This window comes from Euphorbia lathyris, chromosome 2 (assembly GCF_963576675.1).
Source record: "Euphorbia lathyris chromosome 2, ddEupLath1.1, whole genome shotgun sequence".
Classification (NCBI taxonomy): Eukaryota; Viridiplantae; Streptophyta; class Magnoliopsida; order Malpighiales; family Euphorbiaceae; genus Euphorbia; species Euphorbia lathyris.
In genome coordinates, this window is record NC_088911.1 from 115,897,392 (window position 1) to 115,969,480 (window position 72,089).

Sequence of the window (72,089 nt, forward strand, 5' to 3'; positions counted from 1 at the left end):
GTTTTAACAGTAAGAGGTCTAGAAGTATATAAGTGTTTTTTTAAGTGCACAATGGCTTCTGATTATTGGAGGTTGTAGACAATACATATGTTTGGGAGAGAGTAGGAGAGAGATGTGAGAGAAAGAGGAGAGCTGGGGTGTCAGTTGGGTATTGGGTAAAGTTTAGGATTTTAAAAATATAATAATTTATAAAATATAAAATAAATGAAAGAACAAAAATACACCTCATAACCTTTGACTTCAACTGTCACTTCAGCAGTGTTAACACCGTTAGTCTTTTTCGACTCTGTTTGCTAACAGAATCAATCCCAAGTTAACAGTTTGCAAAATTTTAAACCACATAGTTTATATTTGAAAATGGCTCAATCCATAAGGTTTATTTTTGTACTTTTCCCATATTAATTTATACCTTCATTTGTTGTTAGGAAACTCGACATAGGACAATCAAAATCGACATCTATGTCATTGCAGTTAGCGGATCGCTCCATTACATACCCTAGGGAATTAGTGGAAGATGTGTTGGTAAAGATAAACAAATTTATCTTCCAATATAATTTTTGGTGTTGGGTATGGAAGAAGATGAAGAAGTACTGATAATCCTAGAAAGACTGCTCGTTAGAGTGAATGATACTTGAGATTTGAGAAACGGAGAATAAGGATTGCTAAGGAGATGGGGATAAAAACTATATTTTTTCTCCATTTTATAAAACGATATTCCTTATCTTAATAGAGATGGAAAGCAGTCCACATCCTCCTTGTTGGAGATAATTAACACATAATTATTTTTAGGATAATTATTGACTTTTCTGTTAGTTTTTTTTTCCGAGGTGGGGGGGGGGGGGGGGGGGGAGATAGGAAGGCATTTAGCCCAGCAGCACAAGGAAAAAAAAGTGAAAAAAACAACTAATTAATAGAAAGCATAATCATTCACTGTGAAGCGCGGCCATGCCGGTCTTCAAGGAGAACGTCCTAGAGGTCTAGAGGAGGCACACCAGACTCGTGATGACCCAAGGCAAAGGAGCCTGCGAAATTTGCCACCAGTCACCAGCTATATTTACTTCCCGATGTACATGTGTGAAACGGACCTCCCACCCCCTATCACGAAATTTTCTGCACTCTCAAATCAGCCAGCCCAGCGGATGAGTCGGACACAAACGACTTTCCATGAAGCTATGAGGCAAAACTAAATCAGTTTCGATGATTACCCTTTTATAACCTTTTTTCCAAGTCAAACAAAGTCTGAAATATACACCTCATAGCCCAGCTAATATCGCATTGCAGATGTCCAAATTTGCACCAAATCGAGTCCCCCCGCGGTTGCCATTCTCGAGTTTCCCTTACTTGCTCCATTAGTATTTACTTTCACCCAATCAGTATTTAGAGGTTCCCACTTGATCCAAACCTTTTGTTTCTGCTGTGAAGGTGACTTAGACTCCATTTTTGCATCTTCAACGCACTCGGAAGCTCGGAATAGCACAAAACTTGGTAAAAGATTCGCTGAGCCTCTTTCCTCAAATACCCCACCATTTTTAGTCTTCTATGTTGAAACACCTTTCCACATGATTTTGATTAAGACAATTAAATTTAAGTGCTTTGATTTAATTGTACTAATGTGGCTGTTCAATGTTGAGTATATTTATAAATGAGAACAGAAATAAAAAGTAAGACAGAATGAAGTCAGCATGAGCCACAGAAGCTGAGTAGAACACAACTCAGCACTATAGAAGAAAAGTCTTCTTCATAACAAACGCTTGAAGACGAAGCTGACTGAAGAAGCTGAGTGGAACGTAACTCAACCTCGTCAAAGATAAAGATCGAAGGCAACGTCAATTAAGTCAAGCTGAGTGTGTTGGTCCCGTGTAATTAGTTCCAAGGGGGGGGGGGGGGGGGTTAGGAACTAATGTATCTTTTTCGCTTAATTATGCTGACTTAATCTAATTATTTAAATAACCTTACTCAGTTTTGGTCAGCAAGGCTGAGCGAGATGTAAGACAGCTTGAGTCAGAGGCTGACTAGAACCGTTTTACTTGTGAGTTGGGAATTAACACTTAAGGTCAGCTTTGATAGGCTTAGCTTCGTCTAGCGTAGTGTTTTCTACGACAAAATGTATGTTACGATAAGTGCGCTACGACTATGGATGAGATCTTTCTAAATGCTCTATATTTACTAGACGTCGCTACTTAGGGGCAAGTGTACCCCGTCATATCAAGTAATAATCCGGTTAAGACCGGGTATCGAATCCGTGGGATTTATAACTGCAAGTATTAAACGACTCGGTTTTATACGTTATTTAAGCGGTGAATACTTTGAGGTTGATGTGGGAACCAACTACAAACTACTCCTAACTACGGGTGAGGAGAATTTATATAACAAAACTCTATGAAATGATGTGGGTACGATAAGTTATAAATATGACAAATAACGACTCCTAATGCATATACGGTTGATGTTTTGCTCTTGCAAAGACGACTACGTGTAGTGTAACCGACCCGTGAAGTACTTAGACTACGTGGTTCCTAGTCAAGGCGTGTCTAATGCTTGGCACCAGAAATTAGGGCCCGTAAGTTCCGTGGTTTGTCAATTCCTACGGTTTCCGGTTTGTCACTTCCGGTAAGGCAACACCTATATGAATCCCTAAAGATAGCCCGAATGGCGTCGGAAATCGCGTTCTCCTACACAATAATCAATTATGAATATCAAAACAAGTAGCAAACATCAACACATATATAGAAAAGAAGATTATGAATCATAAATTATAAATATGGAGGATGTAAATGGGAATTACAACCAAGCCTAGTACATAAGATGAGTACAAGCTAATTAGCAAGTGTAAAGGGAAGAATCCACCCTCGGAACTAGCTAACCGGACTCAAAGCCGTCTCTTAGGACTTGGAGGTGGAGCTTTCGAGCTTGGTGGACGGAGATGGAACGGAACTGTTGAGCGATTTCCGCAAGTGCACGGTATACGCTTGTAGTAATAAAAGATATCGAACCCACAGGGAACGCTTTTTAACTAAAAACTTATTTAATTCAGTTTTATTTACGTCTTCAGGTTTAACAAAAGAAAATCGTTTAATTGATTGAATTGGTTCGGATAAATTAGGATTAGATAAGAATATTATATTGAATTTAGAGAACAATTCCGTCTTGAGATTTTGATTACAAGACAGATACTTCCATAATTGGAATATATAGAAGGTATAAAACTTATTTTCATTAAGCGAAAATCAACTATAACTTTGGTAGGATTATGGACATGTAATAATATAGGAATTTATTCAATTAAATGGCTTTGAACCGTAGAAATCTCTCTGGATCAGAGTAGATTTCTACCTTAATCAAGTTAGTATTTTATATCCGATAAGCCGCGCTAGCGATCATATCATCCGTAAAAACTAATTCTTTCAAGTGTTCAACAAAGTTTCTATATGAATAAGATAGTATAAAACGTTTTAATAAAAACACCAATTTATCACTTTGAAAATCATTTTGTCAGAATAATATCAAAATAACAACAGGAAGAATGTATTGAATAAAATAAATATATCATTAATGAAATGTGAATCTTCACAAGTTAACAGAGAAGTAGAAACATGGATAGCATTGTGATGAAAACTTTGAGATCCGGGTTGTCAATCTTTCCCTCAAACTCCGTAGGCTTGTCAGACCTCTTTGCGCTTCAGCCGTTAGTTCTTCTCGCTGAATCTTCGGAATAGAGACTGATCAGTCCACTACCAGAATGAAAACTTGTCTCTGATCTACCTTTGAAACTAAACTAATATTACTGTGTTTATAACTAATCTAATAACAACTTGTGTACAACAAGTTTGTTTACACAGAAATGAAATCTAACTTTCTGACTCTTTTCTGAATCAGAAATTCAACATAATAACTCTCTGATTTCTCTAACTTTTCTAACTTAACCAACAACATTGATTTCTGAAATGGATCACTTATTTATAGTTGTTGAAGGGTTGTAAATGAAGGGTTATGTCCACTGTTGAAGGGTCGCTTTTATCCAAGCGAACAGACGCGTTTCTCGGATTAAAACATGTGAAAACTGTGCAGAATTCTTTGCTGTCTCATATGAGATTCTGAAAATCTCAGTCGCGACAGGGGGTGCATGGGCGAGTTGAAGACTTCGTTTTTTTTTTCGGAGTTCGGCTTTCGTATGTCGCGACTGAGATTTTGAAAATCTCAGTCGCGACAAGGACTTTTCTCCCCGTCTCTCGACTGCTTCTTCTCCTCCTTGAGCGTTCTTCTGACTGATACGTATTCTTGGTACGTTTTTTAGGTTTTTCCTCCATTTTAGCTCCGTTTTAGCTCCGTTTTAGCTCCTATTTGGATTTAACCAAATAATTAAGTACCTTACATCAAAGAAGTAAATAAAGACGTAAAAGTATTCCAAATGAATATAATTAGCACGATTTCAATGTAAATTTAACGTATTTATATATGATATTTTAGGTATATTTTGGGCTTAACAAACTCCCACACTTAAGCTTTTGCTAGTCCCGAGCAAAATTTCATTGAATTTATTCTTTAATCAATCTCTTTATAAATAGAACATATATCCATATATTCCTCTTTAAATTAGTTAAACCGAAAGATAAACTTTTCATGGTAAATTTATACGCAAAGTATCAAACTAGCTAGTGTAAAAGAGATATATCATTCGTCTTGTATCTCAATTTTTATATTGAAGTATTCGGGACGGTGTAAGCACACATGTTTTCGAATCTTTCGTCTCAAGGCATTTCTAAGCACAAAATTTCCTTTCCCAAACCTAAACTATTACAAATATATATTTATTAAGGACTTAGGTTTAATATATTTGCTTAGTCACGCCCGTGATAAGGGTGGTCTCGTCCGTGACTTTATATAAATTAATTTGCTTTTGTGTTCGTTTAAGAGGTACCGACCATGCCATGGGTGGACGCAATCGTTACTTAAAACTTTAAACACGTTTAATTTTGCTTTAATTTTGAACGTTCCTTTCATACCTCGACCGTGATAAGGGTGGTCGCAATCGTGGCTAAAAGTAAACGGTACTTAATGTTCTTCCCTTTCATACCTCGATTGTGATAAGGTTGGTCTCAATCGTGGCCAAAAGTTAAGAATACGACTACTTGATTTAATTAACACGTAAAAAATAAAATTGGGAAAGAAAAATAGCACATTCATCCTATATTGACTTGAAATTCAACATGTATTATGGCTAAAGTTTCCTTAAAAACTTCAATTGGTTTTTAATGTAAGACGAAAAATCATATCGAGCTAAAAAGCTAAAGTTGTTAGTTTGATTTATGCCTATAAACCTAATTGAAAATTGAAAATAAGATTTATATTTATCATGAATTCATGATATAAGGTTGAGATTTGAAACTAAAGAAATTTTACTTATATACATTTACTCGAGACGTTTTTGATAAAATCGATTCGGAGGTTTGTAAAAATATTTGCAAAAATATTGCCCGTATAGAAATATTATTTCTACCAATAAAGATAACCTTTAAAATATGCTTAACATTATTTTGAAAGTTAAAGTATTTCATATGAAATATATAGTTATCAAAAATTTTACGTTTATGAAAAATTGCTATTATGTTTGAAAAATGTTGCACTTTATGTAAAAATGTTGCAATTGGTTTTTTTTTTTTTGAAAACTGTTGCATTATATAGTTTACTTAAAATTTGAATAACAACATGCATTTATACTTAAATAAATAGCATTCATTCTCATTCGTTGCATTCATTCGTACTTAAAATTAAAACGAATATGAAATATCTCTTCCCACACTTAATTTGGACCATGTCCTCATTGGTGCAAAAAGCGATAAAACACGAAAAATAGTACGAAATAAATCATACGAATTAGAATTGAAAAATATAGTACGATAACAGTCAAACAGAATAGTAAAAAGAATGGTACCAAACATAAATAAAAATATTGTACCAAACCGAATAAAACATAATAACGAAAATGAGGTAAAAGATAGAAAGGATAAAACCTATCAAGGTGAACTCGGTGGAGAAGGCGTAGTCTCAACTCCTTGGCGTCGGAAGAAAGATAGCAACCGGCGACGAGTAGATCTGTGATCACGTCTCAAAGTAGTGATATTGGCATCCACCGTGTTTATCCTCGAACTCATTTCGGTATTGTTGGCAACGACTTCATCTAACCGCAAATTCATTTGACGGTTATGCTCGTTCATTTGTTGCAAAACACGTTGCCATCCAACTTGTCCTTCAACATTCGGTTCTACATTTGCTTGCTCGTTGGCATTAACATCAACATGTGCCTCCTCCTCTTCCTCTTCATCAAATTCCTCGTCATCTTCCTCATCATCATCTTGGGCACCCAAACCATGAGAACTCGAAGCTTCACTACCCAAGGTAGCAAAAACACGTCTTGTGCGATCTTCATAAGAGATAAAGGCGGGCGGTCCCATTTTCTTCAACAAATTGGCTCTTTGAAGTGCCGTGAGATCCAATGAAGGTAAACCAACATGAGGCATATTTTGATAATCCGCTAATTCACCTCGAGCACCCAAAACAATGTCGGTAATTAAATTACCCATTGGCACTTGCTTATTGCGGGACTTGGAAGCTCGAACTAAATTAGTAAATATCATCTCAATACTATCAATGGTCAAACCCTTAAAAATAATATCCAATACAAACAAATCACGGACTTGCACCTTTGAACTTTCAACCCGACCAAATAAGGAAAACGATAAAAACTTGTGAAAGAAAAAGATACAATCGTCCTTAAGTAGCTTACTAGAAGTGTTCTTTGGATTAAAAACATCTAGGCCGGTTAAAGATTTCCAAACCGTGTGTGCATTAAAAGTCTTTGGTTTGGAATAAAAATTTCGAGTAGGAAAACCAAACCATCGGTTCATAGCCGTATACCCAACTTCAAAACGAACTCCACTATTACGAAAAGAGATAATGCCTTTCTTCTTATCATAGGTTAGAGTAACCAAAAATTCAATAATATGTGATTTAATACTAGGAAAACGCATACTAGAAAATTTTTTCCAACTAAGAACGGATAGATATTCATCAATACGTTCGGTAAAAGAAAATATGTTTACCGTGTCGGTGTCAAGGAAAAGCATGTCGACGAACTCAACTTGGCTATTAGAAAAACGGCGAAATTTGCGTCCTTCGGCTTCCGCAGCAATATCAAACGGTGCTCCATATTGAACCCGTAATCTATTGACTTCAGTGGCTTTAGTTTTGTTAGCAACGGTCTTTTGTCTAGGCATTTTTTTTGTGTGAAATTTGGTGAAAGAGATGAAGAAAATATGAAAGAATGAAAGGAAGAGTAAAAGATAATGGTGATGAATTAGGGAAGAAGAAGATGAATAGGGTAAAGATTTATGGGGGAGGTGAGTGAATCTTTTTGTTGGGAAGAGAAAAGATGATTGATTGGTGTAAATAGAGGTGATTTAAATAGGTGTAAGTAATAGGTATTGATTAGGATAGATGAATAGGTAAGTAATTAGAGTAGGAATAGGAAAAGATGCAAAATTCGCCCCATATCCCGTCCCTGGAAGTCGCGTGTCGCGACTGAGATTTTCAAAATCTCAGTCGCGACAGCAAGTATGCTAGGGTGCGGATTTTCGCTGAAAAATTTACAGTTGCTGTCTCAACTGAGATTTCAGAATCTCAACTGAGATTCTGGAATTTCTGGGTAAAAATGGGTCTGTTTTTGACAATTTTAACATGACTAAACCAATTCCTCTCATAATTAAGTGACATTAATGTGAATATTAATCCCTAAAACTGAGATACACAAAACTGAAACATTAAATTGAAGGAAAACCAAAGGTTGTTCCTTAAATAAAAGAAATAAAATAAAAAAATTAATGTACTTTCATTTATCATAATTAAAAGAAAAACAATACCTTTATTCATATTTACATAAAAACATCTTATTCATAAAAACTCAAATTATAAACAAACACTCATATATACAATAAAACAACAGAAACACAAATTATATCCCTAGGAATTGGAAAAACGACGCGCATTGGCCCTGTTAATCTTCGTTTGAATGAAGACTTGCCTCTCTGGTGCAGAAAGGAATGTTGGACCAGAACGAAAAACTCGTTTGACAAGCCCCCCGTTTTCCAAGAACTCATAATCAAGAATAGGGAATGGTTCCGTATCAGTCCAAGGGACAGAAATGGTTCCCTTGGCTGTTAAAATGATTCCACAAATGATATTGGCGAACCCAATCTTCCGGTTCTTCGAACGGGAAGCGGCAACTAACCCCTCCATTAGAATCTTCGAGGAGTTCACTGAGTTGCCTTGGAAAACGTCGCCTAACACATAAAGATCGGTATCTTTCACAATATTGCTACTGACTCGACCAAAAAGACTATGATAGAGGAATTTGTGTAGATACAGTATGGAGTTAGAATTGATGGATTTGTTGAAGGCAAGACGTGGATTGAATCGCCAAAATCCTGTTAACATCCTCCATATATCTGTAGAAGTCATATCCCGTCCAGGATGGTGTTGAGTTGTGTCTCGGGGTGGAAAACCAAACCAATCATTAAGTTCTGGATATCCAAAAGTGAATACATTCCCCTCACAACGAAAACTGAGACGAACACGTCTCTTATTGACGAACCGAACGGTAGATAAAAACTCTAGAACCCAATTCCCAATGATAGGAAATTTCATAGAAGCAAATTTGGTCCATCCCAAATTAGTCAGATAGCGATTTATGTCATCGCTTATCCCGAGTTCCTCGTTCAGAAACTCATCCAGATACATCATGCCAAAGAATTGAGCATATCTAAACTGCAGAAAGCGTTTCCCTTCGTCATGATTATAGATTGGAAACCATGCGCCATAACGATCAGAGATATCAATTTTCCCGCTTTGAGCAGAAGTGTGTTTTCGAACATTTTTCAAAGACTTAGTCATGTTTGTGAGAGAGAAGAAAATGATATATGTAGGATTGAGAATTTGAGAAAGAAATTCAGAAAGATGAAATGAAAATGGAATAGGTCTGATCCTACAGGAATATATAAGACATATAAGTGAAAGGTTGTGTCTGTTAAAAAGAAAAGATGCAAAAGTGATACCTCTTCGACCCAACTAACAGAATTTTTGAAATTAGATGGCTGTAATCCCTTACAGTTATTTCAAATTGTAAAAGACAGAAAATCTCAACTGAGATTTTCAGAATCTCAACTGAGATTTTCAAATCCTGAAACATGGAAAATCTCAACTGAGATTTCTACATATTTAATTTCTCAATAATACTTAACACTTAATGAATCATTTTCAAAACATGACTAGATTAAAATTTTAATATTGACAAAACTTATTTGTACAAAAAATAAAATAAAAAAAATAAAAATAAAAATAAAAGGAAATAAAAATAAATAAATTAAAAAGAAAAATAAAAAATTATGAACATATAATAAGAAAAACTATAAATTAAAAATATGAAAACTAAATAAATTAATTTTCATAGAATTTGTCCACAGATTCAATTGCTTGAATTGGATCTCCTTCGAAATAAATCTTGCAATGATTATCATTAACCTTAAATCGATCGCCATTAGACTTTTCTAGCTCCAAAGTTCCATAATCAAATGTTTTAACAACCAAATATGGTCCAGTCCATCTAGATTTTAGCTTACCTGAAAATAACTTTAATCTAGAATTAAAAAGTAAGACTTTATTTTTAATTTTAATTCTGGCATCATGCCACTTTTTAACTTTTTCCTTATAAACTCTTGCATTTTCGTAGGACAAATAGCGTAATTCATCCAACTCGTTTAAGTCGAACAAACGCTTTTTTCCTGCGCTTTGCAAATCATAATTAAGGGTTTTTATAGCCCAATATGCTTTATGTTCTAACTCTACTGGCAAATGACAAGCTTTACCATAGACTAATCTATAAGGTGTCATTCCGATGGGTGTTTTAAACGCAGTACGGTATGCCCATAATGCATCGTTAAGTTTATGTGCCCAGTCTCTTCTAGAAGATGAAACTGTTTTCTCAAGTATCCATTTGAGCTCTCTATTTGATATTTCCGCTTGACCATTCGTTTGAGGATGGTACGGCGTAGATACACGGTGGTGTACTCCGTATTTTCTCATAAGTGACTCAAAGCTTCTATTTACGAAATGAGTACCTCATCGCTTACCATAACTCTAGGAACTCCAAATCGACAGAATATTGCATTTAAAAACTTAACAACTACCTTAGAATCATTTGTCGGGGTTGCAATTGCTTCAACCCACTTTGAAACATAATCTACGGCTACTAATATATATTTTTTGCCAAAAGAAATAGGAAAAGGACCCATGAAATCGATTCCCCACACGTCGAAGATTTCAACTTCCAATATGTTCGTGAGAGGCATCTCATCTCTCCTTCCTAAATTCCCGGTTCTTTGACATTTATCACATCGGATAATAAATGAACGGGCGTCTTTAAACAAAGTAGGCCAAAAGAATCCGCATTCTAGTATTCTAGCTACTGTTTTGCTTACGCTGTTATGACCTCCGTAAGCACTAGCATGACATTCCAACATTATAGGGTCATGTTCAAACTCACTAACACATCTCCTAAGTATTCCATCGCCGCATGTTTTGAACAAAAATGGATCTTCCCAAAAATATTTCTTAACCTCCGAAAAGAATTTCTTCTTTTGCTGAGAATTCAATCCATCTGGCACAACATGTGCAGCTAAGTAATTGGCTATATCCGCATACCATGGAGCTATGACACTTTGTACTTGCATGAGATGTTCATCGGGGAAATCATCTCGAATACCTAATGTTTCACCGATGGGACCGTTTTCATCTTCAAGTCTTGATAAATGATCGGCGACAAGGTTTTCAACTCCCTTTTTATCTTTAATCTCTATATCAAATTCTTGCAATAATAAAACCCATCTAATAAGACGCGGTTTTGCATCTTTCTTAGCAAATAAATATCGTAAAGCTACATGATCTGTATAAATGATGACTTTAGATCCTAACAAGTAAGATCGAAACTTATCACATGCAAAAACTACTGCCAACATTTCTTTTTCAGTTGTGGTGTAATTTAACTGTGCACCGGACAATGTGTGACTCGCATAATATATAACATGAAGTTTCTTATCCTTCCTTTGACCTAATACACATCCTATAGTTAAGTCATTCGCATCACACATAATTTCGAAAGGTAGATTCCAATCGTGTTTCGATATTATAGGTGTACTGACTAAAGCCGTTTTCAAGGTATTGAAAGCTTGTAAACAATCCTCATTAAAATCAAAAGTTGAATCTTTCATAAGCAAATTAGTAAGTGGTTTAGAGATTACAGAAAAGTTCTTTATAAACCTTCTGTAAAAACCTGCATGACCTAAAAACGATCTTACTCCCTTAACAGTGGTTGGTGGGGGTAATTTTTCTATAACTGAAGTCTTTGCTCTGTCCACTTCTAGACCTTTTTCAGATATCTTATGACCTAAAACAATTCATTCGTCTACCATGAAATGACATTTTTCCCAATTTAATACTAAATTCGTTTCCTCACATCTAGACAATACTTTATCTAAGTTCTGTAAACATGCATCGAAAGAATCTCCATAAACTGAAAAATCATCCATGAAAACTTCAATTATATCTTCAATGAAGTCATTAAATATTGCTGTCATACATCGTTGAAATGTTGTTGGTGCATTACATAGACCAAAAGGCATTCTCCTATATGCAAATGTTCCGTAAGGACACGTGAAGGTTGTTTTGTCTTGGTCATCCGGGTAAATGTAAATTTGAAAGAATCCGGAATAACCGTCTAGGAAACAATAAAATGCATGACCTGCTATCCTTTCGATCATTTGATCAATGAAAGGTAGAGGAAAATGATCTTTCCTAGTTGCTTTGTTTAGGTTCCTATAGTTTATACAAACCCTCCAACCGGTGGTGGTTCGCGTAGGTATTAATTCACCTTCGTCATTCCTTACAACAGTTATGCCTCCCTTTTTAGGTACACAATGGATCGGACTAACCCATTCACTATCCGAAATCGGATAAATGATTCCATTGTCGAGAAGTTTAGTAATCTTATTTTTTACTACTTCTTTCATGTTCGGATTTAAGCGTCTTTGCCTATCCGCTTTAGGTGGCTTATCCTCTTCTAAGTGAATTCTATGCATTACGATACTAGGATTAATTCCTTTTAAGTCTGAAATTTGCCATCCCATACTTCCTATCCTATTTCTAACAATTTCTTTCAATTTTTCTTCTTGATCATTTGTTAATTTGTTAGAAATAATTATAGGTAGAGAATCGCCTTTGCCTAAGAAAACGTACCTCAAATGACTGGGTAACTCTTTAAGTTCTAATTTAGGGGGTATTACAATTGAAGGCGGAACTGGTCCATCTTCTCGAATCAAAGGCTCTGGGTCCTTATCTTCTAATTCTTCACCCATTATATGTTCTATTATTTCGTCATTTTGAATAACGTCTTTGACACATTCTTCAACTAAATCAAGTTTCATACAAGCGAATTCCTCCATAGGGTATTTCATCGCTTTGTTCATATTAAACTCGATCTTATCTTCTCCTATCCTTAAAACTACCTTCCCTTTCGATACATCTACTAGAGCACGTCCCGTGTTCATAAACGGTCTACCGAAAATTAAAGGGCAATTTACATCATATGCAAAGTCTAATATAACAAAATCGGTAGGAAAAATAAATTTATCGACTTTGACTAAAACATCTTCAATTATACCATATGGTCTTTTAGTGGTTTGATCCGCTAATTGCAAAACCATATTGGTACATTTGATATCTTCTTCTAAACCTAACTTGTTAAAAATAGACAACGGCATTAAGTTTATACTTGCTCCTAAATCACAAAGACAACTTGGGAATTCAATATCTCCCAATTTACACGGAATAGTAAAACATTCGGGATCTTTGAGTTTAGTGGGCAAATTACTTGACACGATTGAACTACAGTCTTCAGTTAACGAAATGGATGAAATTCCTTCCCAACTGATTTTCTTTGAAATTAAATCTTTTAAAAACTTACCATAGTTAGGAATTTGCGTGATTGCATCCATAAACGTTAAATTGATGTGCAAATTTTTAAGTTTATCCAAAAATGTTAGAAGTTGTTTGTCATAGTCCTTATTTCGGACTTTGTGCGGAAAAGGTGGTTTGGGTACAAAAGTTTTGGTACTTGAGTCAATTGGTGAACTTTTTGTGTTTAAGATGTCTTCTTTGGATTTTGATAAATCAGTTCCTGGTAATGTTGCATCTCTGGGCATTTCCGGCCCTTGATAATTTTTCCCTGAACGAAGAGTGATAGCCTTCACATGCTCTTTCGGATTTTCTTCCGTATGGCTGGGAAGACTTCCCTCTTTTCGGGATGGAATTGATTTAGCAAGTTAACCAATTTGAATCTCCAAATTATGGATGCTAGATGAGTGGGTTTTAATAAGCTGATCGAATTTATTTTCGATCCGTTTAAAACCATCGTCGTGATTACTTATTTTTCCACTGATAGCATCTATAAACTTGTCGATTTTAGAAGATAAAGTGCTAATCGTATCTCTTGCCTGATTTTGATAATTAGTGGTACGATTTTGATTAGCACTTGCATTATTGTTATTGTTATCTTTCCAGTTAAAGTTAGGATGATTCCTCCATCCAGAATTATAAGTATTAGAATAAGGATTGTTAGTTTGGTTTTGCCCTTGGACAAAATTTACCTGTTCGATCTCACTCATATTTTCATAATCCACATCTGTTTGGATTGGATTACCATTGGTATCGCGTGGTGCCATAAACTTATCAATTTTGTGCGATAAAGCAGAAAATTGGGCTTGTAACATTGCGACTGGATCAAGTTCCACTATACCTTTAACTGATGATGAGGCTGAGGATGATGGTTTCGCCACCGGTATATGTCCATGTTCCGCGGGCCACATACTGCTGTTGATTGCCATTTCCTCCAAAAGTTCTCTTGCTTGGGCTGATGTTTTCTTCATAAATAGCCCTCCCGACATAGCATCCAATGAACCTCTAGTTGTAGGATTTAGTCCATTGTAAAATGTTTGCATTAAAAGTTCAGCGGGTAATTGGTGGTGTGGACATAAACGTTGAAGTTCTTTAAAACGTTCCCAAGTCTCATAAAGAGTCTCATTATCATTTTGAGAAAAAGATGTTAACTCTTTTATGACTCTTGCGGTTTTTGCTAAAGGAAAATATTTTGATAAAAATGCTTGGGCTAATTGTTCCCAAGTGGCAAAAGTTGCGGCTGGCATAGAAGTTAACCATTCTTTGGCTCTATCCTTCAAAGTGAAAGGAAAAAGGCGAAGTTTGATTGCTTCTGCAGTCACATCTGTGATTTTAAAAGTGTCACAAATTTCAAGGAAATTTGTTAAATGGGTGTTAGGATTTTCGTTAGGTAACCCGTAAAATGTTACATTATTTTGTAACATATTAAGCAAAGCTGGCTTAATTTCAAATTGGTTTGCGGTGATTCTGGGTCTAACGATACTATTGGTTACACCGGCCACACCTGGCCTAGCGTAATCCATAAGTGTTGGTGGGTCTGCCATTTTACCAGACTCGGTATTTGTCTTTACTGGGGTTTTGTTTTTGTTTTTATTTTTCTTGTCTTTCATATTCTTCCTAATGGTTCTATCAATTTCTGGATCTAGTGGTTTTGGTGGTATGCCTGAACTTCGAGAACTGCGCATGAACTTGAAATCTTGCACGAACCGAAACTACCTTCAAAACAGAATTGGAAAAATAAATATATTAGTAATTGAAAATTATTAAATTACAAAAATTAAAATAAGTATGAATAAACCTAGATTCGAAATAAAACACGAAAAATCTAAAATTTTGTTAAAAATTTTGGCGTTTCCCCGGCAACGGCGCCAAAAACTTGTTGAGCGATTTCCGCAAGTGCACGGTATACGCTTGTAGTAATAAAAGATATCGAACCCACAGGGAACGCTTTTTAACTAAAAACTTATTTAATTCAGTTTTATTTACGTCTTCAGGTTTAACAAAAGAAAATCGTTTAATTGATTGAATTGGTTCGGATAAATTAGGATTAGATAAGAATATTATATTGAATTTAGAGAACAATTCCGTCTTGAGATTTTGATTACAAGATAGATACTTCCATAATTGGAATAAATAGAAGGTATAAAACTTATTTTCATTAAGCGAAAATCAACTATAACTTTGGTAGGATTATGGACATGTAATAATATAGGAATTTATTCAATTAAATGGCTTTGAACCGTAGAAATCTCTCTGGATCGGAGTAGATATCTACCTTAATCAAGTTAGTATTTTATATCCGATAAGCCGCGCTATCGATCATATCATCCGTAAAAACTAATTCTTTCAAGTGTTCAACAAAGTTTCTATATGAATAAGATAGTATAAAACGTTTTAATAAAAACACCAATTTATCACTTTGAAAATCATTTTGTCAGAACAATATCAAAATAACAACAGGAAGAATGTATTGAATAAAATAAATATATCATTAATGAAATGTGAATCTTCACAAGTTAACAGAGAAGTAGAAACATGGATAGCATTGTGATGAAAACTTTGAGATCCGGGTTGTCAATCTTTCCCTCAAACTCCGTAGGCTTGTCAGACCTCTTTGCGCTTCAGCCGTTAGTTCTTCTCGCTGAATCTTCGGAATAGAGACTGGTCAGTCCACTACCAGAATGAAAACTTGTCTCTGATCTACCTTTTAAACTAAACTAATATTACTGTGTTTATAACTAATCTAATAACAACTTGTGTACAACAAGTTTGTTTACATAGAAATGAAATCTAACTTTTTGACTCTTTTCTGAATCAGAAATTCAACATAATAACTCTATGATTTCTCTAACTTTTCTAACTTAACCAACAACATTGATTTTTGAAATGGATCACTTATTTATAGTTGTTGAAGGGTTGTAAATGAAGGGTTATGTCCACTGGTGAAGGGTCGCTTTTATCCAAACGAACAGACGCGTTTCTCGGATTAAAACATGTGAAAACTGTGCAGAATTCTTTGTTGTCTCATATGAGATTCTGAAAATCTCAGTCGCGACAGGGGGTGCAGGGGCGAGTTGAAGACTTCGTTTTTTTTTCGGAGTTCGGCTTTCATATGTCGCGACTGAGATTTTGAAAATCTCAGTCACGACAGGGACTTTTCTCCCCGTCTCTCGACTGCTTCTTGTCCTCCTTGAGCGTTCTTCTGACTGATACGTATTCTTGGTACGTTTTTTAGGTTTTTCCTCCATTTTAGCTCCGTTTTAGCTCCTATTTGGATTTAACCAAATAATTAAGTACCTTACATCAAAGAAGTAAATAAAGACGTAAAAGTATTCCAAATGAATATAATTAGCACGATTTCAATGTAAATTTAACGTATTTATATATGATATTTTAGGTATATTTTGGGCTTAACAGGAACTTTGATGGAATGCCGGGATCAACGAACAAGCTCTCAAGGTGGAAGAGAATTGCTATATAAAGCCTAAAAACAAAATCTAAAATTACAATAGCAAGAACTTAATCTATCTCAAGAGTTTCTTTCTATGCCAAAGAGAAGGTGTGAAATGAGTGCTAGTCACTCCTATTTATACACATCAAGCTAGGGTAGATTTGTAATTTCACAAAGTACAAGCATGGAGCAACATTATTTTGTGCAGAAATCCCATAATACGCCTCGCGTAGGGTGTGGAACGCCCCGCGTGTTTGCCCATTCCATCAGAAATCTCCTGCATGTGGACCAATTCCAGATCTTGTTGTCTCAAACACGCCCCGCGTAGTCTGGGATGCGCCTCGCGTGTTTGAGTTTCTGAGTTTTTATTGCTTGAATTGGATCTTATACGCCGTGCGTAGCTAAAACACGCCCCACGTATGGATAGTTGACTTAGGGAGACCGTGCAGTCTGACTTTTAGGATTAGGTTAATCATTTCTGATGCATGTTCCACGCCCCGCGTATGGTGGTACACGCCTCGCATGTTGATGACTAGATCCCACGTGGTGCCTGTGGATAAGTCAATTATTTCTGATCCAATGTTTCACGCCTTGCGTGAGGAGTGATGCGCCTCGCGTGTATGGGTGGATTTTCACTTCTTGCTCGTACCTGAAATACAATTCTCGGGAGCCGAGTTAGCTTGACATTTTATTTCCTAAATTAATCAAAAACAAGGAAAATTAACCGAAAGTGCGGAATTTATTTTTATTTCGTTATTTTATTAAAACACTCTATTTTTGCAATTAAACTTATTTATTTCTTCTAAAATTAACCCGTAAATCACGCTAAAAGATAGGGGTAAAATACCCCTATCAAACCTCCTCGGACTTTAAAGTTTTACTTGTCCTCAAGTAAAAGAAATCGAAAGACAAGGGATTGAGATTATTAAGAAACAAACCGTCGGTTGGTTTTACCAAGTGCGTGATTTCAAAGTTAAAGTTTTATGCAAAGTTTTCGGTAAACACCTACGCAAACAATCGAGTGACCAAAACTTATTTGAAACCTCCATGATCAAAATTAATAGGCAATATTAACGGGGGTTGATTATCTTTTGAGGACCCGATAGTACCTCACCAAGGGATTTCACTCTTACGCTCAAACTTTGGTGGGTCGGTGTTTTAGGACTCTTCTTTGCACTTACCCGAGATCACTTTGAGTTTGTATTTTCATCCGGGTTTTTTCTCCTATGTTATGGTTTAGACAATATTAAAAATGAACCCGGAGGGGGGTTGTAATGTGGGTGGCTTTTTAGTGGTTAATTTTTGAAAACTCGAGTTTAAATATCATTTTGATGATTGCACCGTATTTTATTTTGGCCTTGGTAAGTTTGTAAAATATAACTCGAAATTGCTCGGGTGGAGCTTGAGAATGCCTTTTTGCCCTTTATTGTCTTTTCTTTTTCTTTTTGTTTTGAGAGCGGCACAAAAACGATTTCGAAAGTTTAAGGTGCTTATTTATCAAGGCCTTGGCTTATTTTGGGTGTGAATTGATTTTGTTGGTATTTAAACAAGAGAAAAAAAAGGGTTAATTGTTAAAAGGGTATTAACAAGAAAAGTTGGTTAGTAAGCTCAAGGGGGTTTCCTAGAGGTTGATAAAAACGAGAAAAATAAATCAAGAAAAGAATTAAACTAGGTGGGCTCGTTTAATCATCTATTGCCATTTTAACCAAAATAGGTGTACTTAACCCGGTATTAGATGCAAACTCTATGAGTCGAGTGAAGTCAAAGCTCTCGAAGAATTGTGAAAGAAATAGAGTTCTCGTATGAACTCTTTTAGGCTCAAAATTACCTCACAAAATTTCGGGTTTAAATTGTGTACTATCGAGTCTTCGCTAATCTTTCAAACATCCCGTTTTTATTGCCTTTTTAAATTTCATTATGGAGATGACACGTGGGTTAGGACTCAATGCTTTCAGTTAGTATAAACCTAGGCTTTGCATAAATTCTAGAACTTCAAAATTAAGACTAAAATTTCTCACTAAAACCGATCCTTTGTGTTCCGACGGTATTTACCTTTAACGACAAATAACGGAACTTTAGCTAATTCCCGAGGGAGGGTAGTGTGTCGGAAAAATTAAAGAATCAATGAATTAGTTTAATTATTTTGTTGTTTATTTTATATTTTTTTTTTGTTAGTGCAAAACAAACGATGAGTGCGGGGTTGCACGACCCTCCGCGTTATTAAAATGACGTCTATTCCAAGGACGTCGCAAAAGAAGAGAAAAACAAAAACAAAAATAGAAATGAAATTAAAATTAGACCCTTTAAGGTTTGGTCCTACGCGAGGCGTGCCCAATGGGGCGCCCCGCGTAGGAGGTGCGGTTTGAGCTCTTTTTGGGTAGAGACTCAAATACGTGGGGCGCAGTAAGAGGGGCGCCCCGCATGTTTGAGTTTCTGGGCTTTTTATGCCTAAAAATGAAGAGCACGCGGAGCGTACCAGGGGTACGCCCTGCGTGAATGTTATTAATGGTGCACAAAATAGAGAGATATGAACACAAAAAAGAACGGAACATAAAGGTAAATTAGATATATATTAAAACAGAAAAGAAAGTACAAGGAAAAGATAAAAGGGCAATAAAAATAAGAAAAGTCATACTTAAAACAAAACAAACTAAAATAAACACGAAAAAGAAAATACAAAACAAAGGAGAACATAAAAAATGAACACTATGGTTGAGGCGGAGGGGGGTTTCCGTGGATGTTGAAGTGGGCATAGAAGGTGTTGGTGAAGGCTTCGAAGCTGGCCCTATCCGCTTGCCTTTGGGCCTCGGAGGCATCGAGGCGAGCGTCGAGGGAATCGAAGCGGGAGTCGAAGTGGGCCCGATCACGACGTTGGTTGCCCTCCAAAATATCCAACCGGGCATAAAGAGCGTTGAAGTCGTGGACGGGTGGAGGACTAAAATTGAGGCACATGCTCGAGTCCGAGTCTCCTTCCTCATTGGAGTTGGCCGCCCCCGAAGTTTCACCCGGGCCGGAGGTTGAACGCTTAAGAGACTTAAAGGCGTTCTTTTCCACGGGCCGAGGCAAAAGGCTGGGAAGACGATCAAGGGCAGCCTCGCCGAGAATGGTGAGGGCAAAATAGTGACGAGGTGGCCAAACCCGAGCTTGGCCCGCTTTCGGATGGGCGTGGAGTGGAGGTGGACGGCCACATGGTAGGAGAGGTCATAAGTGAGCCCGTTGGCACAACAGTAGAGGGCCAATAGTTCATGCTTGTTGACCTTAGTGGACTCGGACTTCCCCGAGAAGTAGAATGAGATGAAGCGGTGGAGAAGTTGGAGGATAGGGTCGCGGATGCAAGCCGGACGGAGGTTGGAGATGTCATAGTCTTCGGACCCGGTGATGGAGGTCCAAAAGTCTCGGGCGGAGACACCATCGGGCCAATGGGAGATGCCTGCCTCCGCTTGGTGAGTGAAGTGGTTGCGGAGCCATTGAGTGTCAATTGAGAAGGGGCGGTTGTGAAGGCGGAAGTTGAAGAGGGCGGCTCCGGGGATGTTGTTAGAGTTGAGGGTGGTGTAGAACTCCACCATTAGTGACGGGTACACCCGCCGATGCGTAGAATAGATATCGTACCAACCGAGGGCGCGGAGGCGAGCTTCGAAGGGATCGCCAAGATTATGATGATCAAGCACGCTATCCGAGATGTACGGGAGCTCCTTGACCGTGGCCGCGCAAAGATCTTCGTACTTTTGGGCCTCCTCCTCGGTTAGGAGATGAAAAGGAGCCCGGTATTGGCGGGTGAGTGGAGGAGTTCCTCCCGTTCGGGTGAGGGTGGTCGTTCATTTTGGTTATGGGCGGAACGGGAGGAACGGGCCCGAGTGGACCATGGGGGACGCATGTCGGCGGTTTGTTTTCGCCTAACCATGGTGGTAGTGGGTAGTGGATGATTTAGAATGAGTAGAAGAAGAGTTGGGGAAGTAGGAGTAAGTTGTGGGGAAGAGAAAGAAGGAGAAGTGGGAGTATTTATAGGAGAGGAATGGGAATCCAAATAAAACTCGGATTCCCAGGGGGTACGCGAGGCGTGAAGGGGCCACGCCACGCGTATCCCACCTCCTGACCGTTATTATTCACAAAAGGGGTAAGGTACGCGAGGCGTGAAAGGGAGCACGGCTCGCGTATTACACATCCTGCCCCTTTTTAATGGAAAAAAGGAAAAGGACGCGGGGCGTATATAGGGATACGTCCCGCGTAAAAGGCAGAAGTTGAAGAATTTTTTTCGGTTTTGAGTGGTTTTTGATTTTTAATTTGGTGGTTTATGGTTTATTAATGAGTATTTAATGATTTTTATGATTTTTAAGTTTATTTAAGAAGGTGGTTTAGATAGAATTAATGTGGAGGGAAGGTGAAAGGATTTGAATTTGAAAGGAGGTGATGTGATTGGAGAGAAGAAGAGGTGGAGTGTGGAAGTGGGAAAGATATATGGGGAAGTGGGAAGAGTAATTGAAGAATGGAGAAGAAAAAGCTGCCATAGGGAGTTGTGATTCACAACTCCCCGAGGATACGCGAGGCGTGCCCTAGGGCACGTCCCGCGTGTCCTCCCACGTGGCATTTATTCGAAATGGGGGTTAATTGCCACAGGTTACGCGAGGCGTGGTAGGAGGGGCGTCCCGCGTAACGTGTCTTTTATTGAGAGAAATGGGTCAGAAATGCAAATGCACGGGGCGTAATGGGTTGTACGTCCCGCGTGTTTAAGAATTTTTTGGATTATCAATGGGATTTGTTTTTCTTTTAATTTATGAAAAATGATAAAAAAATAAAAATAAAAAATGAAAATAAAATGAAAATAAAAGCAAAAAAATAAAAATAGAAATAAAAGTAAAAATAAAATTTAAAAATTTAAAAATAACAATGACTCAAAGAGGAAAAACTAAAACCACATAAAAGAGTAAATAAATAAAAACAAGTTTATGATACATATAAACAAGAGGTTCGAGAAATTCAAACCGATGCTACGTTTAGAGTCGAAGTAGCTCGACTTTCTCGTGCGGCGGCTCAATGCAAGCTGTCCGAGTTGGAACTTGACGGGTCCGAACTTCCACTATTCAGGAGCGTTATCGCCTTTCTGGACTCCCGATTTTTACCCCGCGGATTTTGTTCGGTGTTCGCCGGGAGGGTTCCGAGCGGCCTTTCTTGTTGCTGACGATTCAGATGGGCTACTTGGCGGCTAAGGTCCTTGCAAAACACCTCACTATCGGCCAAACGAGTTAAGATATCCTTTAACAAGGACGTTACGGACTGGCCGTGCACATTATCGGGGGGTTGTGTGTTCCGATTACCGGGCATCGCTTGTGATTGCCCTAACCCATTTTCCCGATATTCTTGATCAAAGCCGGATGGGGGCCTCAACACATTATTATTATTGCCATATGACAAGTTCGGGTGTTGGTACCGAGGCCGCCAACCGTTGTTATTATTATTGTGGTGGTGATAGGAGTTCGGGTTAGGATTATACCTTGGATTGCCTCCTATATAACTTACATTCTCGGTGTCACCGGCGAAAGGGCTACCGGCTTGGAAATTGAGTCCGTCATGGTCTCCACCACAGTGATTGCACATCAGGACCTGTGCACTTTTGTTGAGGCTCAACTGGGCTATTAACGCGTCAAGTTTCTTATTCATCTCCGCCATGGAACTTTTCGGAGCCTCTTTCTCCACAGCGAACGTTTGGTGTCGCGACGGTCCGGCAAGCCGATCCTCTTGCCATTGCACGCTTTTTCTCGCGAGCTCCTGAATGAGCTCGTAGGCCTCACTTGCTGACTTCCGAAATAGATCCCCACCTGCAGCGAAATCAACGGTCGTACGATTAGTGGGGGTTAAACTGTGGTAAAAGGTACTTACCAAGTCGTGCTTTGGGATGTCATGGTGGGGGCAGTTTCGGAGCAACTTCCGGAACCTAGCCCAAGCTGCATGAAGGGCCTCGCATTCCAGTTGCCTAAAAGATGTGATATCAGTCCGTAACTTGACCGTTTTGGACGGTGGGAAATAGTAGGAAAGGAACTCCTTCTCGAGCTCCTCCCATGATGTGATGGATCCCGCCTCCAACGAGTGTAGCCACTCCAACGCCTGTCCTGTTAAAGAAAAAGGAAACAACTTTAGTCTCATAGCCTCAACGGGAACACCATTTTACCGAGAGGTGTCGGCACACATAATGAATTTATCGAGATGTTCGTTAGGGTTCTCATGGAGTTCCCCTCCAAATTGACCGTATTGTTGTATCAGCTGGATCATGTCGGTCTTTATCTCGTACGTGTTGGCCAGTATCGTGGGGGCGACAATTCTGTTACGGTTTTGGGGACGATGCGGAGCAAGGATCTCCATCATCGAACGTGTGTCGTTGCCCCCGCGGATGTTGTTCACGTGCGGCATTTGGTTTCCTTCGGGCTGGTTGACCTCGGCGTTGGGTCTGCCATTTTTCTCTCCGAATCCTACAAAGAGTACGTTCAATTTCGAGATCAATAGGAACGAGAGAATCACTCCGAGATCGGGTGTGCATAAAAAGAATGAAATATAATACAATATCAACAAGAAAGAATGATGTTAGTAAAAGTATATATAAACAATTTATACAAAAAGAATGCTTAAAATAACAATAAAACGTTTTTGTCTAATATTGCAAGATATTATAAATCCCCGGCAACGGCGCCAAAAACATGATAGGCTTAGCTTCGTCTAGCGTAGTGTTTTCTACGACAAAATGTATGTTACGATAAGTACGCTACGACTATGGATGAGATCTTTCTAAATGCTCTATATTTACTATATGTCACTACTTAGGGGCAAGTGTACCCCGTCGTATCAAGTAATAATCCGGTTAAGACCGGGTATCGAATCCGCGGGATTTATAACTGCAAGTATTAAACGACTCGGTTTTATACGTTATTTAAGCGGTGAATACTTTGAGTTTGATGTGGGAACCAACTACAAACTACTCCTAACTACGGGTGAGGTGAATTTATATAACAAAAATCTATGAAATGATGTGGGTGCGATAAGTTATAAATATGACAAATAACGACTCCTAATGCATATACGGTTGATGTTTTGCACTTGCAAAGATGACTACGTGTAGTGTAACCGACCCATGAAGTACTTAGACTACGTGGTTCCTAGTCAAGGCGTGTCTAATGCTTGGGACCAGAAATTAGGGCCCGTAAGTTCCGTGGTTTGTCAATTCCTACGGTTTCCGGTTTGTCACTTCCGGTAAGGCAACACCTATATGAATCCCTAAAGATAGCCCGAATGGCATTGGAAATCGCGTTCTCCTACACAATAATCAATTATGAATATCAAAACAAGTAACAAACATCAACACATATATAGAAAAGAAGATTATGAATCATAAATTATAAATATGGAGGATGTAAATGGGAATTACAACCAAGCCTAGTACATAGGATGAGTACAAGCTAATTAGCAAGTGTAAAGGGAAGAATCCACCCTCGGAACTAGCTAACCGGACTCAAAGCCGTCTCTTAGGACTTGGAGGTGGAGCTTTCGAGCTTGGTGGACGGAGATGGAACGGAACTTTGATGGAATGCCGGGATCAACGAACAAGCTCTCCAGGTGGAAGAGAATTGCTATATAAAGCCTAAAAACAAAATCTAAAATTACAATAGCAAGAACTTAATCTATCTCAAGAGTTTCTTTCTATGCCAAAGAGAAGGTGGGAAATGAGTGCTAGTCACTCCTATTTATACACATCAAGCTAGGGTAGATTTGTAATTTCACAAAGTACAAGCATGGAGGAACATTATTTTGTGCAGAAATCCCATAATACGCCTCGCGTAGGGTGTGGAACGCCCCGCGTGTTTTCCCATTCCGTCAGAAATCTCCTGCATGTGGACCAATTCCAGGTCTTGTTGTCTCAAACACGCCCCGCGTAGTCTGGGATGCGCCTCGCGTGTTTGAGTTTCTGAGTTTTTATTGCTTGAATTGGGTCTTATACGCCGTGCGTAGCTAAAACACGCCCCGCGTATGGATAGTTGACTCAGGGAGACTGTGCAGTCTGACTTTCAGGATTAGGTTAATCATTTCTGATGCATGTTCCACGCCCCGCGTATGGTGGTACACGCCTCGCGTGTTGATGACTAGATCCCACGTGGTGCCTGTGGATAAGTCAATTATTTCTGATCCAATGTTTCACGCCTCGCGTGAGGAGTGATGCGCCTCGCGTGTATGGGTGGATTTTCACTTCTTGCTCGTACCTGAAATACAATTCTCGGGAGCCGAGTTAGCTTGACATTTTATTTCCTAAATTAATCAAAAACAAGGAAAATTAACCGAAAGTGCGGAATTTATTTTTATTTCGTTATTTTATTAAAACACTCTATTTTTGCAATTAAACTTATTTATTTCTTCTAAAATTAACCCGTAAATCACGCTAAAAGATAGGGGTAAAATACCCCTATCAAGCTTCCAACTCAACACTCTGATTACTCAGTGTCAGCTTATACAATTTATATCCTGAGTAATTTAAGCAAGCAACACATACATATATATTTTGAGAGAAAGGGTTGGAGATTACTCAGCAGTCTTATCCTGGTTCGGCCTCACCACCTACTTCGAGTCCCCAGAATCCTTCCAGGCCTTTTCAATCCACTACTGAGCTCTTTAAAGGTAGAGCACAAACCGTTTACAAAGCAATTGAGTATGCAAGAGTACCGTCCTCTATTCATCTACTCAACCCTACTGAGCGCTATAACCGAACACTCAGATTTTCTCTACTGCTAAGTACTAAAACCGAGTACTCAGCACCACTTTCTCAATCGTTACAATTGATACAAATTTGTTCTTTCTAGATGAAGAACACTTTAGATGAAGACAAATTCACTCTAGACTTTTACACAGAGATTGGATTTGGGTGTAAGTATTTGCTTTTCTGTTTGTATATGCTTGTATGTATTGTTTTTCTTTTTGTACATCGGCAAAGGATCCAAATGATGAACTTGTCCTTTTATAGTAGAATCTGATGCTTCAATCATTTGGATTCGGACATATCCGTTGAATTCAAATGGTCTTCTTGCGTAATTCATTGGCCAGCATACAGATTTGCAGGCCAATCCTGTCGTCTGAAATTAGCAAGCGTCAGGCTTGTCTTCTTCCGCCAGATTCGTCTTCTAGCGCCAGTTTCGTGTTTTAGCCAAATGCCAGTTGACCCATGTATCTCAAAAAGGTCTATTGGGGTAATTTCCAAGGCTTCTGAATTGGCGCAAATCTTTGTCAGATTTTGTCTTTTAGTTAACGGATCATTGACGCTGTCCTGGTGAACACTCAGCTTGATTTAATAGACGTTGCCTTCGATCTTTATCTTTGGCGAGGCTGAGTTACATTCTACTCAGCTTCTTTGGGCAGCTTCATCTTCAAGCGTTTGTTCTGAAGAAGACTTTTCTTCTATTATGCTGAGTTGTGTTCTACTCAACTTCTTTGGCTCATGCTGACTTCGTTCTGTCTTACTTTTTATTTCTGTTCTCATTTATAATTATACTCAACATTGAACAAACACATTAGTACAATTAAAACAAAGCACTTAAATTTAATTATCTTAATCATGGGATTAACTTAAATAATTTTGTCAAATCAAAATCATGTGGAAAGGTGTTTCAACAGAGTGTTCGACAGGACATCACCAATGATCCGTTAACTAGAAGACAAAGCCCGACAAAGGTCTGCACCAATTCAGAAGCCTCGGAATTGCGCCAAGAGACCTTTTCGAGACGCATGGATCAACTGGCATGTTGCAAGAAGACAAACCTGGCGCTAGAAGATGAAACCTAGCGCAAGAAGACGAAACTGGCAAGCCTGGAAACTGCTAATTTTAGACAACAGGATTGGCCTGCAAATCTGTATGCTGACCAATGAATGACGCAAGAAGACCGTTTGAATTCAACGGATATGTCCAAATTCAAAATTGAAGCATCAGATTCTACTATAAAAAGGACAAGTTCATCACTTGGATCCTAGGTTGATTCACAAAAAGAAAAAGCAAGTACAGACAGAAAATAAAATCATCACAAGAGTGAAAATCCAAAAAGAGAAGCTCTCTGATTAGAAAAAGCAATTTCTTACACCCAAATCCAATCTCTGTGTAAAAGTCTAGAGTGAATTTGTATTCATCTAAAGTGTTCTTCATCTAAAAAGAACAAATTTGTATCAATTGTAAAGATTGAGAGAGTTGTGCTGAGTACTCGGTCTTAGTACTCAGCGGTAGAGAAAATCTGAGTGTTCAGTTATAGCGCTCAGTAGGATTGAGTAGACGAATAGAGGACGGTACTCTTGCATACTCAATTGCTTTGTAAACGGTTTATGCTCTACTGTTAAAGAGCTCAGTAGTGGATTGAAAAAGCCCGGAAGGATTCTAGGGACTGGACGTAGGCGGTGAGGCCGAACCAGGATAAGACTGCTGAGTAATCTCTAACCCTTCTCTTGATATATATATATGTATGTGTTGCTTGCATAAATTACTCAGTATATAATTTGTATAAGCCGACGCTGAGTAATCAAAGTGCCGAGTTGGAAGCTGACCTTAAGTGTTATTTCCCAACTCACAAGTGAAACAGTTCTAGTCAGCCTCTCACTAAAGCTGTCTTGCATCGCACTCAGCCTTGCTGACCTAAGCTGAGTGAAGTTTTTTTTTAAAGAACTAAATTAAGTCAGCATAATTAAGCGAAAAAGTTACATTAGTTCCTAATCCCCCCCCCCCCCTTGGAACTAATCCTATTACATTACACGGGACCAACAAGTGGTATCAGAGCTCAGTAGCTCACTACTCAAAGATAAAACTATCTTGAGCTGATCCTTGTAAATGGATGAGAACAGCTCTCGTTTCCTTCCAGGAAATTGATAGGGGTCAAAAACCCCTATCTTTGGGTACGGTTTTAGGACGGTTTTTAGCGTTATTTCATGAATAAGCGAGCAATTCTCGCATTTATATGCTTTTGTGTGAGTTAGTTAGAAATTGGAAATGTTTTATTTACTTTTCGTTGTTTAGGCTCGTTTTCTGGTTATTTTAGGCAAATATGGCCAAAATAGCATGTATGTTAAATTTCTATTATCTTTTATAGCTAATTGATCCGCCAAAAGTCGCACCAAACGGAGTGTTTGCTCAAAATGAGCGATTGGCGGGTCAATTTAGCCCTGGGACTAATGCTATTTGGAGTTTTTGTGCATGTGCAGGAATAAGTTCGGGCGAAAATTACATTTTGGGACATCCAGCGACCGTGCAAAGGCGTGCTGGGCAAAACCACTCGTCGAACTGGCCTTCGTAGGCCAGCTCGCCGAGCAGGCCATCAGGGGCCTACTCGGCCAAGCTGGAGGCCAGCTCGCGGTGAGCTGGCCTGCAAGAGCCAGCTCGCCGAGCTGGCTCACCCAGCTCGGCGAGCTAACCTGCGGGAATCAGTCAAAAGACTGATTCCCGGCCCCACGAAGTCACGATCGGCCCCACGTCTTCCCACCTGCAAAAGGACACGAATTAGGTCAGAAAAAGGGCCCGAACCGCGTCTATAAATAAGAATTTCCAATTGTAAATTAGATATCTTTTATCTTTGTAAAAACCTAAGCTTCCACCTTGAGAAATCCTCTCCACCTCCTCCGTCTCCTTCAACCTCTATTGAAGACAGCTCCGAAGCTCCGTTCACCGAGGATTGCTCAAGTTCCATCCTTAAGTCATAGGAAGACGCCTGCATTGGTAGACAGGTTCCCTAAAAGGGATTTTTCTTCTTTTATATTCTGTCTAGCCTCTGATCCATGTTATGAATCCTAGGCTTATTGTATCTTCGTGACAATACTTTTCATCTTTGATATATATTATAGTTTTGTTTATTCAATTGCTTTATTGCTTTAATCTTTGTCTTACGCTTTGTCTGATTGGTTTAACTCATTCGATAATCCCAAAATTAAGTTGGCACATATTGCGAGCTGAATCTGACCTAGTCAGTGCCTATAGGATTGACGACCCTATAGAAGATTAAGCCCAAATTGCTGAGCCTTAGAGCTAGTTTCGGCCTTACAAGAGAATCACGAACTAGGGACCTCAGGAGGATAGGTAGGGTTAATCGCCTCAGACACAAGTGACTTAGATTAGGTTTTAATTCCGTTGTCTAAACAATCTATTCTCATTATTATCGTATCACCTCATGTCCCTTCGGGTAATTACATTGGTAAAAGATCACCTAGGAGTAGTTTAACTTAGTTAGGAGTAGAATAACTTAATTAGGATTAGAATAACTTAGGTAGGAGTGGAGTAATTCAACTAGGAGTAGATTAACTTAAACAAACAAACTCAAAACCCACACAGCCTAGATAACACCTGAGACCAAGTAGCTCGATACTTGTAGTAAATAAATCCTATGGATTCGATACCTGGACTTGTCCAGATTTTATTACTTGATAACGACGGGCTACACTTATCCCTTAGTGAGCCTTCTTAACGGGAGGCGCGTCAAGTTTTTAGCGCCGTTGCCGGGGATTTATTTCTTCTGCAATATCGAACCAAAGGTTGATTTGTTAGTTTAGGCATTCTTTTGTGAATATCCTTTGTTTATATCGTTTATACCTGTTTATATATAATTCTTTATAACTTCTATACTTGTTCATATCTTTTGTATTTGTTCATAACTATATACTTTTACTTATCAACTTTTGTGCTAGAACTTCACTTTTTCTCAGCATTCTCTGATTAATGAATTGGCAAGAAAGAGTCGAGTGGCAAGCTCAAAAGTTTACTATCCCATCAAGACAATACATCCATGCCCTGGAGAATGAGGCTCCCAATCCCTCCATGGTCGAGTTAAATAAGAAAATGGATATCTTGATGGCGAAACTGAGCCTCAACACCAATGAAAGTGTAAGTTTTGTGGGTAATCACCAAAGGTATAATTCTAACCCCAATTCTTACAGCTTTTATGGTAGTGATTGGAGGAGACCTCAACACTCAAATCTGTCCTATGGGAACCCTAACATGTTGAGGCCTCCAAATAGGTTTGTTAATGAGCACAGGGAAAACGAATTGGGAATGTTCCCTTACGAACAAGCAAGCCAAGTTCCTCCACAACCCTCTAGCTCACAAGATGAGTTGTTGTCCCTTTTGAAAGGAATATCAGCCCGACTTACAATCAATGAGGAGGTTTGCAAGGACTTGAGCAACCAATTGGCTCAAATAAACCATGAGATGCAAGAGCAATCCCGAGATGCTCTCCCAGGCATAAAGGAAAGCATAGAAATCCCACAAAGGGAATCAGCGCAAGCCATCTCCTTAAGGAACGATAAAAAGGTAGAACCAAGCCCACTGTCACATGCATCACTCAAGGTAAGTGAGGAACCGGAAGCGGTAAGCAACCCCGGTTCAAAACCTAAAATCCTAAATCATGTGATAGAAATAAATGATCAAATCGAAGCTTGTGTATATCAACTACCTTTTCCTCAAAAGTTAGAAAAGGTTGGATTTACTCCTTGTTCAGAAGTTTTCATTCTCTTCGACCTACCAAGAGAATCCAAAAGGGAGCAAACCACACGTTTTCATAATCTGTTTAAATTTGGCCTCTTGTTTTTATTTAACTCATTTGAGGCTCCTAATCCGTTTTGTAGGTACGGATTATTTGTTAAGGAATTCGAGTTCCTAACGCGGATAGAAGCTTATACTTAGGAAGGAACTCTATGTCGAGCTAACCGACTATAAAAGTAGCGCTTCTTGGGAGGCAACCCAAGTTTGAATACAACTTTTCAGGTTTTTACTTTTTAATAAATTTTATAGATATACTTTTAGGTTGGTTTAGTTCTTTTATGTTTTTATTTTCAGTGCTCGGGTTAAAAAAAAGGGCGTAATTTTGCCCCGGACGGCCCAGCTCGGGCGAGCTGGGCACTGCCGCCCAGCCCGTTGGGCACCCCAGCTCGGGCGAGCTGAGCACTGCCGCCCAGCTCGCCGAGCTGCTCGGCCGAGATAAGCAACAGTTCGAGATTTTTTTTTTCCCGAACGGAGCTGAAAAAAAATAAAATGAATAAAAAAAAAATTTGGCACCTCAAATCATCAAGTTTTTGGCGATTGCGATAAAATCAGTAAGTTGTCTTCTCCACCCTAACTTTTTGCACATGCGCTTGATGGTTTTAGATGCAATGTTGGAACTTATTGCATATTTTAAGTGTGAGGAGGAGGGGTAGACAAATTTACAAAAATTTGTATAATTTTTAAATTTTTGTGGCGTCGTGTCTAGTTTAGTTTAAACGCTTTCGGGTTTTATTTATGTTTTTGCATGTTTAGGACCTAAAACCGTGAACCTCCTTCGAATCTAAACTTCGTTATTTGTCCTTGAGGGCTGAGAACCGAATCTAAGATTGCATGACAACTAGTTTAGGTGTAGGACACAATCCTTGTATCTGTAAAAGCATGAGCTAAAGTTTGCATTTAGACCATACTTTTGAAGAAATGCTAAAATCATTACTTAGGTAGATAACTTAAGAATTGAAGGCATGTGATATTAAACTTGAGTTTGGGGAGAACTAGTAAGCACAAAATTGAAACCCAAGAACTGTGAGTTGAATTTGAGCCCAAGAGCGAACATCAAAAAGCTCTTTTTCTTGACATTTTTGTGTGAATGCTTTGACTTGTGGAAAGATTACAGATTTTGCACCTAATACTGAGTTGAACCTACATGCAATGATTTGAGATGATAAACGATGAATCAGCCTCATTAGAATTAACCTTTTCTTTACCTTCTTTTTCTTTTTCATCCACTTTAGGAAGCCCCTTTGAGCCTGTATTTTGTATCTTGTAGATTTTTCTTTCGTTCTAACCCAATTTTTGCAAACCATCACTTGGTTTGTTACTTAACCCGAGTTTTTGCAAAGCTCACATTGAGCCTTTGTTTTCTTCTAGCGCTTTATCTTTGTTTATGGCATCATAGTAGCAAGCCAAAAGGCTAAGAAGTGAATGAGCATTACTATCCAAAAGAAAAAGAAAAAAAAAAGAAAAGGAAAAGAAAAGAGACGAACAGAAAAAAAAGGGAGAACTCTATCTCCCAGTTCTTAAAATTAGCACGTCTCAAAAAAAAAATATATATATATATATATATATATATATATATATGTGTGAATAAAAAGCTCAATCACTTCACAATTTGCTAAAGCCATTTTAAACTTTGTTTTTCTAGCGCTAGAACTCCTAACCCTTGTTGTACCTTTAACCCTCTAACCACATTACAACCCCAATTCGAGGCTGTTTTTGATATCATCGGAGTCATATAGCATAGTAGAGGAACTCGGATGAACATGCAAAATCAACGTAATCCTAAGCAAGAACATAAGCCGAGAGTAAACACTTTAGCCACCAAAATTGTGTGAATTGAGTGAACTACATATGGTGAGGTGTTTTATTTAGCTATCCCCTTAAGCTCGTTTAATTGAACATGTGTCCTTTTTCTTAAACATATGACCTGTGATAATTGAAATGCGGCTTTTGGATATCGTGTCTCTACTTTGTATTTCCGAATGCATGTAATTATAGATGCTCGAAATTGTGTCAAGCACCTAGTCAAACCAGGAGGTTTTCTAGCTTGCTTGTGATTGCGGGTTTAGTGTTTTAGTTTACTTGGGGACAAGTAAAGTTTTAAGTGCGAGGAGGTTTGATAGGGGTCAAAAACCCTTATCTTTGGGTACGGTTTTAGGACGGTTTTTAGCGTTATTTCATGAATAAGCGAGCAATTCTCGCATTTATATGCTTTTGTGTGAGTTAGTTAGAAATTGGAAATGTTTTATTTACTTTTCGTTGTTTAGGCTCGTTTTATGGTTATTTTAGGAAAATATGGCCAAAATAGCATGTATGTTAAATTTTCATTATCTTTTATAGCTAATTAATCCGCCAAAAGTCGCACCAAACGGAGTGTTTGCTCAAAATGAGTGATTGGCGGGTCAATTTAGCACTGGGACTAATGCTATTTGGAGTTTTCGTGCATGTGCAGGAATAAGTTCGGGTGAAAATTACATTTTGGGACATCCAACGACCGCGCGAAGGCGTGCTGGGCAAAACCGCTCGTCGAACTGGCCTTCATAGGCCAGCTCGCCGAGCAGGCCCTCAGGGGCCAGCTCGCGACGAGCTGGCCTTCGTAGGCCAGCATGACGAGCAGGCCATCAGGGGCCTGCTCGGCCGAGCTGGAGGCCAGCTCGCGGTGAGCTGGCCTGCAAGAGCCAACTCGTCGAGCTGGCTCGCCCAGCTCGGCGAGCTAACCTGCGGGAATCAGTCAAAAGACTGATTCTCGGCCCCACGAAGTCACGATCGGCCCCACGTCTTCCCACCTGCAAAAAGGACACGAATTAGGTCAGAAAGAGGGCCCGAACCGCGTCTATAAATAAGAATTTCCAATTGTAAATTAGATATATTTTATCTTTGTAAAAACCTAAGCTTCCACTTTGAGAAATCCTCTCCACCTCCTCCGTCTCCTTCAACCTCCATTGAAGACAGCTCCGAAGCTCCGTTCACCGAGGATTGCTCAAGTTCCATCCTTAAGTCCTAGGAAGACGCCTGCATTGGTAGACAGGTTCCCTAAAAGGGATTTTTCTTCTTTTATATTCTGTCTAGCCTCTGATCCATGTTATGAATCCTAGGCTCATTGTATCTTTGTGACAATACTTTTCATCTTTGATATATATTATAGTTTTGTTTATTCAATTGCTTTATTGCTTTAATCTTTGTCTTACGCTTTGTCTGATTGGTTTAACTCATTCGATAATCCCAAAATTAAGTTGGCACATATTGCGAGCTAAATCTGACCTAGTCAGTGCCTATAGGATTGACGACCCTATAGAAGATTAAGCCCAAATTGCCGAGCCTTAGAGCTAGTTTCGGCCTTACAAGGGAATCACGAACTAGGGACCTCAAGAGGATAGGTAGGGTTAATCGCCTCAGACACAAGTGACTTGGATTAGGTTTTAATTCCGTTGTCTAAACAATCTATTCTCATTATTATCGTATCACCTCATGTCCCTTCGGGTAATTATATTGGTAAAAGATCACCTAGGAGTAGTTTAACTTAGTTAGGAGTAGAATAACTTAATTAGGATTAGAATAACTTAGCTAGGAGTAGAGTAATTCAACTAGGAGTAGATTAACTTAAACAAACAAACTCAAAACCCACACAGCCTAGATAACACCTGAGACCAAGTAGCTCGATACTTGTAGTAAATAAATCATGTGGATTCGATACCTGGACTTGTCCATATTCTATTACTTGATAACGACGGGGTACACTTATCCCTTAGTGAGCCTTCTTAACGGGAGGCGCGTCAGAAATCAAACAACACAGATACTCCCTGAGGGATTATCTATTAGTCGGCCTCCCTTGTTCTTCGGGTCAAATTATACATTTTGGAAGAACATGATGAAAAATTTTATTCAGGCAACAAACATGAGTGCATGGCTTGCGATAGTCCAAGGCCCGTTTGTTCCTTACAAAATGGTAAACAACGAGAAAGTTGTTAAAAGTGAAACTGAGTGGTCAGAAGATGACCTTATGAAATTACAGAATAATGCTTCGGCTATCAATATGCTTCACTGTGCTTTAGATGCTACAGAGTACAACAAAATTTCAGGTTGTGAGTCAGCACAGGAAATATGGAAGAAGCTTGAGGTGACCTATGAAGGCACAAGCAAGGTCAATGAGTCCAAGGTGAACTAACACATGAGACTATACGAGCTGTTCGAGATGAATGAAAATGAAGACATCTCTGAAATGAACTCAAGGTTTACCAATATCATAAATGAGCTTAAGAGACTCGGCAAGAACTTCACATAAGAAGAACAGGTGAAGAAAATCTTGAGGAGTCTCCCCAAGAGCTGGCAAGCTAAGAAGACAACTATGGAAGAAGCTCAGGACCTGACCACATATAAATATGATGAGCTCATAGGATCTCTGCTGACCCACGAGATCTCCATGAAGAATTTTGAAGCTAAGGAAAATTCAGAAGACAAGAAGCAAAAATCTCTTGTCATGAAAGCTGACTCATCAGATGATGAGGAGATGACCATGTTCACCAGAAAGATGAAGAAGTTATTCAGAAAGAATGACAAGAACAGCAACAGGCCATTCAGAAAAAATGATAAATACAAAGCTGAGTCCAGCGACAGCAGATACAAGAAGGACAGCTCCAAGCCTGTCACTTGCTTTGAATGCCATCAAACTAGGCACATTAAATCAAGTTGTCCCACTCTGAAGAAATAAAAGAAAGGTATCAGAAAAGCAATGGTGGCAACATGGAGCGATAGTGATGAGTCAACCTCATCAGAAGATGATGCCACTGAGTCAGCAAACATATGTTTCATGGCTGAGGAATCTGCCGTACACTGCCGGTCTGAGCAAGCTGATCTCTCAGATGGATCTGACCAAGAGGAACACTCCAATGAGGTAACATCTCTTCTTTTGCTCAGAAATGAAATGGTTAATGCCCTGAGTGATCTCTATACACTGACCAAAAAGTGTAATAAGAAAATAAGAGCACTCAGCAGGCGATGTGATGAGATTGAAGAGGTCAAACTAAGTGACCTCTGACATCTGCTTCAAGAAAACACCAGGCAAGATAAAAATCTAAAAATCATGCACCGGTTTGTCTCGGAAGTCCAATCAGACTCTAAGAAGCTGAGAAAGGACATCACATCTATACAGAACCAACTGAGTACATCGGCTAAGAAAAGGTTCTATCCAAATGTTGAGTATCAAGGTACTGGTCAGCATAGACAGTACACTCAACAGAACAGTCAGTGTGACTGTTGTGGAAAGAGAGGACACACTATAAATGTGTGTTGGTATGCTCAGCACCATCGTGCTGACCAAAAGAGGAAATACCCTCAAAGGGTAATTTTTTATGACTATTGTGGTAAAGATGGCCACACCATAAATGTATGTCGTCACAAAGCAAAATATGATGTTTCACCTGTTCATGCTAACCAACGAGGACCCAAAAAGAATTGGGTACCTAAAGATGAATAGTTTAAATTGCAGGTGAGCCTGAGGTGCGCGGAGAAGTCAAAGCTATAGTACATTACAGTGCATGCTCGAGGCATATGACTGGTGATGAAACTCAGTTCATCACACTTGTGCATAAACGAGGTGGAAATGTAAGCTTTGGAGACAATAAAAAGGGTAAGATATTAGGATCAGGTACTACCAGAGGAAAACCCACTATTGAGTCAGTCTCCTTAGTCATGGGTCTCAAATATAACCTATTGAGCGTGGCTCAGCTGTGTGACAGCGGTAGAAAGGTTGTATTTGATGCCACTGAGTGTCGGATACTCGAGGGAAGAACAAATGAATTGATTCTAACTGCCCCTCGTGTTGACAATGTTTTCATGTTGAGTTTAGAAAAGAAGTTTTCGAAAAACATATGCTTAGTGTCAAAGGAAGGTAATTCCTGGCTATGGCATAGGAGACTTGGTCATGTAAGCATAGACCTCCTTGCCAAATTAGCAAGAAAGCAATTAGTTGAGGGTTTGCCCAAACTTAGATTTGAGAAAGATCAATTATGCAATGCTTGTCAGCAAGGTAAACAAACCAAAAAGTCTTTTCAAAGTAAAAATATTGTCTCAACCAAGCGTCCATTGGAATTACTACACTTGGATCTTTTCGGACCTGTCCAGCCACTCAGCTTGGGCGGTAAGAGATTTTCCTTGGTCATTGTAGATGATTTCTCTCGGTATACTTGGGTCATCTTGCTGAGTAGCAAGGATGAAGATTTTGAGATGTTTTCAACACTGATCAGAAAACTTGAAAATGACAAAGATTTAAAATTAGCTCACATCCGAAGTGATAATGGCGGAGAATTCAAAAACCAACAGTTTGATGAATTCTGTGAAGTCAGCGGCATTGACCACAATTTTTCTGCTCCTAGAACTCCTCAACAAAATGGGGTAGTTGAGAGGAGGAATAGAACCTTAGTTGAAATAGCTAGGACAATGCTGAGTGAGAATAGGCTTCCAAAGTATTTCTGAGGTGAAGCTGTCAACACAGCTTGCTATATACTCAATAGGGCTTTAGTTAGACCTATACTTAAGAAAACCCCCTACGAACTTTGGAAAGGACGAAAACCCAACATTGAGTATTTTCGTGCCTTTGGTTGTAAATGTTTTATACTCAATACGAAAGACAACCTTGCCAAGTTTGACTCTAAAGCTGACGAAGCGATCCTTCTAGGGTACTCAACTAACAGTAAAGCATATAGGGTGTTGTTGAGCGATTTCCGCAAGTGCACGGTATACGCTTGTAGTAATAAAAGATATCGATCCCACAGGGAACGTTTTTTAACAAAAACTTAATTTGAATTGGTTAAATTTACTTTTAAGGTTTATAATATGGAAAATCGTTTAATCGGATTTGGTTTTGAAATTGCTAGAATAAGAATTAGATTAGAGTATAAAAAATGTTAGAAATCACTTCTGATTTAAGGATAAATTTACAAAATAGAAACGTTTAGTTCTTTTAGAAAAGTAAACAAATGTATTCGTTTGCATTAAGCAAAGAAAACAACTTTAAACTTTGTATAAATTATAACAATGAAATAAACGTCGATTCCTCTAATTTTAGGGCTTTGAACTGCAGTCAATCCTCCTACGGTCGGGTTAGATCGCTACCTTAACCAAATTGATACTCTACTGATGATATCAATTGCCTAAGTGTTCAAATAAGTTTCCTTGTAAAGATTTTGAATTTAACTACGTTTTAATGAAAACACCAGAACTCACTTCAGATCATTTACCAAAGTGCTACATAAAAATCTATCGAATAGAATGAACTTTATTAGATGAAATATGAATTTGATACAAGTTTACAGAGAACAAGAAGCATGGAAACTTTCGACGGCTTGCAAGTGAATGGGTTGTCAATCCTTTCCTTGGGTTTCGTTAGAGTTTGTCAGGCTCAGGGGCGGATCCTCTACTAAATCTTCTCGCTGTAACTTCGTAATAGAGATACGGTCGGCTACTACCAAAATGTAAACTAATATGAACAAATCTAAACGCTACTGTGTTTGTAATTATTTAATAAACAATGTGTGTACATCATATTGCTTTTTACAGAATCGAACTTCTAATCTCTGACTCATTTCTGAGTCAGAGTTTCTGCATAAACTCTGCACTAATCTTAAAATCTAACTCTCTCATTATATTTCAACTCTCAATCAACTCTTTATTTATAGATGTTGAAGAGTCGTGATTGAAATGTCGTGTCCATTGTGAAGGGTCGTATCCTCTGCGAAGAGACATTTCTATCCACCCGAACGAATGTGTTTCTTGGAATTTAAACATGTGTATGTTGTGCTGCAAAGGCTGCTGATCTTACCGAGAATGGAAATTCTCGGCCGAGAATGAGGAAGTGATTTTTCAGCCTTCGGACGAAAGGGAGGAGGTGACTGGCGACGCGTGTCGCGACCGAGAATTTGGATTCTCGGTCGCGGCCCACAAATTCTCTACCGAGAATTTGGATTCTCAACCGAGAATCAGAATTTTTCTCCCGTTTCTGACTTCGTTCTCGTCTTCCTTGTATTGGTGTGCTGATTTCTTTGTCTTTTGGGTCCTAACTTAAGGTTTTTCCTTCGTTTTTGACCTCTTTTCGTTCCTATTTGGATTTTACCAAATATTTAGGTACCTTGCATGAAAAAAATATACTCGAACGTAAAAGTACTCTAAATAGATATAAATAGCACGAATTCATAGCAAAACTGATGTAAATATTAATGATATTTTAGGTATATTTTGGGCTTAACAGGTGTTCAATAAATGAACTCAGGTCGTAGAAGAGTCTGTACATGTCGAGTTCGATGAAACTGACCCTGCAGGTAAGTCAACTTAGTCTGCCGAACATGACCCATGCTCAGCTTCCGCTGACCAAAATGGAGCCGCTGAGTCATTACCACACGGGCTGACCAAAGGTAAAAACGAACCTGAAATTACCTTTACTGACCAATCTAAAACTGTAGAGATTGTTGAAACAGCTGCTCCTGAAAACTCAACATTACCCAAAGAGATCAAAATCCCAAGAGGACACTCAGAGAATTCCATTCTTGATGCTGCTGAGAACAACCTGATGACAAGAAATCAGCTCAGGAGATATCTCAGCAATGTTGCGTTCGTCTCAGTTCATGAACTAAAGAACTTCACCGAAGCTGAGCACGACGAATTGTGGATCAATGCGATGCAAGAAGAGCTTGATCAATTCAAGAGAAATGGGGTATGGGATTTAGTGCCAAAACCTAGGAATCAAAAGACCACAGGGACTAAGTGGGTCTTTCGAAATAAGCTAGATGAACAAGGCAATGTAGTCAGGAACAAAGCCACACTTGTAGCTCAGGGCTACAGTCAGCAAGAAGGCATTGACTATGGTGAGACCTTTGCACCCGTAGCTAGGTTAGAGGCTATAAGAATATTGTGTGTATATGCCAGCTTCATGAATTTTAAACTATTCCAAATGGATGTCAAGAGTGCATTTCTTAATGGAGTTATAAACGAAGAGGTATATGTTAGTCAGCCTCCGGGGTTTGAAGATCCAAAATTTCCAAACCACGTTTATAAACTCAAAAAGGCCTTGTACGGCCTAAAACAAGCACCACATGCTTGGTACGAAAGGTTGACTAGTTTCCTGCTGACCAAGAACTATGTCAGAGGTAAAGCTGACATAACCTTATTCATTAAGAAAAAGGGTAAAGATACCCTGCTGGCACAAATTTACGTAGATGATATTATCTTTGGTGCTACTAATGAATCTATGTGCAAGGAATTTAGTAAACAGATGCAAACTGAGTTCGAGATGTCAATAATGGGCGAAATCAACTTCTTCCTTAGACTTCAAATTAAGCAAGGGAAGAATGGAATCTTCATTAGTCAGTCAGAGTATGCAAAAGAAATATTAAAGAAATTCGATATGGAAGAATGTAAACCCATATCTACCCCAATGGGTACTGACACTGTGCTTTGCGCTGACGAGAAAGGTAAGTCAGTAGACAGCAAGTTATATCGAGGTATGATTGGCTCTCTACTTTATCTAACTGCTAGTAGGCCTGACATTCAGTACTCAGTATGTTATTGCCCAAGATATCAAGCTGACCCTAGAGAATCTCACTATATTGCTGTCAAAAGAATTTTTAGATATTTGCAGAGCTCAGTTAATGCAGGTTTATGGTATCCAAATACAAATGACTTCACACTCATTGGATACACTGACGCTGACTATGGACGAGATAAGCTAGAGCGTAAGAGTACTTCAGGAGGATGTCACTTCCTTGGAAGCTTTCTAGTGTCTTGGTTCAGTAAGAAGCAATCGTCAGTGGCCCTGTCAACAACTGAAGCTGAGTACATTGCTGCTGGAAGCTGTGTGGCACAAGTCCTATGGATTAAGCAACAGCTAGAGGATTATGGAGTACAAATAGAAACAATCGAAGTCAAATGCGACAACAAGAGTGCCATTGACTTATCCCAAAATCCAATCCAACACAGCAGGATGAAGCATGTCAGCATTAGGCATCACTTCATCAGAGACCATGTACTCAATGGTGAGATCAAGCTGTCCTATGTCCCAATAGATGAGAAGCTTACGGATATCTTTACGAAGCCTTTGGCTCGTGAGCAATTTAACATACTAAAGGAAGCTATCGGTATGTCTAATCCTCTCCAATAAATTTCTGAGCTTAAATGAATGTTGAGTGATTAGTTCTTAATGAGTAACTATTGCATGCTGTGCTAATATGAACAACATAAAATCACCTTATGCTGAGTAGACATACATACTGTGTGATTACTATGAGCTGAGTTACTAAGCATGGTAAAATCCCTTCTACGTAAAACTGAGCACTCAGAACCTCAAAACGTTTCGTATTCTAGATACTGAGTAAAGCCACTTGCACAATAAATGCTAGCACGCACATTAAGTAGCCACCTAGGATGATGTAAGCGTAATAAATAGAAAACACATGTGTCGAATGTGTCATAAATACCAGAGATAACGGTCGATTGATCAACTCGAGGTGAAACCGCCATTCCGACCTATCAGATTAACCCAAAACGACTATAAATAGTGAACGATTTCCACTAAACTCTTTTTACACTTGAAATCTTTGGCATTCGATTTCTCTTTCTTAAATTCCAAATCCTCTAAACTCTCTCAAGAATCCTCAAGAACATCATGTCTGACGATTCCCAGAACAACTCCGGCCGTGATTACGAGGACAATCACTCCGACCTAAACCCTCCGTCTCCTGCTGAGCAGGACTATGAAGCGACTTCCACTGAGTCTTAAGGCCAAGGTCAGCATGACCAATCCAAGGTCAACACTCCCAGCAAAAACCCCAAAGCTGACCAAGCAACTCCGTCAAGAAAGAAGAAGGAGAAAAAGAACAAGCAACCCCAAGAAAGGGTTTTTCTTTCAGTCTTCAAGAGCGTGCAAAAATGTAAAGTCTTATGTTCCCGCTGGTTCTCCAAGGGATTTGTAGAAGCTGAGAAGCCCTTTTGCGAGTGGATTTTGTTGTCTCCTGAATGGACTCTAGCAAGTGTACTAGATACAAGTAATAAAGTGATAAGTCAAGTATCATATCCACAGGGATTGAGGACCAAAGTTTACAAGAAATACTTTGTAGAATAGGGTGTTCGTGGTGTGTGAATTCCTTAAATTGAGAGATGTTGTTTAAACAGTAGCAAAGTCAATGATTTAGTTGATTAAAACGATTACTTAACAATGGAAAAAGGCAGAACAGGTTAAGCACAGTGGAACAGGTTACTTTCAGTCTCTAAACATCCTATTTGTTCATGAATGACGTAAAGTGATGTCAAGGTTACTGTTTTAATGCTCACTTAAGTCAACTCTCGTGTGTTCTTAAGATTCTAAGACGTACTACAACCTCAAGCGTCCCTAAAGTTGGTTCTTTCTTGCATTACGATCGAAACAGCATTTCAATGAAGAAAACCCTTGATACAACCTCCTAACATCTCTGTTTCGGGGTTGAATGCTTGACAAATAGTTCCGTGAAGATGAAAGCAGATTCCTATCATGCATCTAACACTAACATACATGCATTTAGCAATGGAGTTAAAGATTTATCAAGCACATCATAATATATCAACATTCATTCATAAATAAGATAATAGAAGGCTTACATAACCGGCCCTAACTGGCCTTACCCATTCAAAATGACTACTCACTCATAGTGTAGAGTAAATAGCCCGAGTTAATTCCACAAATCTCCATTGATGGAGTCATCTTCCTTAGAGAGCTTCCTCCCTCTCCAAGAAACTAAAATTCTAATTAAATTGATTATCCGAAGTCAAAAAGGTACCCTCTCCTTTCCTCCACTACATCTATATAAAGGAAGAAATACGAGCCGTACCACAAAATATTACAAAAAGATTGTTTTTCTACAGCTATGTTACTAGGAAATGATTAATTCTAGTTTGACCCTTGAACACTCAAGGGGGTGATCCATCTTGTCATCATGTTGCTTTTCTGCCTTTCCTACGTCTGCTGTCACTGCCACGCCGCTCCTGCCACTTGTCCAGTCGCTATCCATCATCAGGTACACAGCGGAGATCCGCTGGATCAAAGGGTGCTCGACTCCTCAAGGTTTGTTGCAAAACAGGCTGTGTACTAGCCCTTTTTGACTTAATCAATACAAATCTACATAAAACACTTATAAGTCCTTTTATTTAGGAAATTTCGCCTAAAATACACACAAATTGTAATTAACACGCTATATTATCGCAGTCATATTCAAGCCTAACAAATACCCCCAAATAAAATCCTTGTCCTCAAGTAAACAAAAAGATAATAACAACATCACAAGGGATTAGGTATGAATAATGTAAGAATATTTATAGAACAAATATGAACAGGAGAAACAGATTTAGAAAAATTATTCAAACAGAAAGAATTTACGACAGAAAACTTTTTGAGCAAATCATGATTGCTAATGAGGTTTTTTCGCTAGAGTTAAAATTTTTATCCCTTTCTTATGAAGTTCCTCAAAGCTTCAAATTGAACCTCAATCATCATTTAAACCACCTGCATTGCTCCAAGCCTCACTAAGTTCAGGAGGATTCACTCACTCTCAAATGGCCTTTGTTGCCATAGGGGAAAGGATCATCACTCCTCAGCTTAGTACCACTATCGTTAGGCTATGACATTGCTTGTTGGCCCTATCTCGATGGATCAAAAAATTTCCGATCATAGTCAAAAGGTCTTAAACATAGGTTGTAATGTTAGGCTAAGGCTAAGGTATGGAAGTGAATGGTCATTTGAGTGTAAGAATTTTTTGTCTACATGCAATGTAATTCACCATACTCAGCACTCAACACTGATCACTTCTGCCTCAACCTACTCACTTTACACAGCCTGTTTCACAACGTCGGCCAAACTATTCTTCAAACACACAAAATACAATCATCCAAACATTTCATTTTAGGCTCAAGATATAAACATGTGTCCTGAAAATGAAGAGACTTTATTCAAATATTTTTCTGTTATCTTCTACAATTCCTATTTGGGATTTTTATTTTTATTTTTCTTTTAACCTTATTCGAAAAGTGGCCCTCACTCCATCATCATCCCTCAAATGTCATTATTTCAACAATTTGATCATTATACACTCAGATTTTTTTTTTCAAAAATTGCATTTTCTTTAACTAGAGCAGCTTGTTCTGAGGCATGAGACAAATTCAAGGTATTTTGGGATTACAGTGAAGGGAATTGGTTCCTTTAAGTAGTGTTTTAAGAAAAAATAGGTCAAGGCTCAAGTTGGATATCCTAAAAATGTGAGTGCAAAGCACGGGTAGGCCTTTTGTGGAGTGAATTTGGGATCTAAATGCCTTTTTCCTCCTATGTTCGTCCAAAATTTAACCATAATGACTAGGCAACCAAAGCAATGCCTACCTAAAGACAATATGCACTAGCCCTCTCATGAAGAATCAGTACATTTTCATGCTAATGTAGGCTCAAGTTCTCACATTTTAGGCTTTTGCATTGGAGCAGGAGATTCTTTAAGTGAAGATTGAGTTAAAACTTAAAATTTTTTAGAACTTCTCGATTTGGGAGTTGAAATAATTACACAAAGCTATCACCTCAAATTGCAATCATAAAAGCACAATCAGTTAGGAATTAGATCGGAGAGTGAGATAATTACAAGAAAACAAATACAGGATACGATTTGCTTAAAACGGATGCCGAGATTTATTAGAAGGCAATTTGTTAAACATATCATTCTATAACAACAGCATGTTTCATATTTTTATCATGTTATGCTCAAAAATTTTGCAGTTTAAACGCATGCATCCCACCCCCAAATAAAATTTAACATTGTCCCCAATGTTACACTAAAAACAGGAGAAAAGACCATAACATGATAGCATGGGGGTGTAACAATAAATGCAAAGAAGGGTTATAAGTGTTACCGGATGCTTGGATAGCGACAAGTTTGAAGGTTTAGACAAGTGGGGAAAGAGAGGACTCAACCTCTCGATCCTTAGCTGGAGCAGCACCATCCCCTTTCGAGGAGGTAGCGGCATGTGTTTCAGGGAGTAGCAGATTTCGCTCTTACCGGACTTTTGATCGAAGTACCCGAAGGACTTTTCCGCCCATGCTCTTCTACACAGAGATGCTTCAGCATATCCACCTCTCCTTGCAGAATAGCCGTTTTATGCTCAAGGGCATGGATCATGTCTCGATTAGCTACATTTTGCGCAAACAGTGCATTGAACTGACAAACAATATCATCATTGGTGAGCTTTGCACATTTCTTGTAAAAGGCAAGGTCTTTTTCGTGCTCAATTTGCTCGGACTCAGAGGAGACAGAGACAGTAGGTTCACTCTTCCTCTTTCGGCTTTCGACTCTCCTGGCTTCAACAAAGTCTGCCATCCAGACCCACTTCCCATTCACCAGTTTCCCAAACAACATGCTCTGTAGGCTCCTTAAATCAATCTGGTCAGGGTGGTTCACAACAGTGAGCCGGGTGCAGTCCTCTGGCTTAAAAACTCCAATTTCTGCTGCAATCCGAGTCACGATGCTCCCACAGCAAATGACCGAGGAATTCTTCTTTCCAAAGTTGGCAATGTACTCCCCAAACAAATAGCCTAAATTCATTCTGGGCCCGGTTGTCATACTCCACAGAGCCGTAAGGTCGGCATGGGGAATAGTGGCCTGGTTTTCGCGGGCAAAGATTGTTCCAGAGACCAGTTTATGTAGGTAACGGATGGCATAGTCATCAATATTCGAAGCTTTAGAAGTGCTACCCTCATACTTCGGCTAGTCCGAAATAGATTGCCAGAAAGCTTGTGCGTCAAACACATCAGGGGTTTGAGTGAACGCCTCCTTGTAACTTTCCGACTCTAGGTCATCGTCATCCGTGGCACCCAATAAACTGTTGAACATGTTCAATGAAGGCCGCTGGGTGTGAGTCATTAGCCTAAAACTAAACTTTCCTTCCTCGTACGGGTCTGTGATCTCGGGATGGTGCTTAAACGTAGCCAGGAATTCCAATGTGAGTTCTTTGTAGGCCGGCTCCGTTATTTCAAAGAAACAGCAGAAATGGCCTGCCTCCATGAGTTTCCGCACACGCTCAGCAAGTTTGAGCTTCTTCATGGTCTCCCAGCAAACTGTTCTCACAGGTCCGAATTCTAGTTGCGCAAGTTCCTCGTAGTATGTCTGCACGGCCGCATCTTTGAATTGAGACAGCTTTTTCACCAATTTTTCGTCCGGAATGAAAGCAATTGTGCTTGTTCCTGTCATTTTGCCCTTAACTTTTTCTTTCTTCATTGATCCTTCGATTTTTACCTGCTTGCCAGATCCACGAGTTCTCATCTTATGCTCAAGTCTAAATAGGGTTTCCCAAACGATAAAGAGCACAGAGCATGTGGTGAACAGCAAAAGAAATATGTGTGAAAAAGAAAACAAGTCGAACAAGGGGACGTAATTTGGTCGGTCTCCTTAAGTAGGGAGAGGAAAGAAACATCATGTTGCCAACCCGCCTTTATGAGAGCGGTCCAAAGGACTCCACCTGGACAAGTGGTTGGCAAAAGGCGCGTTTCTCCGAAGAGACCCTAGGGCGACGAACGGTCACGCTTCAAAATTTGAATTTATGACTCCCCTATCCGTTGGATTTTATCGAGGAAAGAAGAGCATGTGAAATAAGTACCTAGTGACATATGATGAGACATTTTACTTTTTCAGACTTTTAGTTCGCCTCCCGGTTTCCAAGGATAGCCCTTCCACAGAAAGGTAAATCATCCCCCTATTTGAACAGGTAAAAACGTAAAACTTAACCCTTGTGGAAAGGTGTAAGTTTTACATCTTTGCTTGCACCGGAGATACTCATTACGGACCATTGCCTGACACAAAATTGATCTAGACTACCTTTAACATTATTTAACAAAATTTGAAATGTAAACTAATTTAAATGCAATGTTACTTGTGCTGCAATTGGTGTTTGTAGCGAACACCCTGTTTATGCTTCTAATGGCGTGGGGGTCCTGGAAGTGAACTGTATCGATCTTCCTTGTGTGATCGTTCTCTAGATAGGGTTTCAATCTTTGCCCATTCACCTTAAAAGGTTCCTGACCCTCCTTGCCAATTTCAACTGCACCATGACCAAACACCTTGTTCACCAGATAAGGTCCCGTCCATCTTGATTTAAGCTTCCCAGGAAACAACCTGAGTCTCGAATTGCACAAGAGAACTCTTTGTCCTTCGTGAAACGTCTTTATCTGGATTTTTCTATCGTGCCACATCTTGGTCTTGTCTTTGTAATTCACCGCATTCTCATACAAAAACAGCCTGAATTCCTCCATGTCACAGAGTTGAAGTCTTCGTTGGTCTCCCACAGCCTGTTGCTCAAAATTTAAGAAGGTTAATGCCCAAAAGGCCATGTGTTCCATTTCAACTGGCAAGTGACAAGACTTGCCGTACAACAATCTAAATGGGGACATCCCAATGGGTGTTTTATAAGCTGTTATATACGCCCAAAGAGCATCGTCAAGCTTGTTTGCCCAGTCCTTCCTAGAATTGCCAACAGTTTTCTCTAAAATTCTTTTGATTTCACGATTAGAAATCTCAACCTGTCCACTTGTTTGTGGATGGTAAGGTGTGGCAATTCTATGAGAGACTCCAAGCTTGCCCAGCAGCTTTTCAAATTTTACGTTGCAAAAATGGGTTCCTTGATCACTAATGATCGCTCATGGGACACCGAATCTGGCAAACAGCCTTTTCAGGAACTTTATAACCACACGGGCGTCATTGGTGGGGCTAGCCATGGCTTCAATCCACTTGCTCACATAGTCAACATCTACTAAGATATATTTATGCCCAAAAGATGTAGGGAATGGTCCCATAAAATCTATGCCCCATATATCAAAAATTTCACAAACAACTATGTTATTGAGGGGCATGGCATTTCTAGCTGAGATATTGCCTGTTCGTTGGCACTCATTGCAAGTGCGAACGAACAAATTGGCATCTTTAAAAAGTGTTGGCTAGAAAAAACCTGATTGAAGTACTTTGGCTGCAGTTCTGCTGGAGCTATGATGCCCTCCAGCTTCCCGGTCATGACAATGGCTTAGAACAGCCTGTCCCTCCTCTTGAGATATACATCTGCGAATAATTTGGTCTGCGCACAACCTGAAAAGATAGGGTTCTTCCTAAAAATAATATTTAATTTCAGTATAAAACTTCCTCCTTTGATTAGTGGACAGGTTGTGAGGTTTAAGCGAACTTGCTAGATAGTTAGCAATGTTGGCAAACCATGGCGCAGGCTGCACGGTGTATAAACACTCGTCTGGAAAACTCTCCAAAATTTCTGGTTGTTCCTGGCTGCTTTGGTGAGAAATTCTTGATAAATGATCAGCTGCCACATTCTCTATTCCCTTCTTATCCTTAATTTCGAGATCGAACTCTTGAAGTAAGAGTAGCCATCGTATCAATCTTGGCTTTGCATCCTTCTTTGTGAAAAGATAGCGTAATGCAGCATGGTCTGTGTGAACAATGACTTTTGACAGCACCAAGTAGGGGCAAAATTTGTCGAAAGCATACACAACTGCGAGGAGTTCCTTCTCAGTTGCCCAGAACAGCTCCCACACATGTATCGCTTGCGTCACACATCATCTCAAAAGGCTGTTCCCAGTCGGGTCCTGCCAGTATAGGCGAGTTGATCAGCTTGCCTTTCAACAGTTCGAAAGCATTTAAACAGCTTGTATCAAAAGAAAATTCCGCATCTTTACGAAGCAATGCTGACAAGGGCAGCGCAATCTTTGAAAAATCTTTGATAAACCGGCGGTAAAATCCTGCGTGCCTCAGAAAACTTTGCACATCTTTTACATTGGTCGGAACAGCCAGCTTTTCTATCACCTTCACCTTAGCTTTGTCCACTTCCATCCCCTTTTCTGAAATTTTATGCCCGAGAACAACTCCACCTGTAACCATGAAGTGGCATTTCTCCCAATTCAAGACCAATTGGGTCTCCTTGCATCGCACAAGCACGGCCTCGAGATTGTTTAGACAGCTCTCAAAAGAGTTTCCATAAACAGAGAAGTCGTCCATGAATATATCTACAGTTCGCTCCACCATATCATGAAATATAGACATCATGCATCTTTAAAACGTGGCTGGAGCGTTGCACAGTCCGAACGGCATGCGCCTATAGGCATAGGTCCTGTATGGACATGTGAACGTCGTCTTTTCCTGATCCTCACAGTGAATTGCAATCTGATTGTACCCCGAGTAACCGTCAAGGAAACAATAGAATGCATACCCCGCTAACCGTTCTAACATCTGGTCAATGAAGGGCAAAGGAAAGTGAGCCTTCCTTGTGGCTTCGTTGAGCTTTCGGTAATCCACACAAACTTGCCATCCTGTTATGGTTCTCGTAGGGACCAACTCATCTTTCTCGTTGAGTACCATGGTTGTTCCTCCCTTCTTTGGTACAACGTGAACAGGGCTGGTCCACACACTATCAGAAATTGGGTAAATAATGCCGGCATCCAACAGCTTGATCACCTCCTTTCGCATGACCTCTTTCATGTGGGGGTTCAATCTGCGCTGTGGCTAGACAGACGGCTTGTGATCCTTCTCCATCAAAATTCTGTGGACACAGACTGTTGGACTGATCCCTTTGATGTCATCAATTTTCCATGTGATTGCCTCCTTGTTCCTTCACAGTACCTCCATGAGTTGAGCTTTCTGATCAGGAGTTAACTTTGAAGATATAATAACTGGACTTCCGCTGGGAGGTTCCAGGAAGGCATACTCGAGGTGTGCAGGTAACGGTTTCAATTTTGGTTTAGATAATGGCACAGTTGGTATCTCCGGTGGTTCTTGATGAGTGGGAATAGTAGGATCCAAAGGGGGTGTAGGTAAGTTGGATTCGATGGAACAGCCTGTTCCTTCATATAAGTTCACCTCTTCTCCCAATAGAGTCTCCAGAGTGTCCTGTTCCTGCAAAGTAGAAAGACTTTGAAACTCATCTAAGAAACAACATGTGTCATCATTATTGTTAGCTCGTCTCATTGCCTCGTTCATTTTGAAAATGACTTCCTCCCCATTAATCCTCAAGAATAGTTGTCCCTCTCCCACGTCTATCAATGCCTTTCCTGTGGCTAAAAATGGTCGACCTAGGATAATAGGAACATGCAGGTCTTCATCTATGTCCATTATGATAAAATCAACAGGCAATATGAATTTTCCTACTTTGACCAACACATCTTCCACCACTCCCCTAGGGTAACATAGTGATCGATCGGCCAATTGAATATACATTCTGGTAGGTTGTGGCTCTCCTAATCCTAGTTTAGCATATACAGAATAAGGCATTAGGTTTATGCTAGCTCCTAGGTCACATAGTGCATTTTCAATATTTAACCTTCCTATTGAATAAGGAATAGAAAAACTCCATGGATCTTTTAGCTTTTTCGGTAGCTGCTGCTTGTTTTGGAGTATTGAAGAACAATCCCTGTTGAGTTGGATCATTGATATGTTCTCCAGCTTTTTTTTGTTTGACAGGAGATCTTTCAAGAACTTTGCATACGACGGCATCTGTGCCAGTGCTTCTACGAACGAAATGTTGATGTGCAACTTCTTTAAGGTGTCTAACACCTTAGAATTCTGTTCTTCCAGCTTTTTATTGATCAACCGCGTTGGATATGGCACAGGCGGAACGTAAGGCGGAGGTGGCTTGTACATCCTTCCGCTTTCCTCCTGATCCTGCTCACTGGTAGAATTTGTCTTCCTGATTTCTTCTTGACTAGGAACAGCCTGTTCCTGCTCTCCTTCAGTTCCTTCGGATGTTTCTGCGCATTCAGCATTTTCATCAATAGATAAAGTTGGTTGAGTTTGCTTACCAGATCTCAGGGTGATTGCCATGACATCGCCCTTTGGGTTTGGTTCTGTGTTGCTTGGCATTATTCCCTTCCCTTTTGACGTAGATGCAACTAATTGATGGACTTGTGTTTCCAGATTTTTAATTGATGCTTGTGTCTGTTTCATGAACTGCATCATCATCGTCTTCATGTCTGGCTCTACATCTTCTTTTGGTGGAACAGGTTGTTTATAATGTTGCTGAGGTTGCCTCTGGTAGTGTCCTCCTTGCTGTTGTTGATATCTCGGTTGTTCCTGCTGGTTGGGCTGGCCTGTCCATCCGAAATTCGGATAATTTCTTGTGGTAGGGTTATACGTGTTAGAATACGGGTTAGGTGGATTCCTCTGATTATACCCTGCATAATCATATTCTGCCTGTGCACCCTTTCCCTGCTTAACTCCGGGACAGTTGATGTTGAAATGAAGGCCTCCACAAAAATCACAAATGTCATTGAATGGTGGTTCGTTGTGGATCGAGGACACATTTATCTTATCGAGCTGTCTGGCAAGCTGTTCTACCTGGCTTTTCAATTTTGACACAACATCTTCATTTCCCGCTCTTTTTCCTTCACTTCTGGCAGAGTGCCAGTTATAACTTGTGCTTACTACTCTCTCAATAAGGTCGTACAAGGCTTGTGGTTCCAGATCTTCGGGGTTTCCATTGGCAATGGACTCGATCTGGATTTTATAAATGTTGGTTACCCCATTGTAAAAGTTCTGCATCTGCATCCACATAGGGATGCCATGATTGGGTACTCTCCTGAGTAGTTCCTTGTACCTTTCCCATGCCCCGGCTAAGGATTCATCCTCTTCTTGTACGAAGTGGGAAACCTCATTTTTGAGCTTATGGCTTGTCTCGGTGGAAAATATTTCATTAAAAAAGCGCTAGCCATTTCTTCCCAAGTAGTGATCGTTCCTGGTTGCAAGTTTTTCAACCAGTTCTTCGCTTTATCTCTTAGAGAAAAAGGAAACAGCTTTAGTCGGATTATGTCGTCAGCAACGCCTCTGTTTGATCTGAAAGTGTTGCACAACGTTATAAATTCAAGGATATGCCCATTTGGATCTTCCGACTGGTATCCATTAAACTGTACGGCAGCCTGCAACATTTGTATCATAGATGCTTTCACCTCGAACATGTTGTTCCCTTCGTTGGGCAACACGATGCATGATGAATGTCCTTCCGTGGTTGGTCTCGAATAATCTCTGATTCGCATGACAGGAGGGTTGTTATTCTCTCCCTCTTCTTCCTGGTTTGGTTGGACTGGTTGTTCGGGTGGTACCCTTCCAGCCACTCTTCTCTCTCTTTGTCGTTCTCTTTGTCTTGCACGTCGAGCTCCCTCTCTGTTTCGTCTACACGTTCTCTCTAATTCGAGATCGATAGGGAAAACAGGAAGTCCAGCTCTGTGCATAAACTGCTAAAGATTCCTTCTGGCTGCACTATTTATCAAACAGATTAAAAACACCTAGTTTCACAGAAAAGATCGTATAAACTTTGTTGCTTTCAATCCCCGGCAACGGCGCCAAAAACTTGTTGTCTCCTGAATGGACTCTAGCAAGTGTACTAGATACAAGTAATAAAGTGATAAGTCAAGTATCGTATCCACATGGATTGAGGACCAAAGTTTATAAGAAATACTTTGTAGAACAGGGTGTTCGTGGTGTGTGAATTCCTTAAATTGAGAGATGTTGTTTAAACAGTAGCAAAGTCAATGATTTAGTTGATTAAAACGATTACTTAACAATGGAAAAAGGCAGAACAGGTTAAGCACAGCGGAACAGGTTACTTTCAGTCTCTAAACATCCTATTTGTTCATGAATGACGTAAAGTGATGTCAAGGTTTCTGTTTTAATGCTCACTTAAGTCAACTCTCGTGTGTTCTTAAGATTCTAAGATGTACTACAACCTCAAGCGTCCCTAAAGTTGGTTCTTTCTTGCATTACGATCGAAACAGCATTTCAATGAAGAAAACCCTTGATACAACCTCCTGACATCTCTGTTTCGGGGTTGAATGCTTGACAAATAGTTCCGTGAAGATGAAAGCAGTTTCCTATCATGCATCTAACACTAACATACATGCATTTAGCAATGGAGTTAAAGATTTATCAAGCACATCATAATATATCAACATTCATTCATAAATAAGATAATAGAAGGCTTACATAACCGGCCCTAACTGGCCTTACCCATTCAAAATGACTACTCACTCATAGTGTAGAATGAACAACCCAAGTTAATTCCATAAATCTCCATTGATGGAGTCATCTTCCTTAGAGAGCTTCCTCCCTCTCCAAGAAACTAAAATTCTAGTTAAATTGATTATCCGAAGTCAAAAAGGTACCCTCTCCTTTCCTCCACTACATCTATATAAAGGAAGAAATACGAGCCGTACCACAAAATATTACAAAAAGATTGTTTTTCTACAGCTATGTTACTAGGAAATGATTAATTCTAGTTTGACCCTTGAACACTCAAGGGGGTGATCCATCTTGTCATCATGTTGCTTTTCTGCCTTTCCTATGTCTGCTGTCACTGCCACGCCGCTCCTACCAATTGTCCAGTCGCTATGCGTCATCAGGTACGCAGCGGAGATCCGCTGGATCAAAGGGTGCTCGACTCCTCAAGGTTTGTTGCAAAACAGGTTGTGTAGTAGCCCTTTTTGACTTAATCAATACAAATCTGCATAAAACACTTATAAGTCCTTTTATTTAGGAAATTTCGCCTAAAATACACACAAATTGTAATTAACACGCTGTATTATCGCAGTCATATTCAAGCCTAACAGATTTCTAGGAATGGCTGGACCGAGCTATTCTCTCTTCCCGGTACCACTTACCCGCAGCTGGTAAGAGAATTTTACTCCAATCTGAGGGTTGCCGAAGATGATGTTGACCACCTAGTCACTAAGGTTAAAAACACGTACATCACCATCACTCCGTCCTACCTCGCTAAACTTCTAAAACTGACGGCAAAAGGTTCAGAACTCAGGACCACGAATGACTATTTGCGCGTTGATTACCCTGTCGAGTTCTGTAAACCAAAGAACCACAAAGGAGAAATAGCTAGTACTTGCATGGGTCAGCCTCAAAAGATGGCTCACTATATCCTGACCAACTTCCTATTCCCCAAGGTTAACTCCTACTCATCAGCCTCTAACTTTGAGCAATGCTTCATCTGGCACATACTGAACTATAAGCCGCTCAATATGCCCATTTTTCTCATCGGCACCTTCCAATGCAGTACCGGGACACTCAAGATGGGTTCTCTCATCACAAGGATACTGCAAGATCACAAGGTCAGTATGGTAGAGGAGATCGAGATTTTGGGTACGGAAATCACCGCCGCTGTGCTTTTCGGCTTAGCATACAACCAACCGATAAAACCCAAGAAAGGAAAGGGGGCTATGGTTGAAGGAGAACCTGCTGATGAAAATGAAGAAGGGGATAATATGGTTGAAGCAGCACAGGCTGAGCTGACTAGGAAAGGGAAGAAAGTAAAGGGTGACAAAGAACCCGGTGACCGCACTAGGCAGGATAAAAAGAGGAAAGTTGACCAATCCTCCTCCAAAGATATTAACATAGCTCCGAGGAAGCTTTGGATAATCTCCAGTGCGAAGAAAGCTGCTGCTGAGCAAGCTCAAAGAGAACCTAAGTTAGTGGAGAAACAAAAAAGGCAAGTTGAGCCTAAGGAAGAAAGTGAAGAGACACCTAATCAGCCTCTGAAGAGGAAGAAAACCTCTGGGTTGAAGCCAATTGAAGCTGACCCACTTGACTTCGTGATTACAAAGGAATCACACTTCGCGCGGAGTCAAGAGATTGACCTGGAGAAAATTCCCTCTGGTCAAGAGGAAGAACTGGGGGATACTGAGGGACAGCCTCATGCTGACGTAATGGGTCATGTTGAGAAAAGTAAACCAGTTGATGCTGAGCAAGGTGAGCAGCTCGCTAAGTCACCAGTGAAGGACAAGATTGTGGAAGGCCTTGATACTGACCTCAATTCCTCCTTTGAGTCCCTTGAGTCTATTCCTGCTGATCCTTCTCCACCAACCAAAACTCCTAAGGACAGTACGGACAAGCGTTTCAAACGCAAAGCTCAAAAACCCAACCTCATCGACTTGTTGGATGACTCCCCTCTCAGAGATCCAATCACCGATCTAACCGGACTTCAGTTCCAGTTCTTCACCAACGTCGTTGAACCAACTCCGGACCAAATCAAAGAAAACAAGCCTCTGTTTCTCAAGCTGAGGAACAAGCCGATCCGAAAGCTCCTAAGGGTTCCATTTCTGCCGACACTTCTGCTCAACCTTCCACTGAGCAAGTGCTCGAAGTCCATGTTGCTCAACCAAACGAGCTAGCAAAGGAAACCCCTGAGCCCCACACTGATGAATCCTATGCTTACTTGAATGCCTCTGAGTCTGGAAGAAAAATCATTGACTCAGCTCAAGCTCTCCTTCAGGATATTTATCAAACTCATGCCGATGCTGCTGGGTCTGTTCATGTTAAGCCAACACAAATCTCATCTGTCACTCAGCTTCTGACCGAAATTAAGGGTCTCAAAGACTTGATGAGTGTCATGACGTCCTTTGCATCTCAACAGCCCAAGCAAGAGTGAATAGTGAAGCTGGCTGAACTCCAGCTGATGATGGTGAACCATATGAACCCCATCCAAGGTCAACTCAATACCTTATCAGCTGTGAACTCAACATATGCAACCTCTGTTGAGGTCAATCAACATTTTTCCCAGCTAACTTCTGAGCTGACTGGAGCTCGTGACCTAATCTCCTCCTCCTCTCAGTGTTCCATCGAACAGATTGGTGAAGCCATTCGCCTACTCAACCTAAGTAAAGAGGAAATGGACACTAACCAAGTGAAGACCAACGAGATCCTACAATGCACTCAATCCACCCTTGCGCAGGTCCGTCACACAAATACTCAGCGTCAAGCATACGACACTGCCCTGCTCAAGATGTATCATCAATCCTATGCTCGGATGACGGAATCGATAACTTGGATCGGGAAGTCTCAAGAGTATCTGCTAAGTATGCTTAGTGCCAACATTAAGATCCCCGCTTCAAGTATGGACGAGGGAATGCAGGTCTTCCAAGGTCTAAGAGAGAGTACGAGTCAACTTCAACTGTACTCATCAAAACTGACTCGTGTTGTTCAATGGGGAATCTTCTATACTCATTCTCCTCCATCTCATGATGCTGGCAAAACGGGGGAGAAAGAAAGAACTCAGTAGAAACAGGGGGAGGTATCTAAGCCAGCTGCCGGAACTCAGCAGAAGCCTGGTTCAACTTTTGCTGACCCACGCACTCACACTCAACAACAACGCTCTGCCCAAACCAAACCTAAGTCGAATCAAGTTCAAGCCAACATTAGGAAATAGTGCTAGCAATAGTCTATAGTGCTTGTAGCTTGTATTTTATGGCATGTTAAGCTGAGTTATATAATTTATAAGGATCTTTTATTCAAACTGACTTTATATGCGATGCTTAATTGTTGTGCTTACATGCTGATCTGTCATACTTATCTAATCATTAAACAACAAATTGAATCTTGTGAACATAAGGAATATACAAGTAAAATATACTCAGCATACAACTCTGATACCTATAATTGACACTGAGTAATAACTAATTGTTCCAAGCATTAACCTTCTTCTGAAAGCTGACCTAGGCTCATCTGAATTAGATCTTGGAAGGTCTAGAATTGAACTAAGTCAGTAAAGGCATGTCTTAATTTCACTCGATTAAATCTTAGAAGGTTTAAAGTTAATTTAAGTCAATAGATGCAACCCTTACGGGGGAGTAACTTCAGAAGAATAAAAGGTAAATCAATCATGGGGAACCTCAATGCTGAGTTCCATAATTAAATATTTTTGCCAACATCAAAATGGGGGAGTTTGTTGAAACACCTTTCCACATGATTTTGATTTGACAAAATTATTTAAGTTAATCCCAGGATTAAGACAATTAAATTTAAGTGTTTTGATTTAATTATACTAATGTGGTTGTTCAATGTTGAGTATATTTATAAATGAGAATAGAAATAAAAAGTAAGACAGAATGAAGTCAGCATGAGCCACAGAAACTGAGTAGAACACAACTCAGCACTATAGAAGAAAAGTCTTCTTCAGAACAAACGCGTGAAGATGAAGCTGAGCGAAGAAGCTGAGTGGAACGTAACTCAGCCTCGTCAAAGATAAAGATCGAAGGCAACGTCAATTAAGTCAAGCCGAGTGTTCGACAGGACAGCACCAATGATCCGTTAACTAGAAGACAAAGCCCGACAAAGGTCTGCACCAATTCAGAAGCCTCGGAATTGTGCCAAGAGACCTTTTCGAGACGCATGGATCAACTGGCATGTTGCAAGAAGACAAACCTGGCGCTAGAAGACGAAACCTGGCGCAAGAAGACGAAACTGGCAAGCCTGGAAACTGCTAATTTCAGACGACAGGATTGGCCTGCAAATCTGTATGCTGGCCAATGAATGACGCAAGAAGACCGTTTGAATTCAATGGATATGTCCGAATTCAAATGATTGAAGCATCAGATTCTACTATAAAAAGGACAAGTTCATCACTTGGATCCTAGGTTGATTCACAAAAAGAAAAAGCAAGTACAGACAGAAAATAAAATCATCACAAGAGTGAAAAATCCAAAAAGAGAAGCTGTCTGATTAGAAAAAGCAATTTCTTACACCCAAATCCAATCTCTGTGTAAAAGTCTAGAGTGAATTTGTATTCATCTAAAGTGTTCTTCATCTAGAAAGAACAAATTTGTATCAATTGTAAAGATTGAGAGAGTTGTGCTGAGTACTCGGTCTTAGTACTCAGTGGTAGAGAAAATCTGAGTGTTCGGTTATAGCGCTCAGTAGGATTGAGTAGACGAATAGAAGACGGTACTCTTGCATACTCAATTGCTTTGTAAACGGTTTGTGCTCTACCGTTAAAGAGCTCAGTAGTGGATTGAAAAAGTCCGGAAGGATTCTGGGGACTGGACGTAGGCGGTGAGGCCGAACCAGGATAAGACTGGTGAGTAATCTCTAACCCTTCTCTTGATATATATATGTATGTGTTGCTTGCTTAAATTACTCAGTATATAATTTGTATAAGCTGACGCTGAGTAATCAGAGTGCTGAGTTGGAAGCTGACCTTAAGTGTTATTTCCCAACTCACAAGTGATACAGTTCTAGTCAGCCTCTGGCTAAAGCCGTCTTGCATCGCGCTCAGCCTTGCTGACCTAAGCTGAGTGAAGTTTTTTTTTAAAGAACTAAATTAAGTCAGCATAATAGGACCTTCCAAGGCACACTCGACACAATCAAGCAAGTAGATAAATTATCCTCAACCCATGTCTCACTGTCGAGGGAGAAAAAATGATTCCTAGCCCCATCACTCGATAAAAGCTGTTGCCAAAGGCGTCTCGTGTCTGGACAGTCCCGAAGAACATTGAGAACGACCTCCGTTTTGTCGTAGTTGACACACGATAGGTCAGAAGCCAGATGTCGTTTGGCTCTATTTTCATTGCAGAGGATGATGCTCCATTTGACAAGCCATATAAAAATTCTGATCCGATCAGGAACCATAATTTCCTAAAGAAGTTGTCAGTTAGTCCCTGTCCTTCCATCTACGATTGGTTTCCTATTTAAACAGTACCTTGTTTTCACATAATATCTCCCATTTGTTGTTTTCTACCAGTACCAGCAATCACACCGCTCGGTATCTGGGAATAAACAAAACGAAGCCATTTCAAAAAGTGTCGCCTCTATCAGGTAAGGAGCGAGCTGCACCCAGTCCCAATTGACCCCATCCTTCCAAAAATCCCTCACTGATAGAATCATCCAACTCATAGGAATGGGCAAAATGACCCGAGAGATTAGCAACGTCTGCCCACACCAAGCTTCAGTCTAGAAGGCCGTTTCGAGGCCATTTTCCACAACCTTACTTGCACCCTGCTTCAAGATCGTGGCCCCATCAACAATTCCTCTCCAAGTAAGAGATTGAGCACTCCGAGCTTGAAAATTCTCCAGCCCCTTATGGTTTCCTCCATATTTCGCTCGAAGTGATTTAACCCAGGGGCCTTGTCGTTTGTAAGAACCTCCCAGCTGAAGTTTCCTAGTATGGCCTGGTTGAAGTCGTGGGTCTCCCATATCCCAAGTCCTCCACTTTTCTTCGATTTACAAACCGTGTTCCAATTGACTAAATGGGGGTTTTTTTAGTAGTAGTCGTCGAGCCCCAAACGAAATTCATGTTGCAAGCATCGAGCTTATTACACGAAAAACATGAAAAAATTCAATAAAAAAAGACGAAAAAAATCGCAATGGGCTATATTTTCACGTTTTTTTTATCATTTTTCATGTTTTTCTATTTTTTGTTTTATTTTTAATAAGAATTGTGCATAGTAAGTGTTAATAATAAAAATGCAAGAGTTAGTCGTAATGAGGATTCATGTCTATCCTTTATGTAATGCTCATTGCATAAATTTGTGAAGAAAATAGAGTGATGTATTTGTGATTCCACTACGACAAAAGTAATATGACTAATCCAAACATAATAATGAACCTCCATTGTAATGGGCATTCCATTACGATGCTGATTACGGCATACCAAACGAGACCCTAGTATCTTATCCGGAAACTATTCCAAGAAGATAGGGAGTGATGTTGGCATTTTATCAATTGGAATTTTTTGTGGGAAGTTGCCCATTTTTATGAAATACTTTCTCAATTCATAAAATGTAAACCAAAATCATAAAAATTAGAACAAAAAATAGTTTGTATTTTATAATTTTTTATTCGCATGAAACAATATAAAATATAAAATGCAAACCAAAATCATAAAATGAGAACTAAATATAATTTCGCATAGCAAAGCATAAAATATGTAAACCATTTCTTCTCATTGTCTTCTTTGAGATTATATCGATTTCTATTAGTTTCTGTTTTCTACCTTATGCTTAATTATTTTTGAATTTGCATTGAAAAGATTTCTAATGAATATTGTAAAAATTAAAATATGGTCCTTTTAGAGTGTTGTTTGATTTTTTTTTTCAGTTTAAATTGTTTATTAGATTGTTGCGATAATGCTTCAGAAAATGCATATCGGGAAAGAATATGAGGGGTTTGAAGAAGATTGGTTGAAAAAGAAGATGTGGTTGAAGACTATGGGTTGAAGAAGATGATGATGATGAGTTTGTGAGGATATTTTTAAAAAAATATATTGGAAATGTCTAATTTAATAGCGTATGTCTGAATAAATTTAAAAATATAAATAAACTTCTTCATTCATTTGAATCAGTTTAGCTAAAATTGTTAATTTTAAATAGGCTTAATACATTCTCAGCCCCCTCAAACTGTTCCAATACTGCAACTGACCCCTTGAACTTAGACTTGTAATAACTAACTCCCTCAACTTGCTTATTTCGAACAAATAACCCTTCAAATAGGTTATTTCGGGAGTTTTTTTTTTTTGCGTTTTACTTAATGTATCACTAGATTAGTTAGATGTAGCAACCGATAATTTGAAATCTTTAATTTCCGATATAATATTATGTTGAATGTTTTTTAGATTCATGAATTTGTTCTAAATAAGCAACTTGAGAAATTATTTGTTCCAATTGAGCAATTTGAGGGGTTATTTGTTCCAAATAGGCAAGTTGAGAGGGTTAGTTATTACAAGTCTAACAACTAACCCCCTCAACTTGCTTATTTCGAATAAATAACCCTTCAAATAGGTTATTTCGGGAGTTTTTTTTTTGCCCTTTACTTAATGTATCACTAGATTAGTTAGATGTAGCAGCCGATAATTTGAAATCTTTTATTTCCGATATAATATTATGTTGAATGTTTTTTTAGATTCATGAGTTATTTGTTCTAAATAAGCAACTTGAGAAATTATTTGTTCCAATTGAGCAATTTGAGGGGTTATTTGTTCCAAATAGGCAAGTTCAGAGGGTTAGTTGTTACAAGTCTAATTTCGGAGGGTCAGTTGAAGTATTGGGACAACTTGAAAGGGTTTGGAAGGTATTAAGCCTTTTTAAATATGTTGGTGAAGTGTGGATTTATCCATCCATACTAAAAATACTAAAAATTTCCAGTTCTAGGACAAGAACAACAGTGTAATATACTAAAAATCATTTTAAAATATGTATGTGAGTTTTATAATAAGAGGTCATTCTATATATTCCCTATATCCTTAATAGTTTTATAAGTAATATATAATATCTATATATGTAATTTAATAATTTAATCAATCACAATGCATAATTTAATGTACCAAAATTTAAAACACTACTTACTATGTCTCGTTTTTGTTATGATTGGTATCTTTCTGGTTTTACTATATATTAATAAATGAATACATTAATTAATTCAGCCTATTCTGAAAATAATTTATTATACTATATTATATGATTATCAATTGTTCAAACTTAAATATATGAAATATGACCATGTTTCCCACAAGCCTAAATGGTAAATAATTTAATATCAATGCAAGAAAAGGAAGATTTCAAAACAAATGAATTTTTTTTATTGATATCTACATCTTTACCATAAAATGCAAATTGTGACCCTGTGTTGTTTCTTTTCTTACTATATTTAAGTGCAAATTGTACATCATATATTATCTCATCCGTACAACTTAAAAGGATTCACAGAATTTTACATCATACCCACAATAAAAAAAATATATATATAGACAATTTTATTAAAAAAGAAAAGTTTGTTGTTCTAGTTTATTGTTAGAATAAAAGCTGGGACAAAAGCAGAGGCTGAAGGTAAGACCCGACATCCCAATTAGATTGGTACCCGAGCATAATATTAAGAAATTGGATAATTTAATAGTAATTTTTTTTATTAAAACCAAAACCAACCACGTTACACACATTTATAATATATTTTAATTTATTTTGCATATGTTATATAACCTTTTTATTTTATTGCACACAACTACCAATACCCATACTATTTATTTATTATGATAACCCATTAAACTAACACGACACATTTGGTTGGTTACAAAATATCAATCACAAACCATTTAATGTCTTTTGTTTTCTAGCTTCAACTAGAAGACTCCTTCAATCTCTAGAAATATTATTAACAAAATAAAGTCGGTGATACTAAATTCAATACTCCCCTCAACACCGACTTATAATACTTCTTCCAAATTGCTTTTCTAAAATCTTCGAATCTTGTATTCCTTTAACAAACACGACATGCTCATTATCCTAGTTGGTACTTTAGAACGAGAATGGGTTTTCTCACCTCGTTGTGATTATGATGCTGTTTCTTATTAGTCTCTCTCTACTTACATGGCATTGACGTATTTTTGCAATATTTCTTCGTTGATTTTTTTCGTCCCTCTAGCCAATATTGGCAAGCCTTCCTTAACTTAGCTAATTCACTCAAACTCTTCACTAGAGCTTCCAACAACATCTTCTCCTTAATGATTGCCTTTTTGGTGGACCTTTGTTGGTTGTAAACGCCTTGCTTACATTTCTTCAAAGTAACAACTCCATCCCACCTTGTGCTCCGCTTTCCCTTGTGGCTTCTGCACCTTGGCCATCTGCATTGATGTAGGTTTCACCCTCTGTTTAAGTGATGGCCCTTTTGACGGACATATTGACTTAGGCTCCACCTTTATATTTGGCAGCAATGTCTCGGATCATTGCTTGTTGTTTATACTTTACCTTTTCATTGGGTGATAATATCTTAGTAATTCCTTTATGCTTCATCTCTCCCTTGGGTGGTAGCATTTTCACACGAAGTTGATAGCACTTTTTAAAAATCTATATTGTCCTCTTCTCTATTGGAAGGCTCCTCAAGTGGTTCCTCATTACCACCATAATCTTCAATCATCTGTATAGAGTTGAGGAGTTGAAGGCAAACCACCTACCTTATTGGTTCCTCTTCCTTTTGCTTCATAGCAACAAGTGCTTGCTCTTTCTTTCCATATGCTATGGATGATCTGAATGGATCACATATCACCAGCTCTACCATGGCACTTAAAGCTTGAAAATAACGTTCTTCTTCGCTTTCTTATTGAGTGTATGTGGATGTAATGACATTTCCTTTTACTTTCTTGTATCAGCAATCTTGTGCATAATGACCTCCTTTTGTCACAAACATAGCACTGATTGCTCTTACACTGATACGCCTTATCATCTTCTTCATTATGGTTGTGACTGTGGTGAGCTCCCCATTGTTGCCAACTCCTTTATGGACTGTTCTGCCATCTGTCTTCTTTAGATCTTTCTCCGTACCTTGATCTCCCAGTTTTTGGATCCTTTCTCTCTTTATTACTAAAAAGAGCTCATCATTCACTTGAGACTTTAGACATTTGTTTATCTATAGCCTCTTTATTAGCCAAAATATTTTCTAATTCATTTAAATTTGGCCTTTTAGCCCATCTACAAGCGCATTAAATTATGGATGCAGCCCATGGATTGTTATTATTCTCATTCCTGTTTCAGTAATTTTATTTTTAGGATCGAGTTTTGATTTTCATTGCATAAAGTTTTAACTTTAGTAAAACATTCATTTATTGTCATGTCGTTTTGCGATACCAGTAATAACTCGTTCTCGAGATGTTTGAGTTTGGCATCATTTTTCTTTGCAAATAATTACACTAGAGCGTCCCATGCTTCCTTTAACGTTTTAGCATCCTTGATGCGTTGCAGCAAATCATCCTCCACCGAGATTAATAAAGCATATATTGCTTTACTACACTTGACCTTCCACTTTTTAAGGCCATTTTTGTTCCGTTAGAGGCATTGTTTTATTACCTCCAACAGTCTCCCATAAATATTGGTCGAGCCGATAAAATCACATACAAGTAAACTAAGTATGTTTGAGTTTTTCCAGAGTGCTTACCGAGATAGACATTTCAGTAATGATGACTTGATTATCTCCTTTAATCAACCAAGTATATTTGGACCTAGGCCAATAATTTTCACAATCCCAGACTGTGCGTTAACAATATCTGAAACCACCACAATCCCGGATCATGAACTTCTGAAGCACTCGACTCCCGGTCCTTGACCGTCTGCTTGCACTTGACCATGTACCGGTCCTTGACCGTCCGTTCTAATACCACTTGTTAAGAAATTGGAGGACTTCATAGTAATTTTTTTATTAAAACCAAGACCAACCACGTCACACACACTTATACTATATTTTAATTTATTTTACATAGTCTATGTAAACCTTTTTGTTTTGGTGCACACAACTACCAATACCCATACTACCTATTTATACTAACCCATTAAACCAACACTGCACATTTGGTCGGTTACAAAATATCAATCACAAACAATTTAATGTCTTTTTTTCTAGCCCCAACTAGAAGACTTCTTCAATCTCTAGAAATATTATTGACAAAATAAAGTCGTGATGCTAAATTCAATACACAAGCACCTTGTCCCCCCCCCCCCCCGACATCACTTAGTAGAATCAACCCATAACAATTAAATCTTCTTTATTCTAAGACTGAATGATTGTTGTTTTTTTGTGATTAATATTTCTTTTATTAATAAAATATGAATTTGGTAGTGTTCGAGGATGTACAGAATGTTGGTCTAACCTCATTGAATTTATGTCTTCTCTTTATTTTATGTCTTCGGCTTTTAAATTATTGATTGTTTTCGTAATAAGTGGTATCAGAACCTAGTTATATTGAGTATGTTTTGTGGGTTGCAATTCAACTTATTTATACATATTTAATGGAAAAAATGAATATTTGAGATTTATCCTAAGACATGGAGATCCAGCTTAGATAACAACTAATTGGAACCTCCCCCATAAGACTGGATATTTGATTGGTTCGTCCTTCTAGAAGCCCAATCCTTCCTTATTAGAGTATATTAGTCTTATTGTAATTAGGGCTCTCTAATAGGTCACATCAACTCATAAATACATATATTCCTACCTTATAGAGGGTCTCATTCCTCGAAAAGTACATCTTATGTATAAACTAATCTCTTTACACAATACAACTTCTTACTCGTATTGCGACCTTATTATTTATATTAGATCAGAACTGATGTGAGAGTTGGCGATTACGTCATCAAGATTCGCCCAATATCTCTCTCGTAAGAACATTGGAGGAGTGATAAACTGACTTTTCCAAGAAGACTATTGGATCCTTGGGTGATATTTTTCACCTAATTTATCATTGGTGCAGTGAGAGTCGACCTGAGAAATCATCATGAGTACATCAGATGTCAATTTGAGGTGATTGAAGCCGTTACCATCATAATGACAACCAACGTCGTTTTTCATCCCGTCAATATCCCAAGTCGCACCTACAACTACATGGACATCTTGCATTCCTCCTACCAGTGATACATATGAAGAATTTGTTAGAAGAATTATGGGACTAGAGGACTCGAGTTCATTCGCAAGCTTCCTTTATAGGACCTATCGACATAGTAGAACTGAAAATATCGACTACACAACTTCCCCAACCTTTATGGTTGGCACAAAAACTGAAGATTTGTTTTGAACTTCGATTTGAGAGACGTTGATATCTGGAATCCACCACATGCGCAAGTGCTTATTTGTCATTCCAGGACATACCCATGGGGGAGTTTTCCTACATATATCCATAAATTATCTATTTTATAGTGTAGGTATAGGAAGTGAGACTCGAATTGGGACCTTCTCGATGATGATGGTTCATTCCACCTTTATCGAGGCCATTGCACATAACAGTCGCCACTTGAGTCCTTAGGAAAATGGATACATGCCCCTCATTATTATCCTAGATTTTGATAAATGAGAGATATAGCGGCACAACGGAGGGAAGGAACCCAACATGACTGGACTTCATACAAGTGGTCAAGTTTGTGCTAGAGTATGCATCAGTCTTTATTTGTAAGGTTAGATTCTCCTTTCTCCCAACATATATCGAGACAATCACTAGACAGAAAGTTTAAGGATTCTTATTTGCCTGTGTATAAATGGAACCAGGACATGAGGCTTTCCTTTGTCAAATGTTCTTAATGACCTTGATTGGACCAAATGGATATTGGTTCGGAAGTTTAGAAGTATGCACCATGCATAGTTAGGCTAGGTAAGATAGTGGTTATATACAAATTTATCAGAATAGAATAGACTTAACTTGGGCACATGAGGCTTTTTTTTGTCGAATGTTCTTAATGACCTTGATTGGACCAAACGGATATTTGTTCGGAAGTTTAGAAGCATGCACCATGCATAGTTAGGCTAGGTAAGACAACACTTAAGTACAAATTTATTGACATCAATGTCGCTATCTATAGGTTGTCGTTTGCTCTACGTTCCAAAGGAATATCTAGGGGAATCCATTAGAACATATCAAGATAAGTTCAACAAATCCTATCTTGATATACATGGACTAGATTTCAACACAACATTCGAAGATATGATTAAAGAGTGAACAATTAAAGACAAATCTCATTCTATGTAAGCCCAAGGACCTAGCTCAATTAATTAAGAGAACAAATAAATTTATAGATCTAGATGACTGGGTGAAATTCAGAAGCGTATGAACCAGCTGATAAGGGGCATAGCTCGCATGCTGATGTATGAAAAAAATAAGAAAGAAAAAAATGTTGATCTCCCTTAAGAATTCTCAATGCCCTTAGACATGAAATGTTGATGATAACAAAGTGTAAAATTTTGTTAAGATGTGGATTTGGTTGATGGTAAAATATGAACCAAAAGTTGTGTTTTGCAGGACTCATTCTACATAAAATATTTCTCAAAGAATCGTCGATCGGTAACAATTGTTACTGAGGTAAAATGAGTCTTGCAAACCAAAAGAAAGGCTTGGTCGAATCCCATGCAATGGATACTATGATGCCCAAGTGTGAGCACAAATTTTTTTCTAATCCTAATGATAAGACTATATTACTTGCGTACGATTTATGTAGGTGGACTTTATGTCATGTTGTACAGGAACTCGAGTCAGGACCCGAATCTTATCTTCAAGTTTATGAAATCAATTTTATTAAACTCTGTCGATTTCAAAGTCAAACCATTGTATCTGCCACATCAGTAGCCGATCGGCTACTGATGTCGCTGATCGGCTACACGAGACGGTTTCCAGCAGTTGTTAATTCGAAATTGTGGCAGTTTATAGCCCAAGTTTCAAACAAAAAGGGTAGAAACTGCCATAGTTACATGGGGATCATATTTTTACAAGAAGAATGAATTTTTGAGAAAAAGAGAGAAAGGAGACAAAGATGAAGATTTATTGTTTTGGATTCTTGGTTTTTGAGTGATAAATACAAAATCAAACACATAAACACGAGTGAATTACATTGGAATTGAATTCAGTACATTTCATTCTCTGTGCCTCTAATTTATAAAGTTACAGTAAACTTCTAGACATCTATTTTCGGGTTCCAAACTTAACCATTTCTACTACAGATTGGTTCTAAACATGTTTAGAATCATCTTTCTAACTTTTTGGAGTCATTTTGATCATTAATGCATCAGTTCGGGTTGCTGCTCGGGTCTCTGGAGTTTCGTGTTCGTGAGTCTACCATACTCGAAAACTGGATAATAGCTCTAAAGGTATATTCTGAAGGGTTTTAAAAGCCTTCCCTTTTAATTTGCAACTTGTTTACTTCATTCTATTTGATTTTCGGGTTTTTCCCTTGCCATTGTTCATCTTCACTGAAGCAGAGTTCTGTTGTCTACAATAGGAAGTCGATCGATGACAGAGGAAGAACAACAAAAACATGTTTTAGTTCGGGTAGAGTAGTATTGGGTTTATTTCGATAAATTTATGCCAATTCTGTATTTATATGTGTTAATATATAATCGTATGGAATAAAATTGATCTCGGGACATAAGGGGTATTTTGGTCTTTTTGAGAATATTAAACCAGTTAGAATTATAAACTAGGTTGTGGATATAATTGCATGTTGTTGCGTTAGATTTATTAGGCTTGAATGAGTCATATTTGATCGAGTCTGGTGTCGTAGTTTAATCTGAAAGATGGGTCCCAATGTCCTACAACTAAAAGTTTATTGGTTTTGCGGTTTAATAGTTTATTTAGGACTATAAATGATGTATTAGGGCTATGTGTGTCATTTGTTTGTGATGTAATCTATTTTATTTTCTCATATTTATTTATCGCTTTCTTTTGCAAATCGATAATTAAAATAGAATTTGACTTAGATTATAAATGATATTTTAATAAAAAAAGATAAGTCTACATGTTCATTAATCAGACCCTCAAACCGTTTAAATCACGGACCTAACTATGAAGAGATGGCATGTTGTGAGTCCGTATGTCATCTGTTCATTATATGTTTCCGAACATTAATCCCGGATGACGACTCTGACATAATATACTTAGCCTAAGAACATGAAAAAAAAAGGCTAAGAAATGCATTTGACGAAGGAAAGCCTCATGTCCCTCATCTAGAACGGCAGGGATAAAATTGTCCTTTTACTGCCAATGTTAGAACAAAATTGCATCATTTTAGATATTATGGTCCTTAAAAATAATCTATATATTGAATAACATTAAAGAATAAATATGTTTGAAAATCAGAAGGATAACTTTCGGTATCTAATATATAAAAACAAACAGCTTCTCACATAAAAAGTTTATATTTGAAGTTTTCATAAAAAGCTTAATAAAAATGTTAAAGGGTGCTTAGTCTTATTTCTGTAAGGAAAACAACTCTTTGCTGCTTGAATTCTTACATTTGATTCGGATGCTAAGTTACATGGTCCCAGAGACAAAAAAAAAACATGAGTATAGTACTTCGACGTTGTTGTTGTATAAACTTCGAACATTGTATTTTCTACGGTTTTGAGTGAAACATTAAACGCTACTACAAACAGCTCAAATTTGTACTTAGTATTCCAACCTAAATTTTTTAAGTAACCAATTTGGATTCTCTAACACTCATAAAAAAAAAAAAAAAAAAAAAAAAAAAAAAATTAAAATACATATATAGCATATAAATTTAAAAAAGAAATAGTAGAAAAATGGGTGGAGTGGGAAGCAAGTGGGGGATAGAAAAGGACAAAAGAAGTGGATAGATGCTTGGAATGGTGCTAACTTTAACCTTCCCAAAACCGGATCTGTTGACCCCCTTCCCTTCCCCCTTCTCATTCTTCGCCACGTGTTTTATTTCTTTCAGCTTTCTCTAGTATCAACATTTCTCCGCTATTTCTTCTCTCCCGTCAAATGCGGGGGACATATGTTTTTGTCCTTATTATTATTATTATTATTTTATTGTTATTATCCAGTTTTCATCCTAACATTTTTTCAAAAGTGCAATCTTATTTAAATTTAATCTTAATACAAGGTCTATATTATTTTACTGAAAATACAGTAAATATTTGACACTTTGGAAAAAATTATAATTAATATATATGATGAATTTAGTGGTTAGTATTTTAACTGGTTTTTTTTAATTACGTTAGTAACACATTAAATATTTTAGACATAATTAATATTTGGAATGTCCGATTTCACAGTTAAATAACAATCAAACCAGTTCTTTCAAATTTTCGGTAATGTAGCGCTATAATTGTTCGAGTTCAAAACTTTAGGGTCAAATTTATACTACTTCGCAAGTTAGGACTAAATTTGTACTTTTTCAAAAATGTTAGACCAAATTTGACTCTAATATTTTAGGGGAAGTGCGTATTTAGCCTAACGTACGAAATGGTATATATTAAACCCCAACGTTTCTAAGTGAGATCAATTTTTTCCCTACGTTACCAAAAATTTGAAATGATTAGTTTTTCGAAAGGTCAATTATGTCTATGATATTTAGTGTGTAAACACTTGTTAAAAAGTATTATTGGAATTAGATCCATAAACTATAAGATCATAAACTAATGTTAATACATTAAGATTTAAAACGAAAGTGTACCTGAATCTATAGCACAACGAATTGAAGGGAATAAAAAACACATTAAGTTGATTGGTCTTCTAGGGCTAGAAGCAACTAGCACAGCTACACTTGATGAGAGAAATTGTAGATTTAGAATATTAATTTCCTAGGAAACATAACCCTCTATTTATAGTGAAAAGCTAATTGCTGCAATTACTATTCTGCTCGTCATATAATTTGTATATTACAATTAATTATCTACACATAGCCATTATATATGTCTTAAATCCATAAACTAAATTAGATCACTTAACGGGCTAATATATGATAATCCATGATTTAATATATTATACATGTAAAGCCTATATTGTGGATTTTAATCCAACAATCTCCCACTTAGGTGAAACATGTATATCCATGTAATTATGAAATGTTTATGACGTCAAAATATGTTATCATATTTACTATAGATATATATCAACAATTCCATCCATTAATCTTGTCAACATATAACCAAAGCAGAATCAGTCACATTTAATGTAACCTTATCAACAATGATCACGTATGTTAGCATATTCAAATGATATGAATTAAGTATAAATGTGTAGCATGAAAATTAAATTTAATATGATCTTAACAGTCCTATTTACAGCTGGTCCACATTAGTGAGATCCAGATGATAACACTTACATAATGGAATAAATTTAAAAATTTATTAACTGAAATCGCTACCGAACAAACCAAATGTGTCTAAAACTAAAAAAACATCCAAAATACAAACTCCCACTCAAATCGTTAAAACGGTTGTGTTAGTTTCAGTTTCTAACACTGGGAGCCCAATACAAATTTTCACAATCTTATTCTCAGGAAAGTGAATGTGAAGCTGCAGGCCCATTGCAAACTCAGAGCCCAAGAAGAATGCCTTCCTGTGGGATCTATTTTAGATTTACTGAAAACCCTTTTTAATAAGAGGGGGATTACGGGTTATTTGATCAGGCCGGATGATTTGAATTGATCGGACCGGATAACGTAATAAATAAATAATATATATATATATATATATATATATATATATATATATATATATATAATTAATTAATTTAAAATTATATATGTTTAAAACAAATTATGAACAATTTTTGGTTTGTAAATTTTTATCAACTTGAGGCTTAATATAACGGATAAATAGAGTTTAGAATAACTTGAAATATGTCAACGTTCTATGTCATGAGATCTTTTTAACGGTATATTATAAACTCAAAACAGACAAGTGATGAATGAGAAATTGATGCTCAAAACCACTTGAAATGATTTTGAAAATGATAAAAGCAAATTAAGCTTCCACATCCCACGTAAGAAAAAAAAAATGAAAATTTTCACTAGTTTATAAGTAAATTGTTATTACAAGCGTTTAATCAATTGTGAAGTCGAAACACAATCGGGTTAGTGATGCACCCGCACAACATGGACGACGTGAATGCCGCAACCGAAATAGAGACCCTTAGACCAGCCTACTTTTGCTTCGTTCCATTATGTTTTACCAAAAATATTTTTTAAAAATACAAAATCGGTCAAATTATTTTTTCCTTCGGTCTATAAAAAGTGTCCAATAAAAAATTCACTTGGTTTACTTATTTTTTATTTTTTAATTTAATACTTTTTTAAAAAAATAAATGATAAAAAAAAAACGGGATTGTAACGGTTTCCGATCCGACCTCTGGTTCTCGGTTAAACCTTGGACTAGTCTGGTTTCTTAAAGATTCAACAACCTGACTATCTCAAACGGGATTTATGCTTGGTTCTCGGTTCGACTGGTCGATCTGGATTTATGGTCGGTTTTCTGTTTGACCGGTCGATCCAATTTGATTTTATAACACTGATCTCAATAATGATATTCTTTTCGAGAATCATAAGTGAAAAAGTTTCCTCCACTCGGATCACCGCATCAATCATAATATAGTAATAATAATCAAGTCTGTCTCTCCTAATGTGAGTTGTTGTTGTCCGTCTCTCTTCTTATGGTAGTTGTTATTTGTGCACCATTTGATTATATTCATTTACTTTTCTTTCTTTTTTTCTTTAGTTTCTTCCCTATCTTATGGTCAATCTTTTCTGCTTAAATAGAAGAGTTGTGGCTAAGCTTAATACTGTGGATGATGAAACCGAAGGGCTTCACCATGGATTGTCTCAATCGAGTGATCCTCGTTCTCATAATGGCGATTAGTAGAGCATTTTATTACTGATAAAGTGGTGAACTTTCTAGCCATTTAAAACAAAATGGCGAGCTCCTTCTTTACTTTTTTTTCTTTATTCAATAATTTTGTTGATTGATCTACTATAGTAGATTTGGTAGTTCTTTTTTATTTTTAGTTTTTTGTTCTTTCTCCTTTTATGGATGGTTTGGTATGTCACCCTCTACGAGTGTTATCATGTTTTCCTTTATGGAAAAATAGAAGAGTTTTGTTTATAATCTCATAGATATGACGTTTTGTTTATAATCTCATAGATATGACTCATTGAAATATCATGAAGTCATTCATGGAGAAAAAGACTATGATGTTGATTATGGATGGAGTGTGTTTCTCATCATTATGCCAAAAACGGTTTCAAGTAATGTATACTATTGCTCTATTACAACATATGATATTAAAGATGCAGATTCAAGTTTCTTCGATATACTTCTACATTGTATTTTTTAATCACTCATTGAAATACCATGAAGTCATTCACGCAGAAAAAAATTATGATGTTGATTATAGGTGGAGTGTGTTTCTCGTTATTATGCCAAAAACAGTTTCAAGTACTGTCTACTATTGCTCTATCACGATATATGATATTAAAGATGCAGATTCAAACTTTTTTTGATATACTTCTAGATTATATTTTTTAATTACTTATATCGAAAAATAGTAAATCTCGTATGAATAAAATAATTATCTTTCTTCTCAAATATGCATGCTCCTTTTGTTTAGATAAACTACTTTATCTTGATTTTTTTAGTTAAGAAAGTTCAAAAAATTTCGTTATTCAAATTCAATTTTTCATTACCTTAAACGTGTTTATTATTATTATATATTTTTCAAAAAGAAATTCAGTTGACTTAAATAATGTCAATTTCATATGAAGAGTATGGCCCTCGAAATAAACAAATGGACCAACTCATGGACCGGGCCGGACTCATTGGCCTCCATATCCGACAGGACCAATTCATGGGCCATCCAAATCAAAACTTTGAGATAAAGTCAACACTTATGCATACCAAACAGGGCCGATTCATGGGCCAGGCCAGATTCAACCTTTAAGATAAAAAGAGAAATCCCCCAAACCTCATTCTATCTAAATCATTT

General features: G+C 38.2%; 2 non-coding genes across 2 annotated transcripts; both read left to right on the forward strand.

The window, feature by feature from the left end:
* The first annotated feature begins 14,118 nt into the window (after window positions 1–14,118).
* On the forward strand, window positions 14,119–14,225 carry LOC136221244 (small nucleolar RNA R71). The gene has a single exon (XR_010685021.1). It is a non-coding gene; the product is annotated as a small nucleolar RNA R71 (small nucleolar RNA).
* Window positions 14,226–50,633: 36,408 nt separating this feature from the next.
* Window positions 50,634–50,740, forward strand: LOC136221194 (small nucleolar RNA R71). The gene has a single exon (XR_010684976.1). It is a non-coding gene; the product is annotated as a small nucleolar RNA R71 (small nucleolar RNA).
* Window positions 50,741–72,089: the final 21,349 nt, after the last annotated feature.